Source organism: Pteronotus mesoamericanus, unplaced genomic scaffold (assembly GCF_021234165.1).
Source record: "Pteronotus mesoamericanus isolate MK-2021 breed Mesoamerican mustached bat unplaced genomic scaffold, CSHL_Meso_final contig_20, whole genome shotgun sequence".
Taxonomy (NCBI): Eukaryota; Metazoa; Chordata; class Mammalia; order Chiroptera; family Mormoopidae; genus Pteronotus; species Pteronotus mesoamericanus.
Genome location: NW_026555085.1, coordinates 76,586,563 through 76,658,651, shown reverse-complemented (window position 1 = coordinate 76,658,651; position 72,089 = coordinate 76,586,563). Strand labels below are relative to the sequence as shown.

Here is a 72,089-nt window from a genome sequence, read left to right as displayed (position 1 = left end):
CATTCTGATAACAGATTGTCTGGTGGAAGCAGGGGAAGGCAGGCACATGCACAATAGAAATTGCGATGGTACAGCAGGAAGTGCTTGACCAAAGAGGCCTGACAGTCTAGCATGGGGAAAGAAGGGATTGGTGGGAGGTATACCCATCCCAAGCCCACAGAAGTTTGGGAAGTTGATTCGTTCCTATGAAAAAGCCCCTGGCCTGTCCCATGCCCAAGCTAATCTATAATCCCAGGGGAACAAAGAAGCTTGTGCTCGCGCTGTCTCTCTTTCTGTCTTCCTCTCTATCTCTACATATGGACAAGCCAGGGATGTGCTTGCCCATTTCTTCATGCGCTCTCTCACCCTGGAGCACACGACGATATGGGTGGAGCAGCTCCTAGGCCCGCAGCATAAGGTGTGGGCTCTAAGAGGACTAAGCTCTCTGGCAGCCATGTGGACTCTGCCACCGGAGCAGCTGGGAACATGCTAAGCTAGCCGGATGTTGGACTGGACGGGACTTTACTATGGAGCAGAAACTCTGGACACTGGCTTTTGCCTCGGCCTTGCTGAGGACATGGTTATACTTTTTCCATGGTGGGAAAGAGGGAAATGGGACATTGGAAACCCAGGGGGCAGCTTCTATCTCCACACAAATAAACCATGCCGTATCATGATCTCCCGTGTGTGAGTTGGGTCCTTGAAATGCTTTTCTTGCAGTCTTGTGAGGAACCTACTTCCCACCTACAACAGATGGACATTCAGAACATTATGTTAAGTGAAATAAGTCAGTCACAAAAAGCTAAAAACCATATGATTTCACTCTTACATGGGATATAAAACTGAAACTCAGAGACTCAGAGAGACAAGAGTATGGTGATTTCCAGAGGGATGGGGGTGGGGGTGGTAGAGGTTAAAGGAGAGCAAATACTGGCGATGGAAGATTATTTGACTTTGGGTGGTGGGCACACAATGTAATAGACAGGTCATGTGCCATAGTAGTGTACACTTGAAACCTATAAGACTCTTTTGACCAACATCACACCTATAAATTTAATTTTAAAAAATTATGTTTTCTAACTGGAAAAGGAAAAAGAAATGTTTGGTAGATATAAAAGTGCACTGGTCACTTTAATCTCACTATCAGAGGACTGACTGACCTGAGTTTTCTATACTGTGCTAAGAATCTGTTCCTTCTCATTTCTGATTCGGCTCTCTTATAAAAAGAATATGATCTGCCTTGATATGTGCAATCCTTTGCCAAAGCATATGCTGTTGGGCTTTAATTTGAGTCTTTAGATCTCCATGTAGTGTATTAAATGGAAAGTTGACATAATTATTTTTACAGCTATAAATGGTAGTGGAGCAGCTATCATCTTATCTGGAGCTTATTTGAAATTGAAAAATTATTTCTTGATAGGTTATTTTTCTAGGGATATAAAGTATGTGAGAAATTCCTGGAAATATTAATTTAAACAATATATTTCAACATTTGTAAGTTTTAGCATATAAGCATGGGGTAATTTTGCTTCTATTTTTAAACTAATATACTTATAGACTAACACTCTATTTATGAACTTCCATGGGATGAATTTAGTAGATCATGTCAAAAACAAAATATCTAAGTTTCCTAACCACTGATATAATTCCCTTGGGCCCATATCCATCCAGAGTTAGGCTGGTAAGATACAGAGTTGAAAAGACAGATCAAGTGAAGGACTCTGTTTAAAGGTTATCTTTTTTCAACTAGGAAATTTTCACCAGGTGTCTTCTCAGAGATTCCACTTATTTCTAATTAAAATCTTATTGTCAGATTGATCTCAGTATTGACTATATTTAAAGCTTTTAAGCTCCTCAATAAAGGTCTAATAAAAATTATTTAAAAACAACAAATTAACCTTAATCACACTGTCAGCAAAAACATAAAAACTATTTGGAAGCCAACAAATATTATTAGAAATTTATTATTAGAAATTTATTCTGGCTCCAGTAGCTTAAGTATTGTCTAGTGAATAACTTTGTTCCTTCATATGAATATGAAACATATGAATAACATATTTACTTCTCAGTTGGCAGATGGGGCTTAAACAGGAGAATAAAGAACAAAGATATATTTGGGAGACATAACCACCATGTTATAACTGTATTTTTTTAAGAGGATTGTAGAACACAAATTTCTATCAATGAATATGAATACTGATTTTCTCAGATTTATCTTTACAGTGTATATTTCAAATTTGGTAAAGATCTGGTTATTTTTCCTTTCGGAGTTCATCTAAATAAAAATCTTTTCTAAAAACCCACAAAGATTTTGTGCAGGTTTGCCCAAAATCTGTTGTAATTCATGAACTCCAATGTATCCCAGAGTAATGCCTTTAATTACTCACCTTAAGCCCAAGGGCCATAGCCATCCTATAAATTCCCCCATAGGTATTCTATTAACTCTCGTGGACTCAGATAAACACTTCAGGCTCTACCTGCCATCCACCCTCCCCTAACTTTTTGCCCTCCTTTTCTCTCCAATTTTCTGTAACACTTTGGTTTTGCACTAGGACTTTTCCCCTTTTGATCTGCTTTGAATTTACCAACTCTGTCTAGTCTGTCTGTCTGTCTGTCTGTCTCTCTCCCCGCCTTCCCCTTCTGCCTCCCCCCCGCCCTCCTTGCCTCTCCCTCTCTCTTTTTATTAAACTAATACTAATTACATATCAATAAAGTTGTTACCAAAAACCAGCAAACAATATCAATAGTACTAGTGTACAGATGGTTGTTTTCTTCTCAGGATTCCAATCTCAAGAATTGAGCAGGAGAAAGCTGCAGCTAATGTGCCTGGATGATCTCAAAAGATGTTCCACTTCAAGTCTCCCAATCTGTTTTCACTGTGAAGGCCCATTCCTTTCAAAAAATGGGCATTTAACAACTCAAACGATCATATTCACTCTATTGTGGTTCAGAAATTTCTGGTACATCATTGAATAATCTTTACATTCCAAATGCTTCCAAGTCTCCAAGAGGAACTTTCACCCTAGAGATAGATGTCCTTAATGGGACTGGTTAAAAAAAAAAATGTAAAGAAGAAAGGATGGAGCATATACAGACTTAGCTCAAATTTTTTCAGGATTTGCAGAAGGTGGGAAGGACTAGAAGCACCTGAGAGAAGGCTTTAGCTTTGTTATACACAATACAGACAAAAGAATCACTGCAGGCAGTTAACTGCTTGATTATTACTACTCTTTTTTTTTTTTCCAGGTGATTAAAGCATTTTATTTTTACACATATTTACTTCTCTAGCCTTTTTGGGCTTTTTGTTTGTTTGTTTCTCTTTGTTTTGGAACGTTTTAAAAATTGTTCAGCTACAGTTGTCCCACGGTTTTCCGCATTGCTCGCCCCTGCCTCAGTCCTCCCTCCCCGCCCCCACAGTCAATCCGCATTGTCCGCGCCCAGGACTCCTCTATTCCCGTTCCTGGACTTGCCCCTTCTCCTTCTTTCCCCTGTTATTCTTTTTTAAAATGTCGTGAGATATAATTCACATAGCACAAAATTCACCGACTTAAAATGTATCATTCAATGTTTTTTAGTATATGTAGAATTGTACAGTTATCACCATGATCAATTTTACAGCATTTTAATTTCTCCAAAAATTTCTTTGCCTATGCCTACTAGCATTAACTCCCTATTTTCTCTCAAGCACACATCCCTCTTCCTGGCCCTAGCAACCACCAGTCTCGTTTCTGTCCTTTTACACTTGTCTATTTTAGGTATTTCATAGAAATAAAATCCATAGAATGTGCATTGGCCTTTATGACTGGCTCTTTTCACTGAGAAATATGTTTTCACAGCTCTTTCATGTTGTAGTACTTCAACATGCATGATGCATGTATCAGTACTTCATCTTTTTTCTTACAATTAATATATTTTATATTTCTAGAGGAATTTTAGTTTTAGAGAAAATTTGAGTGGAAAGTACAGAATTCCCATATACTGCCTATCTCACCTCCCACCCCAAACACAATTTTCCCTGTTACTACTAACATTTTGCATTAGTGCGGTACATTTGTTACTACTGATGAGTCAATACTGATACATTTTTATTAACTAAAGCCCATAATTTACATTAGGGTGTTTTTGTTTGTGCATTCTATAAGTTTTGACAAATGTATAATGCCATTACAGATTTATAATATAGAATAGTTTCATTGCCCTCAAAATTATGCGGTTTTTGTTTATCTCTCTTTCTCACTCTCCCAAGCCCCTCATCTTTTTATTGTTTCCATAGTTTTGCCTTTTCCAGAATAATATAAAAATATTGTGCTGAATATATTTCATTGTGTGATGGGTATTTTCCAATGGTGTGATATATTGCATTTTATTAACCAGTCTATCAGTTGATGAATGGACATTTGTGTTTCCACTTTTTGGCTACTCTGAATACTGCTGTGAACAGTCACATACAAGTATTTGACTTGTACATATAGGATATATATATATATATATATATATATATATATATATATATATATGTACATGCTTTTATTTTAGTTATTTCTTAACTTTATTTCTCTTGAGGGAATGGCTGGTCATTTTCAGGACCTGCCAGATAATTTTTTTAAGTAAATGTACCATTTTATATTCCCACTTGCAGTGTATCAAGATCTTACTTTCTCTACACCCTCTCTGACACTTGTTATTTTTCTGTCTTTTTAATTTTATCCATCATAGTGGGTATTAAGTGATATCCCATTATAGTTTTCATTTGCATTTCTCTACTAATGATGTTCATCATCTTTTCATGAGCCTCTAGGCCATTTATATATCTTCTCTGAAGAAATAGCTATTCAGATTCTTTGCCCATTTTTTTAATTTGGGTTATTCACCTTTATATTATTAAGTTGTAAGAGTCCTTTTTAAATTCTGGATAAAAGTCCTTATCAGGTGTATAACTTGCAAATATTTTTCATATTCGGTTTCATTTCACTTTCTTGATGGCATACTTTAAGGTATAAATGTTTTTATTTTAACATTGTCCAATTTATCTATTTTTTTCTTTTGTTGATTGGGTTGGATTTTTTTTTTTTTGGTGCCATATATAAATAACCATTGCATAATCTAAGGTCACACAGATTTACACTGTTTTCTTAGATTTACACTGTCTTCTAAGTGTTTAATAGTTTTAGCTCTTATCTTTTGATCTTTGTTCCATGTTCATTTTTGTGTATGCCTAAATAAGGGGTATAACTTCATTTTTTGCATATCTTCATTTTTCTTGTTCAAGATCATTTTGAATATTCTAGGTTGCTTGAATACATAAGAATTTTAGAATCAATCAGTCAATTTTCCAAATAAGCTAGCTGGGATTTTGGTAGGAATTATAAGAACCTATAGACCAATTTGGGTAGTATCACATTCTTAACAATATTGTCTTTCATTCCATGAACATGGGATGTCTTTCCATTTCTTTAGGCCTCCTTTAATTTATTTCAACAATGCTATGTAGTTTTCAGAGTTTTGTTGTTATTGTTGTTAATTGATTTTAGTATTTTGTTCTTTCAGATGTTACTGTAAGTGTAATTATTTTTTCTTTCTTCAAAATTATAATAATTCTCATTATGCTCACTTTTTTTGTATCCCTTGCATGCCTCATATATCCACTTTCCTGTGTTTAATAGACCCATTATTGTCCTTGACAGTGGTTAAGAGTACTTCTATGAATAGATGAATAATTTGTTATGTCTCTTGGTGTCTGTTACTAGGGAAACCTGAGTTAGAGGACTCCCCCTCCTCAGTTCTTGCCTCACTCACAAGAGAAGAATTCAGTCAAGAGACAATACTTAAAGTGGAAATAAAATAGCAAGTTTATTTATGAAATTCACTTGAGCACAAAGCTGCAAGTGGGCACCCAGCTAGTCTGAGTTCCCTGCCTATTGGAGTTTTAGGTATTGACGCTTGTAGCCAGTCTCCAGGCTCCACCTCCTCCTCCCTTCTCTGGACCTTGTGATTAACATATAGTTTCAAAGGTTTTCTTTCCTGTATACTGGTAATGATACAAACAATTTCTAAGACTGCCCTCTTCCTGCATTATCATGGTTTTGCTTGTGATATTTGGAATTCCTGGCAATCTTATCTGACCAGGCTCAGGACTTAACTGGGCGAAACACATCTCCCTTCCCCTCCCAGCTTAACAGTGTATATTAATCCTGCCTAACAGTGTCTATAATCCCAAACAATAATGCTTTCCAATAAAAAAAGTTCATTCTATTTATAAACTTTTTTTTTCCCTTAAAAATGCAACATCTTTTGCCCTGGTCACATGGCCTAGTTGGTTGGAGTGTCATTCCATGCACCAAAAGTTTGTTGATTTGATCCCTAGTCAGGACACACACCTAGGTTGTAGGTTCTATCCCTAGCTGGGGCACATACAGGAGGCAGCCAATCAATATTTCTCTCTCAAAAATTAATGGAAACATGTCCTCCAGTGAGGATTTTAAAAAATGCAACATTTTTTAAAACTAATTAATCACTTAACCAGCTCATATACCCTTGGATAATTAAGAGTTGGATATAGTACTTTTATGTAATTTTCAAAGTGCACTCTATTTTATCCAGTAAAAAATGGAAATAAATGACTACACATTTCAAAGTATCTGAGACTTATATTTGAAGCTAAATTGAAATCATTTGAGCCAATGCTCAAACTTTCATTAAAAATCTTAGCATTTTCTGGGATGAAGTAACAATATGTGAGATTTACAAACCCAAATACATTGACAATAACCTCATGTTGATTTAAAGATTCATTCCATATTTTTTACAAGAGAGAAGAGGGGACTAAAAACAATGAAGTACAGTATAGAAAGGAGGAGTATGACTCAAGTTAAAGAATTTAAAGTTTAGAGAGTAAAGTACATCCAAGAAGATATTAAGATATTGTGAGTTTTTAGCCTTGAAATGTAAAAATTCAGGTCATTATATAATTGTCTTATATATTTAACAAAGGATAATTATCTCTGTTTCCTCTCAATGGGAGACAAAATGGCAACAAGAAAAATATATTTGAGGAAAAAAGTTATTTTAGATATGAAGAATATATTGATCATAAAACAATTAGAAATTAGAGATAAGTGACATAAAAGTTTTTAAATATTTCCCAGTGAGGACTAGGATACCACAGTAGATAGACATTAACTGTTTAAATCATGTAGAAATGATACAATTCAAGTACAATGGCTCTGATACCTATTTCTATTGCTAAGGTTTCTATTTAATGAGTTTTCAAATAGTAGATATAATTTTGAAGTGCAATAGTATTTCCAAATTCAGTCTCTACAGTTGTTACTGTTAATTAAAAGAGCAATTACACACACAAAAGCCTATAAACGTGGCATTTTATTTTCCACATTCTGCAATCCACTTACTTATAAAAATAATTCTAATTGGAAAATAGGTCAGAATCATTTTTATGATATATGTGTTAGGATCCCCAAAATAATTTTAATATAGCAATTTCTGTTATGTCTAATGTGTTTAGTTACAGTAGCCATGGAAAAGTCTCAAAGAGTGTTAGATTTATACAGATTCAACACATTATAATTTTAGAATCAAAAGAACAGCCAAGAATCTAATTTTAAACCATAGAACTTGGAGGTAAACAGTGTTTACAGTTAAACACCAGAAAAATCACTTCTCTAGAGCATGACTTCATAGCATTACTGTTTTACCCAGAAGAATATGAATAATTGTGTCATCTGATAGTAATCAAATAATTATTTTGCTTGCATAATTATGCAAAGGAAAACCACATAAGTTTACAGCCACCAAGTATTTGTTGGACTATTATCAATTTTAGTCTCCACAAATACGTAAGATGATTGTTATTGGGCAAAGCCATAATCTGGCTTTATTCACATAATGTTCATAAGAATTCAATTTATTAAATTAAAAATTAGAACAAAATATTTTACCTGAGACATTTAGGTAATTGATGTAAAATGACTGTTTTCTCTTTAGATGAATTATCTAAATGTTCCTTTTTTTAAAATTTTTGTTCAAGTACAGTTGTGTCCATTTTCCTGCCTCCACTTTCCCCTGCCCCACCCACCCCCACCTCCCACCTCCCACCCTCAATCCCACCCCTCCCGGTTTTGTCCACGGGTCCTTTATACAAGTTCCTTGAAGTGCCTTCCCCTTCTTTCCCGTTATCCTCCTCCACCCTCCCCTCTGGTTACTGTCAGTTTGTTCTTTATTTCAAAGCCTCTACTTGCATTTTGCTTGCTTGTTTTGTTTTGTTGATTAGGTTACACTTATAGGTGAGATCATATGATATTTGTCTTTCACTGACTGGTTAGTTTCACTTAGTGTAATGCTCTCCAGTTCCATCCATGCTGTTGTGAAGGGTAGGAGCTCCTTCTTTCTTTCTGCTGTGTAGTATTCCACTGTGTAAATGTACCAGTTTTTTTATCCACTCATTTACTGATGGGCCCTTACGTTGCTTCCAGCACTTGGCTATTGTGCTGCTATGAACACTAGAGTGCATAAGTTCTTTTGAATTGGTGTTTCAGGATTCTTAGGGTATAATCCCAGCAAATGTTCTTATATATCTCTTTTCTATGTCCATAACATTAATATCATTTTCACTTCGCTTTTATCATCCTTTCTTAAAAACTAAACAAATGATGGTGGCTTTCAATTAGTTACTACTTTTCCAGTATTATTGTAGCATACTCAGGACCTAGTGGGTTATAAGTAATGAAAGTGAAAACTTGTAGTGTATTGTCTTATATGAAATTTCTAGTGGTCAGTGATACCCTGAAAAGTGGTAAAACAGCCTTCACTAATCCTTTTCCCCAAAAATAAAATATTCCAGTCTATCTTACAAGATTCTTTCTTTTGTAATTATTTAATTAACTCCAATTAACCGTGCTGAAGAAGGTTGCTATAAATTAATTTTAAGAGATATTACCCAGCACTTTATAGGGTAAAAACAATAGGGGGGAGGTAGTTTTTATATCTGTGGGCTATTTATCCCTTATCGTACCCTCTCCTCCTTCCAATTTGGTTTATCAGTATGATCTCTATGTTTATCTATTAGTGCCAAAAGTAGAATAAAAAGTGTTTTTTTTTTTAAAATCACAGTAAAGGAAGAAAAATTCTTCTCATTCTGGAGAGTAAAAACATAAGGCATTAAGCATAGATTGTCTCTTATTTTCAGGTTGACCATATACACTGGTGGTTCAAGTCCGAGGCTGGGAATTAGATAAACCTCTTGTTCAATCCCAAGCACTTCACTTACAAACTCTCTGAATTTGAGCATGTTACTTAACTTCTGTAAGTCTTAATTTTCTCCTCTAAAAATGAAACTAATAGACACTATCACAGTTAGTGATAAATTTATTCTTTTATTACTTTATTGAACCAGTATGTTTGCAGCACCTACTACTGTCAAGCTCTGCAATATTTTTGGGACACTGAGGACAAACAAAGCAGTTGAAATGCCAGCCTTTGTAACTTTTATTTTATTCAGTGTATATAGGCAATAAACAATAAATTAAAAAATTATATGTGCGCATGTGCGTGTATATACACACATGTGAAATAAAGAACCAAAAGGATAATTATGTAAAACAATCGTCCAGGGCCTGGAACATAATCAGTACTCAAAAAATATCAGCAATATCTTTTGTTATTCCTATCAGGAGACATCTAGGTGATATTACTTCTAGAATGGAGGCATGGAGAACTGTGCAGAGCTTTCCCCAGAGAACAACCATAACTGGTTTAAATTATTTTAAAACAATCATTTAAAGTTCCTGGAAATTGTCTTAACAGCACACAGCAAATGCAAAATATTTATTTAAGAAAATCTACTAAATCTCAGTAAGAACAGTGATAATCTGTGGTACATGAGTCACAAATTCCCTTTTTCCCAAACTGTAGCTCATTGTAATGGGAAGCTGCACTCCAGGCAAGCCAGGAAAACAGGGTTTCCTTTCCCTGCTCCCACTCTCCATTAAGTCCCTGGGAAAGGCAGGCCACCTGTAGCCTCCCACCTCCATGTCGCAGGGGCTAAATGCCAAGCAAATGCGGTTGAAAAGACAAGCTCCCCTTTCCCCCACCCCCCCACCCCCAATTTGTAGCATGGAGATTCCACCTCAGGCATGGCAAGCTAATACTTGACCTTTAATAGCTTTTATTCAGATCACACATTGGGTGGAGGTTCCACACCAGCAGGACAAGCACAGAAAATCAGAAGCCACCACTCCTGTCCAGCACCCTACTCTTAAAACTGGGCTAAAACCCTGAGGGTTTCTACCTCCAGCTCTACAGAATAGTAGTGCAGAAATTTTGCCCAGAGAAAGAGGCATTCCTTAAGAACACAGTTCTAAAGATCTGCTCAAGTAAACACTCTTTATTTGAAACACACTGCAGAGAAGTTCAAGCCTAATGGCACTCTCAAAAACAATGGAGATTTTTGTGATAAAGAATAATGAAGAAACAGCTAACTTCCTGAGAACAAGCCATAGTATGGGCCTTATACATTGATACATTATAATCAAGCTACCAAAAAGCAAAAAACAAACAAAAAAATAACTCAACAACTGCCACAGAAAAGGATACATACAAAGGATCCTCAGTAAGATTATAAGCCTATTTCTCAACATAAATTTTGGAGCCCAGCAGGCAGTGGGTTGATACATTCAAAGTGTTGAAAGCAAAATCATCTACTGAGAAGTCTATATCCAACTAATCTGTCCTAAAAAAATGAGCCGGAAATTATAACATTCTCGGATAAACAAAAACTTGAAGGCTGCCCTGAAAAATTTCTGAAGAGAGTGCTTCAGATTGAAATGAAAGGAGTCAATGACTCAAAGCGGTATGAAGAAATAAAGATTCCCAGTGAAGGTAAATCCATGAGCAATTTTTAAAGATAGTATTATTGTAATTTTGTTTGATAATTCCACTTTTAATTTTCTACACAAGTTAAAAGATAAATTTATTAAAAAACACATGAATCTATGTTTTAGGCATACAACATATAAAGATGTAATCTGTACAGCATAGGGAATATAGCCAATAATATTCTAATAATTACATATGGTACCTAGTAGGTACTAGACTTATCAGGGGATCACTTTGTAAACTATATAGATATCTAACAATTATGCAGTACCCCTGAAACTAATATAAAATTATATTGAATATCAACAGTAATTGAAAAATAAATAAAACAGAATTAAAAACAAAAACAGAATCTTGGAGTAGCACAGAGAAAGAGGTGATTGGAATCACAAAAGAACCCTTACAAAGTAAAATGTCCATGGTTGCAAATCAATGTTTTATTGTGTTTTTGTCTTGAATTATAATATATTTATATTATAATTGTGTGAAACATATGTATTTTACTTCTTTACCCTTATTTGCCATTCATTTTATTAAATGACAATGCTAAAAGACCTAAAAGTTTAGATCTAAAAGAACACATTCAGAAACTCATACTCTTGAAATTAAATCTATAATGATCCTGGGAAAGAAGATATAATATGTGGCATTAATAATAGGAAGGAAAAACCTGAATCTATATGGGAGACAAGGTTTTATATGCCATTGAAGTTAAATTAGTATAAATTCAAATTAGATTGTTATAACTTCAGAACGTTAAATATAATCCTCATAATAACCACAAAGAATATATCTGTAGAATATACACAAATGAGAATGAGAAGGGAATCAAAACATTTTAATACAAAAAATTAAGTAAACGCAAAAGAAATCAGTAATGAAGGAAATAATATATGAAAAAAGCTATAAGGCATATAGAAAAAACCAGCAAAATGGCAGAAGTAATTCCCTTCTTATAATAGTAATAGTAAAGTAATTACTAATACTTTAAAGGTAAATTGATTAAACTCTCCAATCAAAAGATAAAGATTGGCAGAATAGATTTAAAAAGACATGATTGAATCATATGCTCTCTAAGAAACTCACTTTAGATCCAAAGACATAAATAGTTTGAATGCAAAAGGATGAAAATGATATGCCATGCAAATAGTAATCAAAAGAGAGTTGGGTAGCTACATTAACATCAGATAAAATAGACTTTAAATTCAAAAAGGTTAGAAAACACAAAGGAAAACATTTTATATTAATAAAAGTTTTAGTAAAACAAGAAGATAGAATATTTACTCACCTAATAAAAGATCTGTAAAATATAGGAGGCCAAAATTGACTGAAAAAAAGAATAAAATAGTTCTACAACAATAGTTTCAGTCTTCAATACTCCACTTTCAGTAGTAGATAGATGAACCAGAAATAAGGAAATGGAGAGCTTGAAAAACACCAAACATATTGTACATATACAGAACACTACCCAACAACCAGAGAATACACGTTTTTCTCAAGTGCACATGACACATTCTCCTGGATAAACTATATGTTAGGAAAAATCAATAGATTTTAAAAGATAGATATTATGCAAAGTATTTTCTCTGCCGACAAACTGGTGAAATTAGATATCAATAATAGAAGGAAAGTTGAAAAATTCACAAAAATGTTGATATTACGGAACACACAATTAGTTTAAAAAAAGAATAATAAGATATTAGAAAATACTTAAAGATGAATAAAAACAAAAGTATAGCATACTAAAATTTATGGGATATAGTGAAAGCAGTACTCAGAATAAAATCTCTAGCTGTAAATGCCCATTTAAAATAAAAAGACGAATCTCAAATCAACAACCTAACTTTACAATTTAAGGAACTAGAAATAAAAGAGCAAACTGATCCCAAAGCTTTTTTCCAAGGAAGGAAACAAACAAAATAGAGTAGAAAAACAATAGAGAAAATCAGAATTCCAGCCAAGATGGAAATGCTTCCTTCCTTGCACAACCAAAAGAAGGATGACAAGCAATTTAAAAACAATAAACAACCAGAAATCAAACTGCATGGAGCTCCAACAACTAAGGAGCTAAAGAAACATTCATCCAGACCAGTAGAAGGGGCAGAGATGGCAGCCGGGCAGAGAGGACCCCCAGCAAGGCGGCGGACCGTGCACGCAAGGCCAGGGGCTGGCTGACCAGGAAACTAAAGACTCAAAGCCCCTGGCTGTAAAATCTTGTGGGGGTTGTGAAGGTGGAAGGAACTCCCAGTCTCACAGGAGAGCCCATTGGAGAGGCCCACAGGATCCTAAAATATACACAAGCCCCACTCACCTGGGAATCAGCACCTGGAAAGGCACAATCCCCTTGTGGGAAAGGAGGGAAATGAGGGAAAGTGGGGCGAGAATAAAAGGAGGGGAAACCACATTATCTTAATTGATGCTTAAAAAGCATCTAATAAAATCCAGCACTTTCATAATAAAAACACTCAACAAACTAAAAATAGAAGAAAACATATCAATATAATAATAGCCATAAATTTAAAAAAGAAAAATTACAGCAAACATTGCATTAGTGGTGAAAGACTCAAATAGTTTCCTTTAAGACTAGAAACAAGGCAAGGTTGCCTGTTTTTCCCACTTCTCTTCAACATAGTACCAGAAATTCCAGCCAGAGAAACTAAGCATGAAAATGAAATAAAGGCACAAAAATTGGAAAAGTAGTAAAATTATCTCTGTTCACAGATGATATGATCATATATGTAGAGAACCCTAAAAATTCCACCAAAATTCTGTTGGAACTAATAAGTGAATTCAGAAAAGTACCAGGATACAAAGTCAACAAGCAAAAATCAGTTGCATTTCTATATACCAACAATGAACAATTTGAAAAAAATTATAAAAACAACTGCATCTGCAATAGCATTATGAAGAATAAAATACTTAGGAATAAACATAACTAAGGAGGTGATAGTCTTGTGCAATAGAAACTACAAAGCATTGTGGGAGGATAAGAAAGCATAAATAAATGAAAACACATCCCATGTTCATGGACTGAAAGATTTAATACTATTAAAATGTCAACACTACAAAGCAATCTACAGACTCAATGAAATCTCTATAAAAAGTGAAGTTTTTGCAAGATTAGAAAAATCTTGCAAAATTCAGAGAGAATCTCAAAGGGTGCCAAATAACAAAACCAATGTTGAAAAAGAAGAGCAAAGCTAGAGGACTCACATTAAGTGATTCAAAAACTTAATACAAAGATATGGTAATCAAATAGTGTGGTACTAACATAAAGACAGACATATGGACCAATGGAATAAAATAGAGAAATAAACTTTCTTATTATGGTCAAATAATTTTTGACAATGGTGCTAAGACAACTCAATGCAGAAAAGATAGTCTTTTTCAACAAACAGCACTAGCAAAATAGAATATGACATGTAAAAGAATAAAGGTGGACCCTTACCTAATACCATGTACAAAAAATTAACTAAGAATGATTCAAAGACTGAAGTGCCTGACTTAAACAATAAAACTCTTAGAAAAAAAATAGGGCAAAACTTCACAGCATTGAACCTGGCAATGAATTTTTGGATATGAGATGAAAGTTATAGTCAACAAGAGAAAAAGTAGACAAATAGGACTTTCTGAGAATTTTAAAAATGTGTATTAAAGACAATATCAAGAGAGTAAAATGACAACACACAGAATGAGAAAATATTTACGTCACAAATCTGATAAGGGATCAATAACCAGAATGTATAAATAACTAAATTCAACAACTCCTTTTTTAAAAAAATGAACAAAAGACTTAAATAAATCTTTCCCTAAAGAAGATAAACATATGGATAACAAGCATACAAAAATGTAGTTATGAAATAGTCACAAGGATGTTAGGTACAGCATAGGGAATATAATCAATAATATTGCAATAACTGTGTATGGTGCCAGGTGGGTACTGGAAATATTAGAGAAAACACTAGCATTTGATTGTCTAACCACTATGTTGTATACCTGAAACAAATACAAAATAACAATGAATGTGAATCATAATTGAAAAATAAAATTTAAAGTTCTTTTTTAAAAAATAAAGTTTGCCAAGTATTTTTAAATATTTAAAGAAGATATTCAACATCACTAATCATTAAAGAAATGCAAATCGAAACTACAATGAAATAGCACCTCACACTCATTCATATAGCTACTATCAAAAAAATCAGAAAATAGCAAGTGTCAATGAGGATGTGCAGAAACTGAAAAATTTGTGTTCTATTGGAGGGACTACTAAATGGTACAACTTGCTGTAGCAAAAAAGTATGGCAGTTCCTCAAAATATAAAAAATAGAATTACTATTCATCAAGCATAGAATTAATATTCATCAAGAAGTTCCACTTGTGGGAATATACCCAAAAGAATTTAAAGCAGGGTCTCAGAGAGATATTTGTACACCCATGTTCATAGTAACTAAACATGGAAGCAATGCAAGTGCCTATTGACAGGTGGATAAGCAAAATGGATACAATGATATATTATTTAACCTTTAAAAAAGGGAATTCTAACATATGCTAAAACATGGAAGAACCTTGAGGACATTATGCTAAGTGAAATAAGCCAGAGAGAGAAAGTTAAATGCTGTATGATTCCATTTATGTGAGGTACCTAGAATAATCAAAATCATAGAGACAGAAATTAGAAAGGTGATTGCCAGGCTGAAGGTCGAGGTCAGGGAAAGGGTCGGGGGCTGGAGACATTGTTCAATGGGTAGAGAGTTTTTTTACAGGATGAAAATAGTTATGGAGATGAATGGTGGTGACCGATGCACAAAATTATGAATGTATTTAATACCACAAAACTATATACTGAAAGATTGTTAAGATGGTAAATTTTGTGCTTTGTGTATTTTACCACAAAAAAAAAAAAATGGAAAAGAATGAAATAAGTGTCAAAAAATCAAAAAGGAAGAATCTGGCAGCATTGTGGCTAATGAATCATAATGCAAGAGTATAACAGATGTAGGAAACCAGTTTTGATTTGCTAGAGCTATGTAATTATGGAATTCAAAGGCTGTAAACTAGTTTAAGTAGGGTGGATGAGGTTGAATTTCAGAGAGGCAAAGAAATGTACCCTTCTCTCTGGGGACATAACTAGAGGACAACAGAATTCCTAGAAATGGTTTAGGGAAACCTGCCTGGTTTTCTAAATAAATACTAAGGAAGTAGAAACCTCATAGAAGAGTCTCCCATTAAAAAAGAAAGAAGAGGGTTTACTGGGTCATATGGCAACTCAATTCTTAATTTTTTTGAGGAAATTCCATACTGTTTCCCATAGTAGCTGCACCAGTTTCCATTCCCACCAGCAGTGAATGAGGCTTCCTTTTTCTCTACAACCTCTCCAAACCTTTTACTTGTCCTATTGATAATAGCCATTCTAACAGGTGTGAGGTGATATTACATTGTAGTTTGATTTGCAAGTGAAGTTGAGCATCTTTTCATATATCTCTAAGTGAAATATCTTCTTGGGAAAAAGTGTTCAGGTCCTCTGCCCATTTTTAAATTGGATTGTTTCTTTGTTGTTGAGTTGTATGTGTTCTTTATATATATTTTAGATATTAACCCCTTATTGTAGGTGGTTTGTAAATATCTTCTCCCAATCCATCAGTTGATTTTTTGTTTTGTTGGCAGTTGTTTTTGCTGTGCAGAAGCTTTTTAGTTTGACATAGTCCCATTCATTTATTTTCACTTTTATTTCCCTTGCTTTTGAGATCAAATGAATAATATCATCGCTAAGACAAACCCCTTTTTTGGGTATGCGCTCAAAAATTTTTAAAACATTTTATGCACCACTATGTTCATTGCAGCATTATTCACAGTGGCCAAGATATAGAGATAAGCAGAGTCCTTCAATATATGATTGGATGAAGATAAATATGTACAATGGAATACTACTCAGCCATAATAAAAGAAATATTGTCATTTATGACAACATGGACAGATCTTGAGAATATCATGCTAAGAGAAATACGTCAGACAGAAAAAATCAAGAACCACATGATTTCACTCTCATATGGGATACAAAACTGATCGCAACAAATAAACAAGACAAACAAATTCACAGGCACGGGCAGTGGTATCGTTGTCATGTGAGGGAAAACAGGGTGAGATAGAGGGAGTAAAAGATAAAGAGGGTCAAATACATGGTGACGAAGAAGATTTACTTTTTGGTGGTTAACACATGATATAAAATATAAATGAGGGATTATAGAATTGTACACTTGAAACCTATATAATTTTATTAACCAATGTCACTCCAATAAATTTAATTAAAAATAATTAAAATAAAATTGTGTTCAAACAAGTTTAAAAAAAGAAAGTATGGCTTCAGTAAAATTTTAAAACGACCAGCTCCATCTGCAAGTGTAGATAGCAATTATGTCCCACATGTTCCCATATCACAATGTCATGGAAACATCAGAGATGCCTGGAAATTTCCTGTGTTAAAAGGGAATTGGAGGAAATCTTGGTATTCATCATTTGGGAAAAGATAAGTAAAATGTAGCAAAAGCACACACAAGTATTAGGCTGCAGTTAGAAAAAACCGATCATATGAACAAAGAACAACAATGCTCTTAAAACAATAGGGCTTAAGGAAAAATTAGAAAACAAAATGAGATTTACAACTTTACCATTCATATGCTAGTCCTTCATTCCCTCCATTATTATCAAATTTATAGAAACTCTTTGAATGCTTGCTTTTCCATCTAGTCATTCAAAATATTTAAGCCCCTATTATGTGTCTGCCTCTAGGCTCTGTGCAGTGTTGAACACAACATATTTTGGACCCTCGAGAAGCTTAGAATTTAGTAAAAGACACAGAAGTGTATATAGGAAATCATAATTAAATGGAGAAATTATTAGTATTTATTTATACACCTTCTTAACCTTTTTATCTTCTGTCCAGGTGATATATCAGCTTAGGAACTGACACAAAGAAAAGACACACTGGGGAGGCACCGTATTAGTGCCTAAGAATGCAAATGACTGTAATGGCCTCTAAGTATGTCAACCAAGTGAGCAATGTCTTATACATTATCTCGTAGACAGCTGAAACTCATTAGTTTTTTTGGGCAGTCCCATGAAATACGTCCTCCACCCAAACATGAACAACAGTAGGTCCTGACCTTAGTCAGAAAACAGACAACCAAATGTCCTGTGTGCTATCCATCTGTGGTATTCACTATGACAACAAAAACCACTTCAAAAAACAATATGTGGCATTTGATAAAATAGAAGGTGCTGGAGGGAAGAGGCCATCAGTTCAGTGAAATTAGATCCAGCTGCGAGCCACTCAGGCCAGGGCTATCTGTAAATCTCTTTTTTTTCTGCCCTGTACATTATAGCAATCTACTACAGATCACAAGAGCACAGCCAAAAGCCATATGTTTGGCATCATGCGGACAGCATCTGGTATTTTTTAAGATACAACTAAAAATGTTGAAAACACAATAAAACAACTGTCATTCACTTAATGCTTATGCTTATATCTTAGCTCATGGATGGTTTTATGACAAATAAACAGTTGTATGAAGTCTCAGTTTAGTCACCTTCATATATTTTTTTCCTTTCGTGAATTACTTTCGTCTCTCCGTTTGGCTTGGTCCAACTGTACTTTTATATACGTGCGCATGTGCTACTGTAGATGGTGAAACATTGCTGTATAAGCAAAATAAAACTGTCTTTTAAGGTGGCTTCAGCCAAGTAGTCTACAAGGTCATAAATATTATTTACACTCAATTCTGTTTACTAAAAGTCAGTAGGGGTCTGCTAATATGTTTCATAATGTCTAGAATTCAAGCTTACATTGAGTAGTCAGGGAGAAACACATGTGGTTGGCACTTGGGAAAGTAGACATGGTTAGTTTTGCTGGCCCTTCTGAGTTATATATGAACTAACAATACAGATCAAGTCTACTCTCCAATTTGCAAGTTTGCGTAAACCATAGAGGAGTTGGGAACCTGTTAGGTATTGGTTTAGGAAGACACTTAACCCCTCCGCCCTGAAACAAATTACTTATTGTCTAATTCATGTCCTCTTTGCATCTGTCCACACAACAGTGCTATTAGCCTTAAAATGTAGGGCACACTTGCTTTCTCACTTTTGAGGCTGATTCAAAAAAGGATTAAGTATACTAATTGCCTTTGAGGGTATTTAATATATCATTTTTATGGTGAAGAAAGCAAAGTTATTATAACAGGTTATTTTAGTTAGAAAACCAAGGTAAAAAAAAAACACTTTCCTCTGTAGAACTTGTATATAATTTCTCAAATCAAGATATACTGGATATAAAACACTAAACTTCTATTTATTTAATTCCTCCAACTTTTTTTTATACTTGAGTTTACTTTTTTAACTGATTTGGGAGAGTAGCCAGGATGGGGCCTGGTCTAGGAATACACACATTTCATGTCTAAAACGGGCTCTGGTAGAGTTCTGTCATTGGGAGCACCCAACCCCACATCAAAAAAACATAGCATTAGTTAGAATAGGTTCTCAGTGGAAAGTAGAAAGGTTTAACATTTATTTGTAAAAAGGAAGAACTAGAAAATCATTTTCTTAGTTTCGTTGTTTCATTCGTAACTGAAATTCAGAATTCATAGGCTGGTTTTATTCTTTCATTAGACACTAGGTTTATTTCTAAATAAATAACTTAGTCACTTAAAATTAACATATAATTTATGTGTAGTAAATTATAAATGATTTTTTAGGGGAAAGCATTAATTTTTTTAACTTTATTTTTATTGTTGACACTAACAGAGACCACCATAGTGATCATGTTTAACGGTATTATCGCAATCTAATCGAATTCTGAGCTGAATTCTAAAGTCTGATTCATTCAAGCAGAGAATGTCATTTCTAATCTTGCTGCTTTCCACCTTTGTGCTCCCACACACTTTATTTATATACCAACCATAGTACTTATCATTATGAACTATAATCACTATTACTAGACCATGAGTTCATCTAGTATTAAGGTCATGTCTTATTCCTCATTGTGCCCCTATTATCTACCTGGAAGAAGCTGACTGGAAAAGTAGAAAAAGAGTGATGAATAAATTTTTTGAAACAAAAAGAAAAAGCTAATCAGTTGACACTGTTTCTCTAGTGTACAATGTCCAACTACTTAACCAGTTGAAGATATAAGTACTAATACCTTTAAAGATATTGCCTACCTGTGAAGCACAGGCCCATGAAAGTAGCATTCGACAGTATACAGGAATACGCACACTGACTGACAGTATACAGTGTGCAGGGATGGATCCAAGGAACAGTGAGAACTGACTAATGGGATGCCACTGTGATCTGAGTGGAGTCTGACACAGTCAAGTAGTACAGGGTCTGCAAGGGGAGGGGGGGACCCAAAAAAACCTAGAATTATCTTCTGAAGGGTGGGCCCCATGTAGTACAGGCTTCCCCCACTAGGGGAGTGTTTTAGAAACCCATCTGTATCAGCATACCAGTTGGTGATGTTGGGAGAGGCAATGTTCAGCTTCAGTGAATTTTTTTGTTGAAGGCTCTTTCAACGTGTTTACCCATTTCATGACAGGTGACTTATGAGCACACCTGCCCACACCACACTGAGTGTTCAGCAGTTTTTGATCAAAAACGGCATGACCCCTACACCCCACCCTCTCTATTCACCTAATCTCACCCAAAGGACTTTTTATTTCCCTGGATGAAAAAAATCCTCAAAGGGAAATATTTTGCCAAAGTGGAAGAGGTGAAATTAAAAAATGGCAGAAACACTAAAAGGCATCAAAATTGACAAGTTCAAAAACTGTTTTGAGCAGTGGAAAAAACATCTCAGTAGGTGTATTACATCAAATGGAGAGAACTTTTTAGGGGAATGACGTTAACATGTAATAAATACACAATTTTTTATATGTATAAAAAAATTCCGGGGTTTTTTGATCCCCCCTTGTATGTACATTAATAAGACACTTTGCTACTTTCACTCAAACAGCCAATGCTTGTTTGAGTAGAGGACAGGTCATGGCAGTACAGTAAAAACATTCGCATTGAGAGGGTCAGGGTGGGCATTTTTCTTCTTCCATTGATGTCCCTTGGGTGTTTGTTTTATAACAGGGTGACAGTTGAAACGTCGGATTGAAGCAGATGTCACATGTAGGAAAGAAGAAAGGCTTTGTTTCCTATCTGACCACATAGACTGGACTTGAGCTATGATTAGTAAAGGGTAGAAGGCTAAATAAAAATGTACTGACCTTAATGAAGGTCATGTGTGTGGTAAAAAACTAAAAGCAAAGTGTACAGAATGATTTAAAATGCTATATTACTACTTTTAAATTGAATCTCATTCCCTAGGTACAATCACTTTTACCTTTAATAAAATCCCATATTTCAAAAAATACATTTATGAATTTTAAGTATTATCAAATGAATTTTGGTTATATGAAAGTTTTGCTTATTTACAAAGCTGTCTCTTCTCATCCTTCTAACTAATGAGAAGTGGGTGGAATGGTCATCGCGAGGCTAGAGAGCCTGAGGTAGGAAGGTGAACCAGTGGAGGGGTGCATAGCAGATGGTACCGCATGCAACATTTTGAGGTGATGTCAAATTAAAACCTGGTCAACTCCCCAAAGGCACCATCAATACAAAGGGCACATTAGAGAAAAAGATCCAGGAGCAAAATCAATAGAATACAGCCTAGGAAGCCCAGTCAAGAGAAGCGATTGTAAGCAGAGTGGCAGGAGGAGGGGCAAGGCAGAGATGGCTGCAGCTTCTGAGCCCGCAGTAGCCGCTGGAGCCTTATGGAGCGCCTCAGGTGAGGAGCCTGCAGAAACAGTGTGCGGAATTCTGGCCGTCAGAACTGGACGATAGGAAGCCACCAGAATAAAACTAAAGTACACCCTTAAAAGGTTTGTGCTTAATTCATTTCCATTTTCAGTGATTTGTGAAAAATAAAATGTTTGGAATATTGTGAAATCTAGCAGCAATTAACCAACCATGCTGTTGAACCCTAACATTTGTGAGCCCCAGGCAAGAATACAAATGGAGGCCAACATACAATATTCTGTATATTTTAATTGATATATCAAGGCAACTTCTCATTAAAATATATTCTATCTTCCTAAATTGACAAATATACTTTCAAAACAGAGAGGTAAGGTGTATAAAGCTATGCTTTTTTTATATAACTGAAAGTGAGCAAATTAACAGAGAGAATTATATAAGTACTTCAGTTATGTAAGTGTTCTGTGGTTAGCCTTAGTTATTTTTTAAAATTTTTAAGTCATATTTATTCTATTACTGTTGTCTCAATTTTTTCCCTTTTATCCCCCTCCACCCAACGCACCCCACCCCCTGCTCCCACGGTTAATTCCCGCTCTGTTGGCCATGTCCATGGGTCATTCATACGTGTCCTTTGTTTAGTCCCTTCCCCTTCTTTCCACCATTGTCCTCTTTCCCCATCCCCTCTGGTCACTTTCAGTCTGCTCCATGTTTCCATGCCTGTGGTTTATTTTGTTCATTAGTTTATTTTGTTGAATAGATTCCACTTGTAGGTGAGATCATATGGTATTTGTCTTTCGCCAACTGGTTTATTTCACTTAGCATAATATTCTCCAGTTCCATCCATGTTGTTTCAAAAGGTTCTTTCTTTCTTTTTTCTCTTTCTTTCTTTCTTTTTCTTTTTTTATTTCTTTAATGCAGATTGATTTTATTTATTTTTTAAATGTCAATTATAAAATATTAAAGAATTTAAAACCATTAGAAAGTATCAGCAATTAAAACAATATGACACCAGCACAGAAATAATCAAGTAGATCAATGAAATAAAATGAGCATTCCAGAAACAAACCCATATACCTAACAATGTAATACATAATTGATATTTCAAATCAATGGATAAAATAAGGCTTATTCAACAAATAAGGTACATGGACCACTATTACTTGAAAAAAACCAACTACAGAGCCCTATTTCACACATTATATAAGAAATATTCAGGTGAGTTAAAAATCAACATGTAGAATCTAATTTTACTTTATAGCTTCTAGGTTTGAATATTTTACTTCAGGGTAAGAAAAATATTAGTTTGTATTTTCTCCTCAAACTCCTTAGATTCTACATATTGATTTTTAAAAATCATTTTTATTACCTTACTTCCAGCAAAATCACTATTATAATGGTACAACCAAGATTTTAGTCTTAAAGGTTATTAAGAATTTTTTTAAAAAATATAATCACAAATCTGTATAAAATATAACATGTTTCTATAAAAATGTAAATTAAGGTAACTTCAAAAGTCAAAATGTTAAAATTATGTGCTCATTTTCAAAATTATTTTCTTCTAAAATATTCAAAATTATTCATTGGAAGTTAAGGACAAGATTATAATTCACAAAAACTGACAGTGACCAGAGGGGAGAGAGGAGAGGGATAACAGGGAAAGAAGGGGAGGGCCTAGTCTAGGAACATGTATAAAGGGCCCGTGGTGATGGGCAACAGGGTGGGGACTGATTGAGGAAGCGTGGGGGGTGAGGGTGGGGGGCAGGGGAGAACAATGGGGGAAAAACTGGGACAACTGTAATTGAGGAACAATTTTTTTTTTAAGCAGAAGAAATTTTTTAAATTTAAAATATAAAATATTTAAATAATGCTGAAATTTTATTTTATTTTTAAATGTATTAAATATTTTAATAAAAAGGAAACTATTAGCAATTCTGACACTTAATGTCAATCTAGCTATAACTGATGTCATGCTTTAAGCACACTACATGTACACCTACATATATAAATTTAAGTGACATATAAATTGTTAAATATTGCAGAATGTTAAGCTGCCTCATGCAAATGTAAATACCCTGCTAATTGCGAGCACCTTCAGAATCAAATTTAAACACAAATGCAGCAAAAATAAAAATAGATGTTAGGCGCTACCGGTAAAGGAAATTTGATTAGTAAGAATTGATTTCAGTCATGCTATCTAAGAAAGATTCAGCAAGTTCATTTATCTAATCACCTAAGTACTTCTTCCACTCAGATACGCGACAGAGAGTTAACGCTGTGGCTAACGCTGTGGAAGTGATCAGAGTGAAACATAAGTGTATCAATTCAATTTGTTGTACGTCTTAACGCAATGTTTTATGTCAACATATTTAGATAAAGCTGGGACAAAATCTTCCTACGCCCTGAAGCTGTATCCATCTCCAACGAGAAGCAGCATAATCCACAAACGCACCCCATTCTGAAAAAGTTGCCTTTTGTTTCAAGAACACAGCAAAAAAAAAAAAAAAAAAAAAAAAAAGTGAAAAAGCATTTCCATGGGGTCTTAAGAGATGTTCAGGATGTTTAAGGTTCCTGGTTGCTCTGTCAAGGCTGAATACGGATCATGAGAAACAGAGGTACCCATATGTGTGTCAATAATTGTGTTTATGTGTGTTTGGGATATCTGGTCATCAACTAGATCTCTAAAGAAGTTTAGGGCCCAGGGCTGAGGCCCCTTTTGCCTTGTTCAAATGGTGGTACTGCTAGCAGCAGAAGTGACTCAGATGTCAGTAAAGGTCCTACAACAACATACAGAGAATTAATATCATTACTAATGGTGGCTCTCAAAAGTTCCTGTGCTATTGTTATGTAAAGAGAAACTTAAATAAACAAATTTTTGTTTTAAAGTTTAAGAAATTAGTAAACTTAACAAACCCCAGTCTGCAAGTTCATGATGCCGATCTAACAATCTGTGAAGGATACCACTACATACCTGTATACTAGATCTTGGTGCATAGGAGGAGCTTAGTACTTAGGAAATAAACTAATGAATGAAATATTTAAATGCCTATTATGCATTATGTGACGAGATAGAGTTAGTTAAGACATTGGGTGATCCCTGCCAATGATCTCAATAGTCTGAGACAAGATTCACATGCCAGAGTGGAACTCACCAACCTTCTTCCCAGTCCTTTCCATGACTTCCATGACAGCCCAACCCAAAGCAGAGAGCCCCTTCTGCCACAGCCAGCAGTAAAAGCAGGAGCAAGGCTGTTGTTCATCACCAACCTCCTAGGTGGGTTTCCAGATTAAATCAGTACCAGATATGAGGTCTCATTACTTTCAATGTAATACAAAATTTGAGAACAGCCCAGTGAATATTGGGGGATGTGTTTCAGTATTCTGACAGCCTCATTCCACCTTCAGCTTGGACTCTGGCTCTTTCTCTGCCTCGGTTCCCAAGCTTCAATCAGCTGCCAGTCTCTGTTCCAAATTGGAGTGGTGCCATAAGCATTTCCCCTGGCAATGAGTCACTTCACTCTTGATTTTAGGGGTAGGTGGCACAACCCACGAACTCAATCTGGAGGGCGGGTCATCTGGAACTGGTAATGAAACTAGGTTCAGGGCATCAACGGCCAAGCTTTGACTGAAATATTTAAATACATCCATCCAAACTTTAGAAAATTTATAGGGGCTTTATAAAAAGAAACAGATAAAAATTGTTACAATAAAATGAAACACATTTTTAGAAAATGCCTACGTTTATAACTGTCAAAGATTATAGTTTTCATGAAATTATACTTTAATTCTGTTGATTTTTCTTTCTCCAGAATAATCATACTTAGACTCCCAGCCCAGGTAATTATATGAGTATGTCAACTCATTTAATGACAGCGTGTTTTTACCAGTTATGAGTAAATAATGTATTTGTACAATTGCTAGTGATTTGCAACAAATTTGACTTATCAAGCAATACTGAATTTAGCACTGATAAATATTAGTAAAATATTGGATGAAACTCAGACCACATTGGTTGGAATAAACCAGTGTAGGTTTCAGAGGAAGCAGAGTAGCATAATACAAATAGAGAGCACTCCGTTCACCTAAAAGACTGACCTGACGGCACTGGTGGCCAGCATCTTTCCTTTATTCCCAGGTATGTGTAGTGTAGGCCTCAGGCTCAAGTAGTAGCAAAATCTCCAAAGTTCTTCCAAGTAACTTACACATTTTCCAGAAAAGAACGCCTTATACGGGGAAAAAGGTAAAGACTCCGCCTCACAATTTAAGATTTAATTTAAAAATTTTTCAACAACAACAAAAAATTGTTTTCTGAAATTATGGGAATCTCAACTGAGTTTCATGCATTTGGGGCTCCTTGGAGACAATGTCTCTTACCTGTGCAATCACCGTTCCTGGTGAATGGCAAGACCTGGTGAAAAGCTGGTGCTCTGCTGTGCTGACTAAACAGCTTAGTTACTGCAGCTGATTCACTTTCATCATTAACATCTTTTATCTTTTAATCTCAATAAGTAAAAGTTGACCATGATTCGAAACCAGCATAAAAAGGCCCAATACTGAAGTGCCAGATAACTATTTATCTACCAAAGAAGAAAAAAAAAAATGTTCTCTGAGACCTAACAGCAATGCAGTAAAATAAAAGGTCTCTTTTCTTCAATAGTTGATATAAGGTCAAGTTCTTTAAGTTTCTATATACAATGTATTTCTATTTACAACACTAGTAGCTAAAGTCTCCTTCTTCTTCTTTACTCATACTTATTTATACATGATTTTTGTGAGATGAATTTCATTTTCTCCAAGAAGTATAGCTATGAGAATCAGAAACATTTTCAAATTGTCACATAAATATGTCTGACATTCTGTAACCTGTTGTGTGCACACAGCTCTGATCCTCTTCTGGACTCTAAGTTCATACTTTCAACATAAGATTAATTATTATTCCCTTTTTTTATGCACCCAATGTGCACCCGGCAATATATCACAACAAGAATGAATCCTGAAGCACTGTGATAAAATATCTCACCGTCATAGATTTACTTTACTCAGGAATAGAGTGGTTAAGGCCAATACATTCTTTTTATTTTACCTCCATCTTTAGTGGTTGAAATTAACTTAATGTTAGAAAGAAACCCAAGGGACATTTTAACTTTAATGACCCTTGTATGTGGGGTTATAGCTAAGTGCACTTCTGAAGTTGGTGTACCGTGGTTTCAAGGCAAGTTCATTTGAGAATTACTATGATAATTACTTGAGAATTGCATCCATGCTGGAAAACTCAAGTGATCAATCATCTTGTGCTCTTCAGCAGAAAAGAACTAAATGAATATATAAATAACTGATAATTGTGCCTATGTGTGGAGTCACTAAGAGCCAGCTGATAAATGCATACATTTCAAAAAGTACAAAAGAATGATAAATAACAACATCTATCATCCACACATACCCACTCCTACCTTCATGACTGCAGGTTAACAATTAGAAGTATTTGGGTGGAGGCCTGGCTGGTGTGCTAGCCTGTGAACCAAAGAGTCACTGGTTCAATTCCCAGTCAGGGCACCTGCCTGGGTTGCACGCCAGGTCCCCAGTAGGGGGCACACAAGAGGTAACCACACATTGATGTTCCTCTCCTTCTCTTCCTTCCCCCTCTCTAAAAATAAATAAATAATTTTTTAAAAGTATTTGGCTAGAAAAGTTAAGTTTCTATTTTCTTTGAACCAAAGATGAGATCATTGGCAGTGCTCAGACCCTGAGGTCCTGAGTACAGCCAAGGCTGTAGTTAATTCTGAGTTTCAAAATGAGAGCATCTCCTGGTTATTCCATACCCCTTCCTCTTTGAAAGAATTCTTAAGCAGACATTGACTTTGTCATCATGTGTAACTTGGGCAATATGTTCTAAGTATTATGGGGTTATGTGCTCTGCCCCACCCTGGATTGTTCACAAAATTTCCTAAAGTTGTGCAAAGCAAGTTACTGTTAAGGTTCTCCAAGGTTCTGGTTGACTTGTATTTGGAATAAGTCTTTTGTTGTTATTTGCTTTCTGACAGAGGGACTGGAAATTGTCTAGACTTTGGAACTGATTTTGTGATGTTTTGATAAGTACTCTTAAAGTGTGTGGTATTTTAGCATGTGGTTTACTTATGAAAAGCAAGTTAAAAGATGGATTGAAGTACATTTCAGAAAAGTGTGAGTGTTTCTGAGAAAACCTCCTCGCTGTCCCAATTTTGTGGTACAGCAGATTCACAAGGGCTAAAAATATTGGCAACTATCATGTTCTGCATCCTGAGTTTAGTGGCAATGAAGAAGTTGTTACCAGCTTTGTTACTCCTTTCCTCTCCATCTCTACTTAAATTAAGTAGACAGTGATACCACTTGCCTACTACATTTACCAAAGTATAAAATAAAGTTTTTGAATAGCAGCAACTCAAACCTCAGATCTGTAGCAAGTAACCCTGGACATTTTTTTTTTTGTAATTGAGGCTGGGGAATAGATAACCTGATGAACATATACAGCAGTGAACAATTAATTGGGGATAAATGTTTCCATAAAAGCACGTATCTTTTTCCTTAGATTGTCAGTTTCTCTCTATCTACATAACTGTAGTTGAAAAATAGCAATTTAAATGTGATACTCTTTGTGAATAGAGGCCTGGATTGAAGGGCTCTCATGCTTTCCCCAATCCACATATCCCCGTTTCTGCTCACCACTAGGGAAAAGACCCTGCATTATTTTATCCTAGCTCTCCCCTCAAATCCTAGTCTAAAAATAAAGTAGGATTAAAGAATGTATTTAATTGATGTATTGCTGATGTTCCTTCACAAAGATAGAACATTACCCTTGCCTAGAGGTCTATGCACATAGGCTGAACTGTGCACATGGGATACATTAATCCCATGGTGGCTTTGTCAGAGTGTGAACCAAAGCGCCAGTCACAGACTCATTCCGAATACACAGGTGCACCAGGATGCCCCATGAAGGCGCCTCTGTGCTGTTCTCTCTTTTCATCAATGACATTTTACTCACCACATAGAACGTTTTCCTACTGCCAATTCCTATGGTTATTACAGGCTCTTCAGTTTGCCTCTAGGGAATAAACTATTTTAATAAAACAGCAAGAGATGTAATTTGTATGACAGAATTAGCTGCAGAAATTCTGACAGTATGAATTCCTAAGGAATGCCCAGTTCGTGGACCTCAGCTGTGGTATATACTCTGGTTCTGCCATCTTAGCCATCCTTAGCCCCTGCCCTGCCAACTTTATTACTGTTAGTGGGGGATCTAGCTGGATCCTGAGTTACTACTTCTAAACATTAGCAACAGAAAAGACAAGAGAGGCCAGGTGTTACTAATGTAGCAATATACAAAATTAGAGATGGTTGGAATCCCAAGTCAGGAATATACTGACCTTGAAAGATGCCCCTTCCATTTCAGGAGGAACCATGGGCTGCCTGGCACAGTTGTCGACCTAGGTCTCCAGCATTTATCTAGAATGTGAAAGCCACTACGGTATAAATTTTTCAAGTATGTGCACAGGGACAGATGACTATCAGCTTGTGTTGACCAGAAAATTCTTCTTCTGCACCAAATTTTTATTTCCATTCATTCATTCACTCAGTCATTCCCAGCACCAAGCAAGACTCTCAAGCACAGCCAAATCAAAACTGGGTTAGAATCACAGCCAGTTCCCGGTTCAGGACATGCATATTATATTTATTGATAGTTTCCTTTAATGAGCCACTACAATCTGAGACCTTTTCAATGACAGTCAAAGCTACAAAGATACCTAGTTCTACAGTCCCCTGTATAAGAAAGAAAGAAAGAAAGATTAGAATATTGTCAATTCCCTAGACCGGATAAATTAGAAAAGATTGGCCCCTTCATATGTCTCCTCAAAGGAGTAAAGGTTTTAATCTATCAGTGAGTGGGAATAATATGATTTTTATAAGGCCTAATATAGCTAAAGTAATGAAAAGTGAAAGAGAAGAGGGAAAAATCAGAAAGGAGTGAAATGGAAAAAACAGGAGAGGAAAATGGGCAAGAAACAATAGAAAAGACAGAAAAGAGGGCTAGAGGCAAAAGAAGTAAAGAGCTGTGAGGTCCAAGATAGGCACTCACCAACTGTTGCACTGAATTGAGAAAAAAGGGGAGATATGTAGAGAAGAAAGATGGAAGAGGTGAAGGAGCAAGGGACAGAGATCCAGCTTCTCACTGATTCCACTTCCACCCAATCCAGGTTGCCCTCATCACCAGGAGCAACACTAAGAGCTTCTTGGCATCTTCCTAACAGTGCTATTCTGTAGTTTTTCCCTATACCCAGAATCAGAAATGATCTCTATAAATGGTAAATTATAGTCACATCTCTTCTCAGCTCAGAACATTCCAATACCTTTCTTCACACTCAGAAAAAATTTCCAAGTCCTTATTATGAATGCAGAGGCAACAACAAATTTGGTCTAACTCCCCTCTTCTTCGGCATGCTACAGCAAGGCCGACTTTCTTTCTCTTCCTTAACTACATTAGGTTTATTTCCTCCTTTAGGCCTTTGTGCTCACTGTTGGAACTCTCTCCCAGCAGATCTTCTCAAGGCTGACTCCTTATATTGTAGGTCACAGTTCAAAAGTCATTTTGACTGTATCTACCTCATATATGAAATTCAATGTCTGCTGAATGAATGAATGAATGAGGATTATGATAGCTTTAGCATAACATAATCATTGAAAAGTCTGGAGAGCAAGGAAAACTTGGTTAGTGGGAATGCTTGTTTCTCCAGATTTGGAGTACCATGCGTAAGTAATTAATTTTTATATTCATCTGAAGAACACAGATAGTGCCAAAGTATAGAAGTACCTGTAACAGGATCACAGGTTGAAGCCTAAAAAAAAATAACTTCCTAAAAATTAGATGTTTATACAACATTGTATTTCCTCAGTATTGAACTATTCATATAGCAAGTAATCAACAAAAGGGTTAAAAAAATGAACAGAAGTATTTATTATATACCTAGAGTTGATTTTGTTAATCAAATTACAAAGTGGGGGCAGTTGTCATGATTTGCTTTAAGAATTCACACTAGGTTCTTATTTCACAGCATATACAACTGACCCAAGGTCGAGACTTGTTTTCAGATTTGTACTGTTTGCTCTCTAAGCTATGAGCTTTCACCTCAGTGCTGATGAATATAAGCTCAGTTGCTATGAAATTGCACTCTACCCAACTTAAACATCCAGAAAGTAAAACACACTCCTGCATTCAAATAACATGCTGCATTAGAATTGCATTGTCCAGCTACCTGAATAAATTCTCAAATCTGATAGAAATCAACACAAAAGTGTTCCAAATCAATTTCATCCATCCTATTTCTAATCCCATAATGGTTCAATTTTAGAGTCACTGGCTTTGCTGTTGTTAAAAGAATATGCTCCCCATGTAGAACTGCACCAGCCTTTTTTAAGCATTTACTTCCTAGGCATTTTCACCAGTTCTTTTTATTTTAAAGATTTTATTTATTTATTTTTAGAGAGGAGGGGAGGGAGGAAGAGGGAGAGAAACAGCAATGTATGGTTGCCTCTTGCGCGCCCCCTATGGGGGACCTGGCCTAAAACGCAGGCCTGTGCCCTGACTGGGAATCGAACTCTTTGGTTCAAAGGGCAGTGCTCAATCCACTGAGCCACACCAGCCAGGGCTAGTTCTTTCTGTAACAATTGAAACAAGCAATGCCTACCTCTGATGTTTATTACTTTGGGTCAATTTTTTTCAAAATTTTTTTAGAACTCTTATTAATCTAATGACTTTTTCCACCTGTGTACTTCTACATGCTATTCCACCTACAGAGGATCCTATAATTCCCACCACATACCCGTTCCCTGCCATCTCCTCCATGTTCAGCATTTTCAATTTTTTGAATCCTCTTTCTTAGAACTCCCACAGCAATTAAGACCTAGAAAACTAGGCAGTGTGTCTCAGGCAGTGTGGTAGCTAATCTCCGAAGATGGCCTCCAAAAATGCTTCCACTACCTCTTTGTTACTCACATCAAAAGATGAAACTTATTCCCCCCTCCATCTCACCAGCACAAGCTGGTCCTGTGACTATCTTGATCAAAAAAATGGGGTAAAAATGGATGGTACTGGTACTTCTGATCCCATGACTTAAGAGTACTAAAAATACCACTACCTGACTCGAAGCCCTAATCCATGATATACGGCCACCCCATTGGAGAAAAAAGGCCACATAAAGATATTCTAGAGAATGCGACATTATAGGGAGAGAGAATCCACTTGGAAGAGACCAGACACCTCAAACATGTGCATGAAGAAGTCATCTTGGACATACTAGCCCAGCTATCATCTGACTGCAACGGTATGAGAAACTTCAAGTAAAACCAGCAGAACTGCCCAGCTGAGCCCCAGCCAATCCACAGAATCCTAAGAAATAAGAAAATTGCTTTTGTCTTAAGCCATTGAGTATGAGGATGATTTGCTATGCTGTATTAACCAAAATAGGCAGTCATGTTAGCACCATAGATTTTTATGGCTGGAATGGCTTTAGATATCAGTAAACTGCCCCACGTCATGAATTATTCTGTTATTTGCTCGAACTATAAACTTCTTAAGGGCAAGGAATGTTTTCATGGGTTTTTTTTTTTATGTTCCTCACTCTCTAGCACAGTGCCCTAAAAATAGGAGGTACAGAAGTAATATTTATCATATTGTCCACAGACTAAGAACTTTAGAGGTCCACCTAATTTATTTTGGCTCTTGAAGGTTTTAGAGTAAAGCTAACTTTTCTTGTAAAATTGTTCCTTACATAGAAAAAGTCTTTGACTATATTATTAAGATTTCAGAACTCAAAACATTACTTTGATATCATTTATATCTTGTACCTTTATTATTTTTCATGTGAAAAAACATTATTATATAGTTATTCAACTAGAATAATATAAAGAGAAAATATAATTATTTTGAGGATTCCCTTAGAAACCCAGAAGAAAAATGACTCAGCTGCATCTAGAAATAAAGTAACATTTAAAATTCCAAATGACTAAGAGTAACATTTTATTTTATTACTCATGGGCACAGAATCTATATTACTGGTTGAATCCCAAAGCACTTTAGAAGACTTATGTGAGTAACAATGAAATGATTGCATTTCCAGAAAGGACACTTAGCAAGTTTATTGCTGGTTCTTTCTGCACTTCTTCAGTGATTCAATCTTTTGGCTAGACGTTTTAACATTTTCTGCATCACTGGAGGCCTGTCCAAAATATATTTCAAATAACCACATACCTTCAGAGCCCCATTCTTAAAACCTTCAGGAATATTTTGCCAATTCAATGATCTCACTGGTTAAATATCTTTAGCTATACAATTTTGCGCCTACATCACATATCATTTCGTCATTTAATTTGAAGGTTTACCATCATCTGAGATCACAAGCAATATAACAAAAATGATACACATTTGAAAATATAAGATGTTGAATGTATGTTAAGACTATAAACACAGAATATAAATTAAAATTTTAATTGTAAAGATGTTTGAAATCACGTTTATGTATTGTTTTTCATATTTACAAATTTGTCCCCAGACTACATGTACTTTCTACATGGTGTAATCTGGGTTTCTCTGACCACACAGTCTGAGAAAGCACTAGGATCACACACACTGACAAATGTCCTGACTCAGTATTCAGGCAACTGAAAGAGCTTTGGTCCAATATGTTAAGATTTTTAACTTTATGGTTTAATACAGTTTTTTTTTTTTGTAGAATGAATGGATTCTATAATACAAATCTTCTGCCAGAGACACCTACGTAATGTACTTGTATGATTCTCCTTCCTTTAATGACAGAACCTTGATTATACTCAGAGAGACAAAGTACTTAGGATTAAATTTAACCAAGGAGGGAAAGGATCTGAACACTGAAAATTGTACGATATTGTTAAGAGATTGAAGAAACAAATAAATGGAAAGATATCCTGTGCTCTTAGATTGAAAGAATTATTATTGTCAAAATGTCCATACCAACCGAAGTGATCTTCAGGTTCAATGCAATCACTCTCAAAATCCCAATGGCATTTTTTACAGAAATAGAAGAAACTATCCTAAAATTTGATTGGAGCCACAAAAACAAAAAACAAAAAAAAACAAAAAACAAAAAAACAAACAAAACCCAAATAGCCAAAGCAATCCTGAGAAAGAATAAAACTGGAGACATTACACTTCCTGATTTCAGGCTATATTGCAAAGCTAAAGTAATCAAAACAGCATGATACTGGCAAAAAAAACAGGCACAGAGACTCCTGTTAGAGAATAGAGAGCCCAGATACTGGGTTGACCAAAAAGTCCATTACATTTTTTTCTGTATGATAGTTCTAATAGCACTGAGTTGTCTTTAATGTCATTTGAAACAATTTTGTTAGACTGTATTGTGACAGCTGTCATATTAGCATGCATTAAAAAAAATCAAAATTGGTGACTTTGTGTGCAGCCATTTTAATATTGAAGATGGGAAAATATGCAGCATTTTCAGCATATTCTACTTCAGTATTTCAAGAAAGGTAAAAATGCAACTGAAACACAAAAGAAAGATTTGTGGTGTATGGAGAAGGTGCTACAACTGACCAAACCTGTCAAAAGTGGTTTGAGAAGTTTCTTGGTACTACTAACATTCTGGCCAACTAATTTTTTGCTGTGGGCCTGTCTTATGCACTGGAATATGTTCAGTATGTTAAAAACATTCCAATGCATAAACATAGCCTCTAAACATGCTTAGAAGCCAGGACCCCTGGCCTCTACCCACTAGAAGCCAATAGCGGTAGATAGACAACATACTCAAAATATCCAAATCAGTATTGGTAAAAATGAAAAATATGTCTTTTATTTTATGGAAAAAACATAACAGACATTTTGGCCAACTGAATATAAACCCACACATATTTAAGCAAATTCTATAGTAAATACTAGTTAGATGGTACACTTTAAAGTAGGGATATTGTCCCTCATTCTACTTGAGTGATCAGCATAGCAAATACTAAATAAGCATACCCAACAGAATTATTAGAGTCTATGGTATACATTTACAAACCAGAAACTACTCATAACACTCAGAAACGTATTATTGGATCTCAAAATACCTATGTAGGTATGGTTATTAATACTTAATTCAACCCAGTTAAACCTAAATTGACCAAAAATGCACATACATCACTAAAAATAAATGAGTTTGTTTTATTAGAATTTAGGCATGTTCTTTCCCTCTGATAATCTTAACAGTCCAATTTCAGTGAAAATCTAAGAACAGTAATTTTCACAACACACAGTCCTCTATGCACAAAATTATAGGGTTAAGAACATTTAATCAATGTATTGAATGGACGGCTGCCTCTTCCCATTCCTAAGCACTCTAAGCTGGAATTTGTAGCTAACTACCTCACATTTTTAAGTATAGTATACCTAAATACTAATTGTCAAATTTTAACTTACTTCAGTGGCTTAACTTACTTCGATTACAAAACACCAATAAGTCTTCCAAAATAATTAAAATTTTGTGCATTTTTGCAAATAGCCACTGTTTCACTAACCAAACTGTTTATACAAGGAAACTAATGAAATATATGTATCCTTTTATATAATGGGCTTTATACTATAAAGAATAAGGTAACTTTAAAAATACTATAAAGTTTTATAAAACAAATTATTTTTAAGGCTCTAACTTGAACTCATAATACAAATCAAAAGTACACCATTCATATATTAGACTGCATTTTCCCCTGCATAGTAAATATAGTATGAATAACTGTACATTCAATCCAAACTTTATATTTTGAACTTGAATTATTTTTAGTACCTATGTTTAACAACTACAAAGTCTTGCAATTTAATGTCAGTAGGAATTGAAATAAATGACTTTTCTCTTCACTTAAATCTTGGCAGCCTTAGCTCTCAAATCTCAGAGACAAAACCTGATTTAAAAGCCCACTAAGAATAAATTGCTTAATCAGAAATCTGGACTTCAATCTGGAGTTTTAATTTTTGACCAAGCCAGTAAAGCTTCTACCTATAAAAGAAAACCTCCCAGAAGAGATGCCAAACTTGCATAGACGCAATCCCCTCCCTCTACTGACTTTACCTCTACCAACTCCCCTCATTTTCATCTATTCCGTTTCACCCCCTCCCCTGACACACACACACACACACACACACGCACACACACACAATATTTTCCTTCAGGTTAGCAATATTGTGGTATCCCAAGATGGCAGTACAAATACCTAAGACTCTCCAAACACCCAGTCAGAATCCTAATTTACCCTTCAATTGTAGAATCTTAATATTAGCACACTTTCTAGAAGTCTCACAATTAAAGGCTGGGATGATGTAGAAAAACTGCATACAAAAGCCAAATACACATAATGTAAGAATATGATCAGATTATTTGACAGCCTCTGAGGAAGAGGTAGTGAGCCTAGCTGCGTTGTAATGATCCTGTCTTTACATAGGAGATAGAAAAGATGAGGAAAATCTCATTTTTAAAATAAGAAAGATATTAACTCTGGATATATTAGTTCAAATTGTCCTAAAACCAAAATACCCTAGTCCAGCTCCTATTTCAAAATAGTCAAATGAGATTTTTATATTACACACACTTATAGAACTCTTCAGCATTAATTATATATTCTACTTACTTTTTGTTTACATTCTCATGAGAAACCCTAATACTTATCATTTATCTTGGTATTAAACATAATTCTACATTTAAAATGTGTATTTATATAGCAAGTAAGACTTGTTAAAATCTTGGCATATTAATGCTTAAAAAAATCTTACTGAACTAAGAATCCATGAAGCTGTCTGTTCAAAATCGACCACACACATTCTTTCCCTCCTTAGTTTCCATTAAATAATGAAGTATAAAAAGTTATTAACCAAAATTGAAGAGGTGAGATGTAGACATTCAGGAGACTTCAAGAAACTTCCAGATGCAAAGAGAATCTAATGAGTGCTGAGGCAGAGCCAAAGAAGCTACAGGTAACAATAGTTGAAAATGCATGGATGTGAGGGCGATCTGGCTGCGACATCTGTCACCCCACTGATCGCCAGGGTTGATTCGGCTGATCTGGCTGCCTAGGCGGGTGTCCCCTTCCTCCCTCACCGATCCATGCGCGTCCCTCCCAAAGCTGCGCGCTTGGTCGAAGAGGACGACCTTCCCAACTAGAGGAGAGGACCGGTCTTCAGTCAAGTGTATACGAGTAGCTGCGCTCCCCTGCTAGAACCTCCAAACAAGCTCTCAAGGTCCATTTGTAGGAGAACGTAGGGTAGTCAAGCTTCCAAGACTCCAGACACATCCGAATGAGGCGCTGCACGTGGCAGTGTGCCTTTCTTGAAAGAAAGAAAAAAGGGAGGGAGGGAGGGAGGGAGGGAGGGAGGAAGGAAGGAAGGAAGGAAGGAAGGAAGGAAGGAAGGAAGGAAGGAAGGAAGGAAGGAAGGAAGGAAGAAAGAAAATGCTGCAGCTGAGGCAGCTGTCCTGCCCAGGGCAGCTCGGGGGCCTCTCCTGAGGCCAGATGGCCATGTACAATGGAGGAGGAGAGATGGGAGCTGAGCAAAATGACTGGGGAACTAAGTGCGGGACAGTCTAGTCTCAAAATAATTTATCCCAGAAACAAAATGAGGAATGGAAGATTCTTCTCTGAACACATTACCCAAAAAGGATTGGTACTAGGATGGATATTGGTAGTTCATGATAGTCTTCCATATTCTGATTTCTGGAGTTCCCTGGCATAACACTTGGTTCTCTGATCATTAACCTATTCATGTCCAAGGAAAGCTTACCAGATAATAGGACCTGTACATATACATGTAAGTCTGTACCTGGTAACTAATAGTGTTACATATCAGGCTCATTTTAACCCAAGATGATGATAAGCCACTGAAGGGTTTTCAATAGGGGAATGACATGATTGCACTTATATTTTATAGAAAGACAACTCCAAAATTGTGAAGATGGACTGGAGACTGTATGAAGGTATGGTAGGGAACTAGATTCAAGGATATCAGATAGGATAATGCAGTAAGTCAGGTAATGGGTACATATTTCCTGTATCAGATATTGGGAGTCTGACACAAAGCAATGGAGGGTAGAGGTAGGAAGAGATGCGATTCAAAGTGAAATCCTGGTGACCTATTTGATCAAATAAGGGAAGGAGGCAGATGGATTTGGAGTCAAGAATAAATCCTGGGTTTTTAGTTTAGATAATTCCAAGAATTCTTTTTCTCATTTCATAATATTTATTAAGAACATTTAACTTAGCTGTTGTCAACATCCTTGAAGTCTTTTTCTTAAGATAACTATCAGGACTCCTGCTTTCAAAAAGATGAAGTAAATGTACTTTTCCCTACTCCTCTTTGTTCAACTATAAACTCTGGACTTCACATACTTAAAAGAAATCTAAGACGACTCTGAAAAGTCAAGAGAAGATAATAAAATAGCTAGAAACTTGGAACTAAAGGAAAAATACAGTGGTGAGCTCCCTGGATATTTTCTTTACTTCTATCTTGTCTGGTGACTATAGAAGCTGCAACTCAGAAATACCTATGGGCACAGATAAAATGGAGAAAAGAAAAAGCACCCCACCCAAAAAAAACACCTGTTTTCTCCAACTGAAGGACAGGGGACAAAACGAAAAAATTTTTAGGTAATAACCACTTTATGCCAGCCAACCACCACAAATAAAAACCGCAGCCTGCACTCTCCAGCTTCATTAGCAATGGTCAAGCAGACAGCCTAGACTTCTACTCTTACTAGGCAGCCATGACGCGCCCCAAACCCCTCACCCGGCGTGGTCTCAGAGACGCTCAATGAGCAGCTGGAAAGTTCGTGCTGAGCCAGAATTTCATCCACCCCTCCAGTAACAGGGAACACGCTCTTCTTGTGGAGAGGAATCGGAGACCTGCCGGAGGCAGGGCTTTCACCAGTCAGCGGTAATGAGGCCATGCCCTCACGGCGTCAGGGAAGACCGCAGAGGTAGAGAGGTATTCTACCCTCGTAAGAAGTATTTCACCAAATTGATGACACATGAGCATATAAAAATATGTGCACCACCGTTAGCCATTAGGGAAATGCAATTAAAAACCTTGAGGAGGCATACTTCTATCAGAAGAACTAAAATAAAAAATAAAAATACCAAATGTTCATGAGAATGTAAAGAAAGTGGATCTTTCATAAAAGGCTGATGGGACTATAAAATGGTACAGCCACTCTGGGAAACTGTGTGGCTGTTTCTTTTTTAAAAACTAAACATATACTCACCATTTGACCTGGCAATCACACTCCTGGGCATTATCCCAGAGAAATGAAAACTTATATCTGTATAAAACTTATAAATGATTGTTCATAGCAGCTTTATTTGTAATAGTCAAGACTGGAAATAATCAAAATGGCTCTCAATGAGTGAACAGTTGTACAAACTGTGGTATATAAATACCACAGAATATGACTCAGTAATAAAACGTATACTGTATTACTTACTCAAAGGCATTAAAGAGTTGAAATTATTTTAAATGTACCTAATTTTGACTGTAAATTGCCTTTTTTTAGAGCACAAATTGATTCCATAGTTAATTATGTCTAAAGCTAAATACTTATAAGCTTAATTTCAAGAAATAATCTCTTCAAGCCACTTCATTTAGTAAGATTTTATTTTTGATAAACATTTGCCATACCAATGAAACAAAAGCAAAGAACAGAGTCCATTTAAAACGAATGACATATAATTCCTCAAAAATAAAGATACATTGTTCTGTTTGAGATATTTCAATACCAGTAAAAAAAAAGATGAAATACAAATGCACATATTCCTCAAACAGCCAATATTTTAATAATATACAGTATTAACGGATATGTAAAAAGTGCTTTCATGATCTGTTACCAACGAAAATAAAAAAATATATAATTTCAAAAGTGTGTTCTTTGACTTCTAACCTCTGCTCTTCTTTAGAATAACCTGTAAGGGAGGAAAAAATGAAGATTCATATTATATCTATGGCAAATAAATCATAATTCCTCAACAGAAGGTTAAATATTCCTATGTGTATAATATGCAAGACTATGAATTTTTAAGTCCCAATATGGAAGGTGATTAGGGAATTCATTTGCCTTATAAATGGTCTGAGATGTCTACTTCTCTCAAAGAACATAAAACATGCCTGGATTCTCAAAATATGGTTTTATAGTCAAAATATGGTTTTCTAGATGTTAACTTCTTCATTTGTAAGCCAAGTGTCCATATTAATGGTTCCTAACATGAGGCTTGTAGACAATTCAGTAATCCTGAGAGTTATATAATGTTCCAAAATCCAAAAATCCTCTTATAAATAAGGCATTTAATAACTATAGAACAGTACAAATCCATTGCAATACCAAATTTCTTATGAATGGTCTGAATTACATCAACTTAGAGACCAAAACAAGTCATCTAATGCTGAAAAGCTTGTTAGGTAGACAATTTCCAAATCATATAGCCCATGAGAGAAATAAAAACAATATATCTTTAGTCATAAAAGACAGGGGGCATTAGACCAGAATGTACCCAAAACTTTTTTAAAGAGAACTTATCTACTTTTAGATAAAGCGTACTTGTAATTTATTAATAAAAAAGAAATCCTAAATTTAAAACACATACATACACCCTTCAAGCTCTTAAACCTTCCTTTACCTACATAAAAACTAACACTAATAGTCTAGAATCTTGTTAAATGTTTATAATTGTAAGAAAATATGAAATCTCTAAGAAAAGTCCAGGTCATGCACATTTCTAGGCTTCCACAGTGGCCACCAACTAGGTCTATACTCTAGTTTAATATTTCTGTTTTATATGTTAATATGCGTACTGCAAAAGAGAGTATTATGTCTTCAAATGATTTTACAAAATGATGAGAATATTATGTATTCAAATTTACAAAATGGTAAGTTGAACAGAGTTCAACTAGTTTCTTTACTGCTATAGTTCCCATAACCTTTTATAACTTTCCATAACTAGAGTTATATTAAGACGTTAGCATTGTGAAGAGCTGGAGAAAAGGTACATGGCACTCTCTATACAACTTATGCACCTTCTCTGAGTTTATAATTATTTGATATTCCAAAATAAAAAGTATATGAAGACAGAGAGTATGAAAAATACGTGTCTCTTTCCCACATCATCCCCCAGTCAACTATGGTTGCCAATTTCTTGCATATTATATATAAACAAGCTCTGTATACATAATAACACTGTGACTATTCAAGGAGGTATAATATGTTATGTAAATGTAACTTGACCCCAGCAGCTATTCATAGTGGGGCATCTATTAACATCAAGTGGAAATGATCTCAGGAACATATTTAGAAAAAACTCTGCCCTACTCATCAAATTCTCACATTATATAGAAATACTGGTAAGAAGTAATCTTCTCTGCTTTTATAAGTAATTTGATTCATAAGTCATGCAAATCTCAAAACACAGAAGAACAAATAATTAGGCAATTAGGGAAAGAAAATGATCAAGAAAGTTTTGATAAATTTCAAGGTGATAGCCTTTTAAACTATATGATAGCCTAGTACAAACCCTAGAGATTACAGTCAAACTTTGATGTTCCCCTAAATGGTGATAAACATCCATGAATCTTTGCATTAGCAATCCATAATACACATATAAAGAAAATCTAACTCTGTAATCAAATCCATTAACATGAAAATCCAAAGTTAACTGAGTCAACAAAGCTGAATAAAGAAATCTAAATCAGGCAGAGGTGATGAACCAGGTGGTATTAATTCTCTCTCTCTTTTTTAAAGACTTTATTTATTTATTTTTAGAGAGGGGAAGGGAGGTAGAAAGAGAAGGAGAGAAATATCAATGTGTGGTTACTTCTCGTGCATCCCATACTGGGGACCTGGCCCGTAACCCAGGGCAGGGCATGTGTCCTGACTGGGAATCGAACCAGCGACCCTTTGGTTTACTTTGGCCTGCCCTCAATCCACTGAGCTGCAACAGCCAGGGCTTAACTCTTGCTCAAGAAAAGCAATTCAGGCTTTACCTTTGCTGCAGGCAGTACATGCTGGTCTTTAATGATTCCACACTTGTTCTTACACGCATTTGCCCTGGACTCTTCTGCTAATCGTCTAATAAACAGTAAACAGTTCAGATGTACCTTTAAATGAGAAAATTTATAAAGGTTTTTAAACTTAAAACACTGATGCTTTGAAATAATGACTTTTAAAATTAAAAGATCCCAAAATTTAATGTTGTACTATTTAGTATTGTCATTAAGTCAATTAATTTTTATTTAAAGTAACAAAATTTAGTTTAATATAAGTCCATCTTAGATTCCATATAAAAGAAACTTGATTATTGCAATACATGAAACAAGGCTATGTGAGACTAACCAAAAGCTACAGACAATAACATTATTGAAAAGCATTATTAGAGTAAAATTTATGCAGAACTTTATTAACAAATACTCCTGCTTCTGAATCCAAATAAGCTTGAATTTATAATATATTTAAGATTTTTCCAAAATTTAAAATCATACCATACTTAAGGCTAATCATCTTTCATTCTACAATCTGAGGTCTAAGGATTTTAACCAGGTACTTGAAATCTCTACTCAAAAACACATTAATAACTGGAATTCTAAAAACTTACTGTGTTGAAAAGTTTATGTACAAAGGTCAATACTTATCACCTAGCTATTGAAATAATCATATCTACTATTATTAGTCTTTAAGGCACCTTATAAGAAATTATTTTAAATGGGTTGCATAACCAGACAGCACAAAATTCAAAATTCCATAAAGGAATGTAGTTACGTAAGTTAGTATTAGTACTGTGGAAAACTGGGTAAAAGGTACATCAATAGTCTCCACAACATTTGCCACTTCTTATGAATTTATAATTATTTCAAAATATAATGCAAGAGTCTAAAAAAGGGCAGACTGTCAAAAATAAACCTCTCTTTCACTCTTTCACACAGTCCCAACATTAATTGTACACTCAGAATGTTCAAGGTATTATGTTAAACATTAGGAATATAAAAAGGCCCAAACTTCCCAGTCCAATGGCAAAATCCAACCTATGAAGAAATTAAAGAAGTGTGTGACAATAGATGATGGAGTAAGATAAGGTTGATCTTTTCTAAGAAGATTAAGAAAGGCTTCACTTAAAGAAGTGGCATTTGAACTGGATTCTGAAAGAACTGGAGTTTGCTGAGTATAGTGAGAACATCTTGAGGCAAAAGAAATACCATGTACAAAACATAAAAAGTAGATTAGTCTTATGTTTTTATATTTAGCATAAAAGTAGATTAGTTTTGCATTAAAGAAAATAGGAGACATGAAAAGAGATAAGTGTTGTTCCTTCCCCTCAAGAAGCTGCATACCAAAGTAGGAGAACACATCGATATATGAAATTCTTAGCAAACAGTGTCAAAGTCCCAATAACTAAACCGTATGATGTACACATCCTCTGCTATCAAAGTTCAGAAAAAAAGAGGTCAAAACAGACTGTCTTAATTGTAGAAAAGTTTATGGATGATGTGAGACATCTGCTGGGTAAGATTATGAAATGTCAATGGCAAGGAGACACCATAAGGAAAGAAACCAGGGTGATGCATGGCATACACAGAGAATGGAGGAGAACAAATGGAAGCCAAAGAAAAGCATAAGACCTAGAATAAACAGTTGCCTATAAAAATCCCTTTTTCTACCACTGCAACTGCTTGGAATTTCACCTTCCTTTCCACCTGCAACACCTGGATTCCACTCTGTTGAGTTGGCCAAAAAAGTCCATATAGTTTTCTCCATAAAAGGAGACACATTTTTCATTTTCACCAATAATTTTATTGCCTTGAATATTTTAAGTATGTTGGCTATCTCCTGCATGGTATAACACTGATTGTTCTCAATTAATGTCTCAATTTGATCACTATCAACTTCAACTGGTTACTGACCAAGAAGCATCGTCCAGAGAGAAATCTCCAGCATGAAACTTCTCAAACCACTTTCAACACATCTGATCGGTCACAGCACCTTCTCCATACACTGAACAAGTCTTTTTTTGGTGTTTCAGTTGTGTTTTTACCTTTCTTGAAATAATAAAGCATAACATGGCGAAAATGTTGCGTATTCTCTTCCATCTTCAGTATTAATATGGCTACACAAAAATTTACCAGTTCGTTTTTTTTTAATGCACACTGATAGGACAGCTGTTACAATACAATCTAACAAAATTGCTTCGAATGATGAACTTAAAGACAACTAAGCACCACTAGAGCCATCTTAGAGAAAAAATCAAACAAACTTTTTGGCCAACCCTATACAATACAGTCCACCTGTTCACGAGTCACTTGGGGTAGACAGGCGTGAATGTGGAAGAAATCTGACTACTTGAGAAATTTCTGCCAATCTATATGGTAGTCTCCTAGATATTCTTGAGCAGGTACATTTGTTCCCCCTCCACTTAGGACCCCAGAACCAATAAAAACTCCAGAATTACCTAAAAAGATCTTATAAATCAATTTCACTTTACTCCAACTCACTTGTGCCACCTTTAACATCACCACATGGGGGCTGGGTGGCAGGGGTTCCAAATAGTATAAATAGCCTTTTCTTATGGGGTCTATGAAAGGAACAAAAAAAGGAGGGCAGAAGATATTGGAAGGGCTACTTTACCAAGGGAAAAAAAGTTTATTTTGGCTTCAGAGACCAAATAAAGGAAAAATGAAGATAATTCTATAGTAGTCTAGTAAAAAGAGAAACCCTGCAAGCAGTCAACAGATGGGGAGTCAGCAGAGTAAAGAGGTGGGAAAATATAGCTTCAAAACAGGTGAAATGAGCTCGGCCAAGATGGAGACATAGGTAGATATACTTTGCCTCCCCACACAACCAAAAGGACAACAAATTTTAAAACAAAAAACAACCAGAACTGCCAGAAAATTAAACTGTATGGAAGATCAACAACCAAGGAGTTAAAGAAGAAACATTCACCTAGACTGGTAGGAGGGGCGGAGTGGGGTAGTCAGAGTGTGGCTGGGATGGGGGAGGACGTGCAGCAAGGCTGCGGCTGGAGGACCAGGTGGTCCCATTTTTGCATGTGTATAAGCTGGGAGGAGCAACTGAGGACGCAGACAGACCACACAACCCAGGGTTCCAGCGCAGGAACAGAAAGCCTTAAAACTTCTCACTGTAAAAACCTGTGGGGGTTGGGCCCATAGGAAAAACACCAAGCCTCATAGGAGAGTTCACTGGAGAGGTCCACAGGGTCCCAGAATGTACACAAATTCACCCATCCAGGAATCAGCATCAGAAGGGCCCAATTTGCTTGTGGGTAGTGAGAAAAGTGGCTTACAGCAGGCCAAGAACCAAGCAAGCACCACAACAAAGAGACTTGGGTTGCCCTGCCCTGGAAAATACCTTACAATGTAACAGGAGTGCTGAGACAAAGAAATATGGCCCCAATGAAAGAACACATCAAAACTCCAGAAAAAATACAACTAAGAGATGAAAAGATAGCCAACCTATCAGATGCAGAGTTAAAAACACTGGTAACCAAGTTGAGTATGGTCACAAAATAGAGGAAAAAGCAAACGGTATGCAAAGTGAATTAAGGAAAAATATCCAGGGAACTGAGAGTGAAGGGAAGGAAACCAGGATTCAAATCAATGATTTGGGGCAGAAGGAAGAAATAAACATTTCAACCACACAGAATGAAGAAAGAAAAATTCAAAGAAATGGGAGGAAACTTAGGAATCTTCAGGACAAATTTAAACATTCCAACATCAGAATCGTAGAAGTGCCGGAAGGAGAAGAAGAAGAGCAAGAAGTTGAAAACTTATTTGAACAAATAATGAAGGAAAACTTCCTCAATCTGGCAAGCGAAATAGACTTCCAGAAGTCCCAGGAGCTCAGAGAGACCCAAAGAAGCTGGACACAAGGACACACACACCAAGGCACATCATAATTACATCACCCAAGATTAAAGATATGGAGAGAATCTTTAAAGCAGCAAGAGAAAAGGAGACAGTTACCTACAAAGGAGTTCCCATAAGATTCTCAGCTGATTTCTCTAAAGAAACCTTACAAGCAAGAAGGAGCTGGAAAGAAGTATTCAAAGTCAAGCAAGACAAGGACCTGCATCCAAGATTGCTTTATCCAGCAAAGCTATCATTTAGAATGGAAGGGCAGATCAAATGCTTCCCAGGTAAGGTAAAGTTAAAGGAGTTTATCATCACCAAGTCCTGATTATATGAAATGTTAAAGGGACTTATCTAAAAAAAAAAAAAAGAATATCAAAGCTATGAACAGTAAAATGATGACAAACTCACAACTATCAATAACTGAACCTGAAAACAAACTAAGCAAACAACTAGAACAGGAACAGAATCACAGAAATGAAGATTACATGGAAGGTTAGCAGCAGGGAGGGGGGAGGGAGGAGAATGGAGGAAAACGTACAGGGAATAAGAAGCATACTTGGTAGGTACAAAATGGGGAGGTTAAGAATAGTATAGGAAATGGAGAAACTAAAGAACTTGTATGCACAACCCATGGACATGAACTAAGGTAGGGGGCAGGGAATGCTAGTGGGAGGGGGGTGCAGGGCCCTAGGGAATAAAGGGGAGAAAAAAAAAAGGGACAACTGTAATAACATAATCAATAAAATATACTTTAAAAACAACAACAACAAAACAGATGGAATGATGCATTCTGAAGATACTCTCAATGCCATATGTGCTTGTTAGCCACAATTCTTTACCTTGATCTCATTAGGTGCCCACTTATAATGGCTCCTTTACTCATAAAGCTCTTGTGACAAACCAGAGGTGTCTCCCATAATTTAAACCTAAGGATACTGTGTTCATTCTGGTAGAGGGGTCTATGTTTAGGGCATTCAACGTAAAAACTCTGAATTTTTGTCAACATAGAAATATTACACAGTGATCTGGTTGCGGTTATTTACTAGGAAAGCATTATGTCGCAGATATTTTGAGTCAGATAAACAAGTTTCAATAGTTTGGCTTGAAAAAAGAATTAACAGATGTTCTGTCTGTCTAGGAAAAAGAATTCACAGCTGAAAGCATACCACTTACAAATAAATTTTTGGTTCAGGGTTCTGTATTAAGTAAGTTAAAGTAGAGGAAATAAGGCAATATATTTGGTTAACAACGTAGAAAAAAGACATGTCAGTAATGCCTTTTAGGATAATTAAGTAAAAACGACCCAACTTGAATTCCGTAATATACTTTTCACAGGCTGTATCTTTCTTCCTCTCGCAAGTACACTAAGCTCTGTACCATATTGTTCTCCTAAACAGTGGTATTTAAAAGCTGCAAGCAGGAACTCAACCTTAGTTTTCTGCTTAAGTTGAGTGGCTAATAGCCTCTAGTAAAAACGGTACAGACATCGACATTTCAGGGGGCTCCAACACAATTAAGCGTCAGGAATACGAAGTGACATGCCAACCAGGGGCAGACCTGCCTAGTCATTGTTGGGAACGCCTTAAACATAGGCTCGAAAGAACTAGATTGTCTGGGGGCAGCGAAGTAGACCGGGGTTTATTTCCCCTACCGGCCCTTGCCCCACTCCAGGCCCAAAAAAGCAGAGAATCTCACCAGTAAGTCACAACTTGACTCCAGACGAAGGTGAGGCTTCTGTCGCTTGAAAATGCGCTTCAAGAAGCTGCGAGGAGCCTTCCGCTTTATCCGTTTACTCTGAGAGACTGTGGTCGAGAGCGCCATTCTGTGCCTCCAGCACCAGCCACCTCAACTTCCGACGTCCTCCCAGCACCACAAAGAAGCTCACGCCCTCTGTGAAAGCGAAAACAAACCGCCACTCCGACGATAATTCAGGCCCCGGAACCAGGCCTGAACATTTGAATCCACCGCCTACAAAGCGCGCCTGGCGCTCGGTAGTGACGTCATCCCCGCGCAAGCCCCGCCCCTAGAGTCGCCAGGCGTCGGTAGAAAACATTTGCGGTGGGCATCTCTAAATCGTCCTCTGCAATAACCTGGTGTAAGGAAGTATTTCTCCCATGTCCCATAGAGATGTAGAGAGATGTTGGTAAACCAGGGTAGCTACCCTTACTCTCCAAACTCTCACTCTATACTGAGCCTAACAGCAGTGGACTAAAAAGTAGATGAATTGAAAGAAGTCTGTGATGTTGTGTCAGGAGTCCTAAAGAAGCAATGCCTGTAGTAAAGCATGTCCTACACGTTATCCTATTCTTTATGGACTTTCACCTTGACGTATTAAAGAGTTACAGAGCTAAACATTGGAAAATTTTGTCACAACCTGCATTTTCAAAATATTCGTTTTAAATTTTTTTCCGGTAAGTTCCTCCAATTCAAAAGCTTAAAAACCACAAGGCAGCTATTGGGACCCTAGTTGACATAGCAAAGAAACTGCCCCCCGCAACCCAAGCTGGAAATGCTTTGAGTGTGGACAGACCTTAATTCCAAATTCAGGGAAAGTGAAAGGGAATCTAAACAGAACAAGATCTGGACAGGAGTAGAATTAACACCAGAAAATGCATCTCTTTCTTTAGCTCAACCATTTCTTCTTCTGATGTAAATTTAGCCCTGATTTACAAAGGTCAAGGTTCCGTTGATATTGCTGTTTATTATGGGAAGACAAAAAAAATAAATTTTTTCAAGGCAATTATTGAAGAATCCCTCCCATGCTATTCTAAGGAGTTGGTGTACATAAAAAACAATTATATTAAGCTATTGAGAATTTTTGCCTTTTCTGTTGATGATATCTCTTGATGTCTGCTAAGATTCTTTTTTTTGGAATAGTGATACACTTGTTTTTCATGATCTATCCTAAATAAATTATCCTAAATATAATATACACGTTATGGACAGAGATTTAAAAATATTTTTCAAAATATCTAATGTGTAAATTTGGGTATGTACATTCAGTTAACTATTATGGTCATTTTAAAAATGACATGAAAAATCGTAATTTATGCCAAGTGCAAGAAAAATACCTATATATCAAAGATAAATATAATATGACCTGAAGAATATTGAAAAATACATATATGCATGCATATGCACACACAATACTGGAAAGAAATAGACCAAAATATGAACATAGTTTTTAGATAATGGAAATATAAAGCTTCTTATTATTTTAAATGCGGTTCAATTTTCTGTAATACATACTTGAAAAAGAAATGAGAAATTTCATATTTCAGTTAATTGATATTGTATGTAGTTTAAAATGTTTACTGAATTAATGTCACTCATGTATTTCTCTAAGAAAATTATTTACACTAGAAAAAAATAAAAAATTAATTGACAATACCTTTACCTTTTGGTGTTTGACACAATCTTAAGAAGTCATTTGATTTTGCTTTTCATAAATTGTACTAATGAACATATATGGTATATGTTACTAGTTAATGTATTCCTCTGAATTAACATTTTTAAATCATTCTAAATGAAATGCATGATTTACAAGACTGTTTCTGACTTGTGTTTTTGTGCTTACTAGCAAACCCAGTGTTAACAATAACTGACAATCCTTAAGTAACCTCATAGTTTGCAAGAAGTTTTTGATATATTGTTTTGTTAGACACTTAACGTTTTATGTTGTCATGGTTAAATTAAAAATATTAATCTGCCAGATGCAGCACAGTTGCCAAAAAATTTTGCAACTTTAAAATACTTCGGTCATGGTTTCATTCACTTGTGAGACACAGAGTTGCACAAAATTTTAGAGCCTGCACTATTTCAGATTTTTATCTGTCCTGTGGGCTGTAAGACATTACTCCAGAAGCTTTGAAAAACTTCACCTGACTTGTGTGGTCTCTTAATTTATATTTCAAAGACTTAGCTCAAAGTACACCTCTTCCTAAACCTCTTCCCTTCACTGATTATTCCATTTTTGGATTGAATATGAAGGGGCTACAGAAACACAAATCTATTTTCCAGTGTTGATAAAAAGGTATTGAGTTTAAAACAGATTTTTTATATGAATGCCCGAAACCTTAGACTTTTGATATGTTTTCTACAATCGAAAAATGGCTTTGAAATAGAACATAGTAATCCAAAAGAAATGGATATTGTGAGGAAATAGTAAGAGAAAATTAAAATTAATGTGCAGTAAAAGCCACATTGCCAACAATAATTTTTCTGTGACATATTATCATCTTGCATACTATGAAGAATAGTTGCTGCTAGAACATTACAGTATTGGGAACATATTAGGGCAAAAGAAGAGAAATACTGCAATTTAATCTTCTTTTACATGGCTGGTAATGGCCCACATCAAATCATCAGGATTTTTGTTTTTTAATTTAGTGACTCCAGGGAGTTTCAAACTGACACTGCTTTCCATGGGTAAATTATTAAAGAGTCTCTAAGAAAATTGAATAGTAACAATTGGCTAATTGTCAAGGAAAGAATAGTAAACTATTCCTTGCCGAGTAAAACTTTTTCTCTTCTACTCCAGAATAACGACAATACTTTTCTGGGGGGAAAAGTTTAAGCTAATGGCGAATATTCCAATATAATTTATTATTTAGTAACTGTTATTCGAAATAAGAGGAAAGGGAGAGCTAGGATGTAGTGAAGGAAACGATTCGCCTCCCTCCTCCCACGGCAGGTGTCCCAGTTTAGACCCGGCCCAAGGCCTGGGAGAGGGAAGCTTTGTATTGGGTAAGAGTGTGAAGTGTGGACTACTTCTCCAGGCTGAATTGTAGTAATGGAATAATTAGGAGATTAAACTAGACTAGACATATCATCAAAACAGGGGCTTTATTACCTAGAAAAGACAGTAAAATCCTGATATTTCCATCTAAGAGAGAAAAAAAGAACAGGTTTAGAGGGAAAACAGGGGAAAGATTAAAGTTAGTTCTCTTTACGCCTCATCGAGTCAGGTTTGTTCAATAAACTCAAACCATTACAAAAAATATCTCCGTGCTTTCTGTTTACCATGTCCTGGAACTACTCCATACACCAAATAGGTGTGCATGCATTTATTCTTCCCTAGAACTTTAGAAATAAGTGCTATTATTATTCTCATTCACAGAGGAGAAAATCGAGACTCAGAGGTAACTTTCTAAAATTCATGCATTTGGTATGTGGTGGAGATGAGATTTATCACAGTAAAAACTGGGAACAACATAAAATGTTTGAATAAATAAATACAGCCTCTCGAATGAGTATTATGTACACATCTAAAATGACTTTAACCACCAGGTAGAAATATGAGCTTACTATAATAAATGAAAATAATCAAGATATTCTATTATTAGTAGCTTTGTTTAGATGTCTTTTATTAAAATTAAGGCTTACAAAAATGGCTAGAAAGAAAATAAAATGTGAATTTTTATTTTCATAAAGGGGGTTGTTAATTTTATCAATGATATTTTTCTCTATAATTTTCTATTTAAAGTGTGGAAACATAACTCCTCTATTAGAGATAGAAATTTATAATAAAATGGGGAGCGGAATCAACTTTTCAAGCTTTTGGTCCAAACTAGTAAGTGGTTCATGTTATAAAAACTGGTTTAAATTAGGCTTTTAGTATTATAAGACTAGCAATGGAATTAACAAAATAATGTTAAACATTATTGAAAACTAATTCTTTAACATGGGCACATCATTAAACTTGATCTTTTATGAGCACACCTATGCTTCAGCAAGAACAAAGGAGGAAGTGGGAATGAAGAACACACCCCCTTTCCTTAAAGTCAGCAACTGCAAGTTGCACATACTACATCATTTTTGCTCCTATGAACAGAACTCTGATACATGGCCACGCCAAGATGCAAACTGGAGTAGAAAATGCTGTTTGTTTTTGGACTATCATGTACCCAGCTAAAAAACAAAGAATGTGTAATAACTGTCAGCTTCTGTCATAAAAGGTTTTACTGTGAGTCAGTATAAATAGAGATTAAAATGGATTGTGAAGTCTAACTGAAATCTGAGTACAGGTCCATCACCTATTAGCTTTGAGAATTTGGGCAAGTGGCTCAATCTCTCTAAACATAAATTGCATTATCTGAAAAGGGGGAAATAACATAATGCCATCACTGTTGTGTATATTCCCCATATTTTGCCTGCCTTCCTATTTTGGCAGGAACTAATTATTGTGTGAATCTCAAAAGCTTTCAACACGCTTCACAACAAAAAGACAATTTTCTATTTATATCAAGTACTTCAATTATGATTTGTCATTGTGTTCTATTTTCTAACCAAAAAAATTATCATTACATTCTATGGTTAATTCAATTTTTATAATTATAAACCAAACATAAAAATGTGTGTGTTTTTAAATCCTCACCTGAAGATCATTTTTCATTGCTTTTTAGAGAGAGAGGAAGGAGAGAAACAGCCATGTGAGAAAGAAGCATCAATTGGTTGCCTCCTGTACGCCCTGGGACTAGGAACTATATACAGCCAGACCAAGGATCAAACCTGCAACCTAGGCATGTGCCCTGATCAGAAATCGAACCTGCAACCTTTCAGTTACAACAGGAGGCTCCAACCAACTGAGCCACAGTAGCCAGGGTAAGATGTGCTTAGAAGAAAAAATATACTGCGTTTGCCTGCACAGCAGATGATTAAAACAGTATCCTTGTAATATCTTTCAAAATCCAAGCTTTTATTTTCTCTATCCATTTATCTCTGTACATAAATTTATAATTAAAAAAATAGAAAACATATAAAGAAACTAACCACCAGCAGCAAGTACAAGAGAAGTAACAGACACCTGAAGTTGATACTCAAAAATAGCAAAGAAATTATTGAACATAGAATATAAAATAAATGTTTTTTAAATTAGGAAGTAACAAATCATTACAAAATGAAGCCAGTTATATTTTTCCAAAATAAAATAAAATATTAATAAATTTTAAGAGTATTACTTGGAATTAAATATTTAATTAATTTTAAAAGACAGAAACAAAAAATAGAAAAGTAGTGACTTGTAAATTGAGTAAATTAAAAGTGGTAGAAAAGATGAAGAGAGATTTTTAAAATATGAAGAAAAAATAAGTTCCAGGAGTAGAGAGTGGACTGAATGGTAAAGAAGAAATATCCAAAAAGTAATTGCTAGAAATTTTCAGAACTGAATTTTCACTTTCTAGGAATATTATGCATCTCAGGCACAATAAGTAAAACAAAACCCACACCTTGAAACATGTTCGAAAAACTGGAATACCATTAACAAAGAAAGTATGGTCAATGCTTCTAGAGATTAACTACACAAGAAGAAAAATAAGGTGAGAGCATAATTAAAACTACCTAATAAGAATCAATGTGGAATTTTATAACCAAACTATCATTCAGAAATAAAGGCAAGATAAAAGATGTCTTCAAAGAAACAAAAAGTTACCATTCCCATTAAAAGTGTTTACTTAAAGAATGTTTAAAGAACGTCCTTCAGAAAGAAAGAAATTAAAAAAAAAGACAACTGGATGTGAACAGAAATACACAAATGGGTAAATCTAAACAAACATTGATTCTAGAAATAATAATATTTAATTTGGGAGAATTTAGAGGAAGTTAAACTTTGGTTAAAAATGACATGTGAGATAAAAAGAACAATTATCAGAATGAAATAGTCTGATGTTCTTCAATTTAAGGGAAGAAAAGTAGAAGTTCTATAATTTCATATTTTATCAAGAACGTATATTAAAATGTTAAAGAAATTTTTAAAACTGAAAAGGAACAGAAGATATAACTTCCACCAAAAAGAAAAATCCAAAAAAAAAAGCAGAATGAGCCAGTCAGAAGGTACAAACAGAAACATTATATCCATATGTATACAAGATAATAAAAAAAAATTTTAAGAATTGAAATATTGCTATTCTGAAAATGATTAAATGCAAAAAAACTGAAAAGGGATTTTTTGAAGCAGAAAATAGATTTAAAGAAATTATCTAAAATGTAGAACATAGATATAAAATTATAGAAACTACTAAGAAGTTGAAAAATGTTGAAGATGGAATGAGAATGGTCAGCATAAACTAAAATGGGTTCGAGAATGAGGGAATAGAATTAGGGAGAAGCAATATTTTTTTAATGGCCTAGAATTTTCCAGAGGTGACAGAAGATACAAAAATCTCATATTCCTAAAGTAAAAGTGGGGGAAAAAAATTAAAGTACAACAAATGCACCATAGGAAAACTGCAGAAAGTCTAAGCAGTAACGGAGATCTTAAGAGAAACTAGATGAAAAGGAAAGTTCCTCAAAACTTTTTTATGAAGACAGTATAATTTTAATACAAAAACTAGATAAGGTCAATAAAAAAAGAAAAATACAAGAGGACTTTATTTGTGCACTAGACAGAAAATCCTAAATAAAACTCTTAGCAAAAAAAATTGAATGTATAATTTTTAATATATAGTAAAAAAATACATTTAATGTAGGAACATAAGGATTGTTAACTTCAGAATAGCTACTAGTATAAATTCACCACAATAACACATTAAAGAAGTAAAAATCATATGAACATTTCAATAGAAGTAAAGGAATTTTAATAAAATTTATTACACATTTATAAACCAAAACTGCTAGCAAACTAAGAATAGAAGGAAAATTTTGTGGAGAGCAGAACCAATAAAATGGCAGTGGTCTGATCAAAGCATAAAGTATATAAAACAAAGTGGAGTCACTCATGTCAACCAAGATGACTGCCAAACAGCCATGACACTTTGGTTCAAGTGTCATGGTAGTTTGGAAACTACCTAAGTCAGACATGTCTGGCAAAGAGACACACCTAAGATATCTGTACACGTGACCAGAACAGCCGTGTCTGCAGAGGGTGACCATCCATAAATAGGCTCCTGAGGAAATTCCCCACTTGCCATGAGGGGTTCCAAGTGTACCAAAGGACCCAGAAGGGTGGTGTACACCACTTTCAAGATGTAACTGAGGCAGGCTCCAGACCACTGCTGAGACAGCCGAGCTCGACATGCCACAGTGCTGCTCCCTGCCACACTGATCTGGAGGCTCTGCCCTGATGAACTAAGGACTTCGTCTGCCCTGCTGCCCACCTGGCTCTGGAGATCCTTTCTTGAAAGATGCTGAAGATGCCTTTGCTCACCGTGCTGTCTCCCGAACCTGCAGACTGAGACTCGGACTCGGGTTCATTATTCCCCGATTTCTGTGTGTGTGTGTGTGTGTGTGTGTGTGTGTGTGTGTGTGTGTGTGTGTGTGTGTGAGATATGTCTCTTAGATTGTCTGAGTATGAGTAGGATATTAATGTATGTTGATGTTCTACTGTGAGTGAACCTGCATTCAACAAAAGTTGAGTGAATAACATAGTTATCTTGTGTGACTCTTGTCTATTCCTTGGTGCTGGGCCGCTCAGCAGGCGGCTAGCTGAGCACTTGCCCAGCTGACTTACAGGAAAAGCTATATCATGAACATACACTGGTGACAACTTTTCACCTTGATGAAGGTTATCTGTCAAAACTCACTGCAAATAATAAACTCAATTTTGAAACATCATAAACAATCCTTTGTAATTCAAAAACAAGATGGAGATATAGATTATTGCTGCTTCTAGTCAACATTATATTGGAAGATCTTTCCTGTGAAATAAGGCAAAAAGAATTACTAAGCCCTGGCTGGTGTGGCTCAGTGGATCAAGTGCAACCCTGCAGACCAAAAACTTGCTGGTTCTATTCCCAGACAGGCCACATGTCTGGGTTGCAAGACAGGTCCTCAGTTGGGGGCATGTGAGAGGCAACTGACTGATGTATCTCTCATGCATTGATGTTTCTCTCCCTCTCTCCCTCCTTCCCCTTCTCTCTAAAAATAAATAAATAAAATATTTTAAAAAGAATTATTAAAAACAGTGAAAAGAAAAAGTTGGAAATATAAAAAGAAATATTTTTTATATACTGTATATAGAAAATATCATGAGTATCTGCAGATAATTTCATTAAATAAAAGAGGTTAGCAAGATTTTTTGATGCAAGCTCAGTATATAAAATCAAGGGTAGACAATATACTGGTACAACAAACAGAAAAATGTACTTTAGAAAAGTATCACCTACTATAGTAACAAAAACCATAAATTTCCTGAGAATAAATCTAATAAATTAGGTGCAACAAGTTTTATTGAGAAGATAGTAAAACATTATTCAAAGGCATATAAAAGTCTTAAAGAAATGCCATAACATGTTTATGAATAACAATCATAAGTAATAAAAATATGACAGTTTTCCCCCAAATTATTCTATAAATAATGCAATTTCAATCCATAGGATTTTTGTGGGACCAAGCAGATCTGAAAATTTATATAGAAAAGTAAAGGAATAGGAATAGAAAACAAGCATATAAAAATATGCTTAAAATCATAGCAATATAAATTTAACTAGCAATGATTTACAATTTCAGAATCATCAGATTGACATAAACTATAAGGTCAGGTAATATTAAATTTTTGTGAGATGCAAAGAAATATAAGTTATTTATACATTCCTGGAGAGACTGTAAAAAATCAAAACAAGATGCACATGGACTACTAAACTGAAATTATTCTAGGTTTCTGCCATGGACAAACTTTCACATATATGCACAAAGAAATATCTACAAGGATGGTCACTGAACACTTTCTGCAACAACAAAACTTTGAAAAAAAAAACAATTGCCCCCTAATAACTGACTTACTCCTGCAGTGGAATAATACTATATAGCTGTTAAAATTATTGAAATAAATCTACAAGTATTAATATAGCTAAATCTCAAAAACATAATGTTGGATAAAAATAGAAGCTGCAGAAACTTACATTTAGTGTGGTAACACAGATATAAAAATGATCAAATTAAAACAGTAGTATAGCGTTATATATAAAATAAGCATATTTGGCACACACATACCAATCTCAGGGTCATTAGTGGTTGCCTCTAGAAATGAAGGAAAGGGTAAGTCATGGGCCTTCAGCTGTTTCCCTTTCTTAAAACCACCAAAAGTGATATTTCAACAAAGGTTGAAACAAAATATGAAGAACTACATTATCTCAGTGGTGAGAACATATTTTTGTATGTTTAAAGATTCATAATTACATTTTTAAAGTATTTATACATGTGCATAGGACTATATGTACATAGATTTTTATCACAGCATTGATTGTAATTGCAAAAAATAGAATCAGTTGAATATACATAAATAGGGAAATGAATAAGTAAATTATAGTACAGCATACCCATGATGTTAGAGAATGGTGTAAACCTATGTGAATGTGCTTTCCATTGATTGCATTGATCACTCCCATTCTTTACTCCTCCTAACAAAGGCAAGAGCATTCTGCCCAAGCCTTTGACGCTGGGCTTGATCACAAGACACACATTATTAGCCAATGGAAAGTTATCAGACATGACACAGGCAAGAAAAGTTCCTGTACATTGGGACTTGCTGTCTTGCTGCCCTTGCTCCTTCACCAGAAGCGTGGGTACACGCCTGGGCTAGCTTGCTGAGCAACCATGAGGAACACCTGGAAGACAGCTGCCATCACTATGCTGACCATCTTACACCAACCAGCCCCCTCAGAGCCTCCAGCTGACAAGAGATAGATGTCTAAGAGAGTCCCACTGAGATCAGTCAAGCCAAACCCAGATCAATAAAAAATATGTCTAGCCGATTACAGACTTGTGAGACAAAAAAAATTAGTAGTTTCAAATCCTTTTACAAAACAATAAATTACAAAGAAAATTTGAATTGGAAAATGACTGTCATAGAATGTTTACAATGTCATGTTCTAGTCAGAATTCTTTTCTGATAATTTATCTTTTGGGTAAAAGAACTGAAACAGCATCCTTAACCATTAATTTCTCTTAAATGTCTCCTTCCTAAATTTATTCTAAAGAAAATTGAATTTGCATTCAGTACTCCAGTTTCAATTAGTATCTAGAAATTTACATTTGCTAAGAGTTTAGAGTTAAAAAACCTCAGCTTAGCTCTGGCAGGTGTGGCTCAGTGGATTGAGTGCCAGCCTGAGAATCAAAGGGTTGCCAGTTCAATTCCCAGTCTAGGGCACATGCCTGGGTTGCAGGCCAGGTCCCCAGTAGGGGGCGTGCAAGTGGCAAACCACACATTAATATTTCCCTCTCTCCCTTCCCCTCTCTAAAAATAAATAAATAAACTCTTTAAAATATAATAAATAAAAAAAACCCTCAGCTTACATCAGAAACAAATTTTTGTAAGACCCAGTTGCTTCCACAATATAACATTTTAACAAGCTGTTAAAGAGAATTATTAACAAGATTTTAAATAAGTCTAAAAGCAGTTTCTTCACAGTAAAAGTGTAAATAAATTTTACAATTGTAAAATCATAAAATTGGAAGGATCCACAAGAGATTGCTTGGTTCTGACACCTGGTACATAAGTTAAAATTTTAACTTGGCATTCATTTTAAGGTATGTTAATATATGCACCTCTATTTATCTCTGCTCTTTATTTTATAAAAATACTATGCTATCCACAGTACAGTTGTGATTTGTTTGTCAAACTATTTTGCAAAGCAGGTACTTTCTTAGCAAACAAATAGCAGACATGTTTTTCTGTTTAGGTAAATGTTAATAATCACAGCTGGTTTGGTAATTCAGTTATTCAGCAAAGACATTGTAAACTACTTGAAAAGAAACCATCTGGTTTGCAGTTGTAAAACTGAAACCAATTAAAATATTTAAATGGTATTTTGTTTTTCATTTTCATCTGTAAAAATATATTTTGCAAGTTCTAATTAGTGGTTGTTTTTTCTCTATTGCTTTTATTATATGAATCTAACACTCAAATAATTTTAAGTTCAACAAAACTGTTCCCATAATTGATATTATATTGGAAGAGCAGATGAATGAAACGATAAAGAGTATATAATATACATGGATTGAAACACATAGGCACAAATAACGTAGTACACAGAATTTCTGTGTATCAAACCCAATAAAATAGGACAAAATGCCTACCACATCACCAAAATTGATTGGTTAGGTATAGCATAAGAACCTGATAATTCAGTTAATGGACTATATATACTTTTAAAAAGGAAGGAGGGAAGGAAGGAAGGAAGGGACTCAAAGATTATAAACAGAAATATACTATTTTTCCCTCAGCCACTCTTTTTAAAATTTATTCAGTGATAATAGCTTTTCACTTTGACTCTGGAATAAAGTACAAGTGTCCCATGACTATTTTTCTCACTTTCAGATAATAAAAAGTACTGTGAGCACTCTGGCTTTCAAAGTTTGGATTTGGCACTTAGAATGACCAGTCTCATGTAATAGTCAAAAGCATGCAAACTTTTTAAAATTAGAGCTCTGCCCAATCCCCTAGATGGAGCGTGGAAGCCTGCTGTAAGCAAGCAGCCAACGAAGAAAGATGGAAGTTATTCATTTTGTATATTTTTCTTCTTACAATTTCCCTTGGGCCTTCACTCTTATACCTCCATCTTGCTAACTGGTTTTTTATGCTTCCCTCCAAAGATAATATCAGAGAAAGGACAAGGGGTGAGCTGGGGCAGAAAAATTCTTAATTAATTACCATTTTTTTAAGTTGTTTTCTATCTCTTAAGGGCTGGCAGACCTCTAAAGTTTAACGCTTTTGCTTCGGGGAACTCTCATATTTATTTTAAGTGCCCTAACCTACCCCCCTTCCCATTCTAGGTGGTCTCTGATCTCAGTCGCCTACTTCTCCGCCATAACAGGTCTGGTGATTCACCTTGAATTTCCTTTGGGGCTGTTGCCCTCTCATGAACCTTCATGTGCAGTCTAATAAAGCATCAATGCCATCTCTCTCAAACACGTAATATGTGCATGAAACACTCAGGCATCCTTGACCCCATAGGTCTAGTACAGCAGGACTTTGCCAACAAAGGGGCTTCATTCCACTCCCGTTGCAGCCAGCCATGCCCTTGCCCTGGGACTGTATTTCCCTGGGACTCCCTAACCATAGGGCCAAAATTTGGCCTCTGAGTAATCGTATTCCAAATCCTCTCGCTTGACTTGAGATGAAGAGGGAATGATAAATTTGTTTATAAAATCCTCTTCATGAATTCCCCCTCCCTCTTGCTCTTTTTATTATTTATATTCCCGATTAAAGTAAGGGGTTTTAAAACCAAGAAATTCATTTACAGACATGTTCTTTGAAAATTTTCATCTTGGTCTGGCATCTCACTTTACAAATTTGTAACTCATTACATTCTAATATTTCAATTAAATTTTTACTTTAACATCTGGCCTTAATCGTGGCTTTTGTTCATAATAATCTCTAGCCAGAACAAATATTTAAATACTGTACAGACAAAATATTTCCACCTTTAAATTAATAGTGCCATTACAACTATTTGACACCTGATATAAATCTTTTTTCTGTAATTTCTATAATAAAGAACAAACTGATAGTGACCAGAGGGGAGAGGTGAGGGAGATAGTGGGGGAAAGAAGGGGAAGCGTCAAGTCAAAGAACATGTATAAAGGATCCATAGACAAAAACAACGGGGGGGAGGATTGAATGTAGGAGATGGGGGGCAGGTACGGCAGGGGAGAATAAGGGGGGTGGGGGAATGTGGACAAATGTAATTAAACAATAAAAAATAAAAATGAAAAAATTTAAAAAGATGGATGAAATAGAATGATTGGTTTCTCTTTGCAATGACTATTGTCATTGTTCACCTGCCATCTCCATCATTCTTCTTTGAAAAACAGTCCCATATCATGACCATATGGATCATCATGCAACACAGGCTGGATTACTCATAATTTGCTTTAGTTTTGGCCATATGAACTGGTCCAGGGATGAATATATGCCTCCAGATGAACCAACCAGAGTTCTTCCATGGGGTTTTTCTGGTAGAGATAAGAATCTCCTTTGTCCCTAATTATGAACCTCAAATTTGAGACCCCAGAGCTGTCAGCAGCCTTGTCCCTAACGCCCAGAAAAAAACACAGATTAGAGGCAGAAACTTTCTGACAGCCCCACAGCAATAGTAGTTCCTGATATGTTCCTAGGTGGTCCATCCCAGAGTCTTTCTTATAAATCTCCTTTTTCACTTAAGCTAGTTTGAGAGCTCTTTCTATCACTTTAAATCAAACATGATAGGCTCTTGATTGTTCATTTCTCAAAGTGCATTTAGTATCTGGAATATTACAATGAGTTTTAAACTCAAAAAAAAAAAAAAAACAGAGTTAAGCTCAATTTTAGAGATGCTAAAAGTAGCTGTAGTCATTCAAAAAGTGTAGACGAAGATTAAAGAAGATAGCCCAGCATTTAACATTAAAGGGAATGAATTGACAGCAGCAATAGAAAATAATAAGCATGTATTTTCAGTTTCATGATTTTGTGACACCTAAGTGACTTATGCTTCTGTTCCTCTTAGATCCTTTGAGGGGACCGAAGGTCAAGGTAGATCATTCAAATAGACTAATTAATGGTTAAAGAAGAGCATTGTTTTTCAATATAAAATATATATAATAGGAATGTAAATTTTCCTTCTCAAGAAAAAAAACATAAGAGAATATATAAAACATTATCTAAAGCCAAACACTTCAAAATACATATATATTTGCTTTTACCTCTTTATTACTCTCCTCATTAAAAAACTACTTGAAGCGGTAAGAGAACACTTCAAATTCCAACAATTTGGATATCCCACCCAAAGAGTCTCCAAAATACTTAAGATACATTATAGTCATGAATCTTCTTATGAATAATTTGTTCATTATTTTTTGCTTCTGATCTTAGATAACTTTCATAGGAAGTATACAGGTGAAATTGATTTAATTCTCTCAGAATTTAGAACCATTTATCACATACATAATATAGTTTTTATATTTAAATAGAAAGCTGAATTAAATTACAGTCCTCATTTTGCTATTGGCTAAATTTTAAATTATGAGCCTAGGAACAAGTTCATGTAGAATGAAGAAAGAGTCATCCATAGAGTGAGTTATTTTTTTTATCTAGGATTTCAAAATAAACTTTCAGCTACTTTTAGTGAATTCATTTGCTCACTTAGGACATTAATTGGGTTTTTTATTTGTCAAGTGTACAATAAGAAGATATTTTCCATGTCTTACAAGAGTCACATAGAGGAGATGACCAGGCAAACTCAGAACATACCTTAAAATATGAACGTGGCTCTAGAAGTGTGCGTGCGTGCGTGCGTGCGTGCGTGTGTGTGTGTGTGTGTGTCTCAGTAAAATGTAATAGAATTAAGGCGCAAGGCCTAGATTTAGCTTGGTTGAGATGGGATTAAGAAAGTGAAGAAAACTTCACAGAGGTAACATTTGATTTGAGAATGGCATTCAATCTTCAGTTTAGGCATGAAACATTTATGTGGGTGGAGGAGTGTTTTTGGTCACCATCCCCTTTTTAGAAGTCTATATGCCTATATTTATGTAGTTAGTGGGGCATAGATGCTAGATTCAGGTTGGAGGGGGATATTTGAACGTAGTAAGTATTAAATTCAAGACTGAGTGGAAGGTGGATGCCAAATGAGACATTTGAAGTCTATCAGAACTTCATACAACATGTGGAGCTTCTTAATGGGGCCTCCTACTTCTTAATGCACTATTGAATTTTAAAAATTATATTTTTCTGTTAATTGTAAATGGGCATTCTTGAAGTGCTAACTTTTCCAAATATACCACTAAAATTAAGAAGAGTTCTTTATTAGACATTCACTTTACAGTAGTTTATTTTTTAAAAGAAGACAATAGTGTCCCAGAATCTTATCATAGTAAAGTAACTTTTGTTGTTAAATGGAAAAAAGGCCATAAATCAAATTTAATTTATATTTTCTCTTTGTAAAGTAGAACATTCAGAACAGAAGAAACTTTGAACTCTGTTGTCAAACATGTATCTATTACCTTTCATATGTTTCTCATAATCCTTTTAACTATCCCAGACAATTGTCAAAGCTATTTATATTTAAACAGGCTTTTGCTTCCTCCTAGCTTGAGTTCTTCATCTATTTGATCCTAAAGTAAAATGTTACATTTGTGACATCAAAATCCAATCTAGGGCAACCATTTGTTATGTGGTCAGTTTTGACTTTTTGGTCTTTCTCTAAGAAAAGAGAAAAACAGAAGCAAAGGAATATTTGCATAAATTGTTCCAACAGTAGTAAAAGTTATCCTGATAGCAATAGAAATAACAGCTAACATGGCTCCTTCTTTATTAGTCCTCAGTTTCTATGTGCACAGATGTATAATTAGCACCACCACTTTTTAAAAAACCATGTCCTTAAATAAATGCAAATATATGCAGCTTGTATGAAAATCACCATGCCCTGTCCCCATTTAATCAGATTAAAGATTAAAAGTTGTGAAGGGTGGTGAATGGCCAGAAAAGAGGTGAGCTAGTCACATCTCCCAGGGCTTTGAAGCACATTTTTGGCATCTAAAACAAAGAAAAACATATTATTCATTGTTGCAGTACTTTACTACAAATGTGTTTTATGCACAAGGGTCATATATTTGTATTTTTCTCTACTGTAATGGATTAAGATTGAGTCCCATAGCACTATAATATTTGTATTTACAAATAGAAACCATATTTATTCTGAATGCATTTGTAACTAAGTGTACAATTCACAGCTTTATCGCTTGTTTTATGAGTCCATTTGGCTTGGCACAGAAAAAAATAATTAATCAAGTCTGTAGATTTCAAGGCCTGGTCTTTATTTATGCAGAAACTGCTTATTTATTAACATTAAGCATCTCCCATTTGGTCTCAAAGAGACGTATAGTTACATGGAAACAGAACAGCTTTCAGTAGATGATTGCACAACTACAGATGCTTTTTTCCGACACCGTCACAGCTGAGGAGGTCCAACCAAATGAAAAACAGTTCTGATGAAGTGAGAAACAGAGCAGCGGTACCATGCAAACATTATTACATAATAAAATGCAGGCCAGCACACATTTTTTTACTCTCTTTATTAAATTTATGTGAATCAAGAGAAAAGGGTGAAAAGTATATTTACTGCTGATAAAAATTATTCTCTGGATAATTTCAGTCTTCTCATTTAAAACTCATTCTTTACAAGTTCCTAGTTTTCTCCATTTCCTTTTAGTTCTCTGTCATCTACTCCAAAGCTAAACTTTTGGGGGAATTAATAAAGAAATAGAATTTGCAGGTGGCATGTTCTGGAACACACGGTCTAATATCAAGTGATGTTACAAAGGGCTTAAATGAAAATGAGAAGGCTGTCCTCACTAATCCTAGTCTTAAAATATTTTCAGATGATTTGTCTTAACCTGTTGCAACAGCCATGTTAGTGTGTGTGTGTGTGTCTATCCTGCCCCACTGGGAAAGATGCCAGCTGGGTAATGCACGACATGGGATGTGTTATAATGCTGTCCCTGAAAGATTTCCAGCCTAAGTTATACTCACAGCATTATACTACAGGGAGCCCAGCACCCCAATGGATTTGTAAAGTACATGCAGATGTGTTTTTCTAAAAATGCAGTACTAGAAATATTGCTTATCCTTCTGGAATGTTCTAATGCAGATACAGATACAAATATTAGAATGAGTAATTGTAAAACATACACAAACACATTAAGCATATTCATTTCTTCTTATGAAAGAGCATTTTTTTCTCCACTATTTTGCATGCGTATATATAGATATATGTATAGGGTGAGTTCAAAAGTAAGTTTACAGTTGTGAGTACAGGAAACACTCTTTATTCTTATATTATTATGTATTAATTATTGTATTATTTTTCATACACTTTAAACCTATTTTTGCCCTACCCTGTATATGTGTGTTTGTATGTGTGCATATACACATACATATATGCACATATGTGTATATATCCATATATATAAAGTTTTGCCATACATTAAATTGTTTTAATTAGAGGAATCATCTCTAAGCATATTTCCACATATTCAGTTAGAGTTATTTATTCTGGAATGGAATATAATTTTTGTTCTTTTCATTTTCACTATCATTTATTAAACATTTATTATTTACCAGGAAACTATGTTGAGTATTTAACATATATTATCTCATTTAATCCCTAAAATGACCTTATAAAGTAAGTATTCTTGTGTCTGTTTCACTAATAAACAAATTGTGACCCTGTGAAACTGGAACTTATGTGAGACAACCAATTAATTAGGTGGGGAAACAAAAATTAAATTGAAAGCTCTAGCTCCAAAGTCATTGCTCTTAACCAGTATTTCTTTCAAGTCAGCTAACCAAAAACTAACTCAATATATTAGCACAAAGGGATATAAGTGATTCCAATTAAGAATGTTTTATTAAAGAGATCATAATAATCTAATAAAACATACTCATCTTAACTAAAAGCAGTAGGAGAGAATTTGTTGCCCTACTGAGTCTCCAGCTCACCATGCCAACATCCATAAACATTTGTGAGGAATATAAAGCTATCATAGAGTTGGAGATATTTGGATATTTTACATTTCTGTAGCATTTCTTTAAATATTGTTGTGTATTTAATTTTCTACAGCACTGCTATTTGCTCAAGTTAAAATCATCCAAGAATGCTTTGCATACTGTTTCTTCAAGAAATGTGTCCCACATTTAATTTCTTTGTACAGAGAGTCCTATTCTCTGGCATACACTTTCTCTTTTGCCTTTTTGAACTCCCTGCAGAGGTCCATCCAAAGATAGAAAAGATAGAAATGGAATGAAAAGGGCCTATTATCATAAGCTTCAGAGATATTAAGATAATGTACTATCAAAGTTTGTTATTTACTGGTTATCTGAAGTGTTATTTATAGCATAACAATTTTTAGTTCTTTTTCTAGAGGAGGCACAAAGAAGATGAAGCTAGCATTTATTTTACTCTAACTAGTAAATCCAGAGTCATCCCTGCATATAGGCAAGTAATATTTAAGACCCTAGTCTCCTGGATTTGTGATTGTTCCCAGCATTCCTTTTCATTAGACAGCAAGAGTAGGTATGGTCTCCACCCAGGTACATAAAATAGTTCAGTAAAACATGTTTTGATGCTGCAGCCAATGAGATTGTTTTTGACAAAAGTAAGATAGAATCAATTTCTTTTTCAAAATGTGGGAAATTAATTACATAATACTGAACTTGTCTTTTTCTTTCTTCCTCTAAGTGAACCTGTTTAACCCTTTCCTCAAGGACAGACAGAAGCACTGGAAAGAGACAGTGAAGTACAAAGAAAGAAGGCTTCCAGGATACTGAATTTAAAGCAGATATTTTTCAGCCTATGCTCTAAAGAAGAATAAAATTCTTATGTTGGAATTTTGCACGTATATTTTCTACAGTAATCTAGGAACAATAGTAGCTTTAGTCACAAAACTACAATATCAAATCAAGGGATTATGAATTCCCTGCAGACACTATAAAGTGATAAGAAAATAATGTAATCATTCTGACATTATCTAACTTGAGACACGTCGTTGAAACTAAAAGACTTGGAGTCAGGACTTTAGATAGAGAACGGGATCTAAACAAGAGTAGGGTAGCGCTTTCCCATAACACATCTGAACAAAAGTCTCATCATGAGATTAAATAATAAGACATTAGAAGTTAATACAAATGTGTACTATCAGAATTAAAATTCACATTAACCCTTTGAATGGAGTTACAAATTATAGGAATTGACATGTATACCTGGCTGTCCACTGTAGCATTCCTGTAACAACAAAAGATTAGAAATAACTAGATTTCTAGCCAAGAGTGCTAGTTTTCTAAATGATGGTACATCCATGCAATAGAGTACTATGTGGCTATAAGAAATAATAAGGAATCTCTACAGTCCTCATCAACTTAGGCTGCTATAACAAAATGCCACAGACTGGGTGGCTAAAACAACAGACATTTATTTCTCACAGTTCTGTAGGGTGAGAAATCCATGATCGAGGTGCTATTAGAGTCAATTCTTAGTGAGGGCTTTTTCCCTGGCTTGCAGAAGGTCACCTTATCCCTATATTTTCACATGAGGAAAAAAAGGGACATGCTCTGGTCTCTTCTTATAAGGACACTACCTCATTATGGGTCTCCACCTCATGACCTCATCTAAACGTAATACTGGACTCCTGAAGGCCCCACCTCCAAATAGTATCATGTTGAGAGTTAGGACCTCAACTCAAACATGAATTTGAATGGGAGACAACGTTTGGTCCATAGCAGCACTGATAAGGAAAGCTTTCCAAGATCCATTAAGCGAAAAGAAAGCAATGTCCAGAACCATTTCATAGAAAGTTATGTTTAAAAGGGGGAGCAAAATTAGGATATATATTGATATTTTCTGTTACTAACATTTTAGAAACTCAGAGATCTTATACTAGAAACTAATAAAAATCTTTATCCATGAAGAAAGAGTGGGAACCCAAAAGATGAAGAATAAGAATACTTAGTATTTCTAACATCTGAATAACATGAATGTATTAAGCAAATGGTTAAATTAAAAATAAAAGGGGAAACGCAATATTAAAATTGGGCATTGCCTATAAGTTACAGTTGAACTTTTGGTGAAATTCATACCCATTAGTGATAAAACTCTCAGTAAACTAGAATTAAATGGCAAATTCATCAGATAAAGAGCATCTAAAATAAGCTTATAGATAATATGTATATAGATAATATGTATAATATGTATAATATGGGTTGGCCAGAAAGTTTGTTTTTTTCTGGAAGATGGCTGTAGTAGGTCTTAGTTGTTTTTAACTTCATTCAGAACAATCTTGTTAGATTGTATTGTGGCAGCTGTCATATCAGAGTGCATTTTAAAAAAACTTATTAAAATTGGCGAATTTGTGTGCAGATATTTTAATATTGTAGATGGAAGAAGATATGCAACATTTTCAGAGCATTATGCTTTATTATTTCAAGAAAGTTAAAAACAAAACTGAGATGCAAAAAAAATGATTTATGCAGTATATGGAGAAGGTGATGTGACTGGTCAAAACTTCAGAGTTTTGTGAAGTTTCATGCTGATTTCTCAGTGGATAGTGCTCCACAGTCGGGTAGACAGTTGAAGCTGATAGCAATCAAATCAAGACATTAATTGAGAACAGTGAACACGATACCATAGGGGAGCTAGCCAACATACACAAAATATCCAAATCAATAAAATTATTGGTGAAAATGAAAAAGGTGTCTTTTATTTCATGGAAGAAACTAAATGAACTTTTTGGCCAACCCAATACCAAATCCTGAAAAAACTAAATGCATTTCCCCCAAGATCAGGAACAAACCCAGTGTGTTCATGCTTACTCCTTCTATTAAACATTGTATTGAAAGTCCTAGTCAGGGAAATAAGGCAAAGAGAGAGGGTAGGAGGGAGAAGGAGAGGAAGAGGGAGAAAGGAGGAGAAGGAGAGGAAAGTTATATAGACATAAAATGGAGAGGTCTTTATTCACATATAAAATAATTGATCGCATAGAAGTTTATAAGTAATCAACAAAGAAAATTTTGAGAACTAATAAGTAAATTTAGTGAGGCTGCAGGATACAAGTCATACAAAATACGTAAAATTCATTGTACATGTATATACTGTGAGAAACAACTAAAAATTCAAAATTATAAAATCTAATTCACAACAGTAGTATAACCTATAAAATATCTAATGATAAATTAGCAAAATATGCAAAAGACATACCTTAAAATTGCCACATACTGCTGAGAACAATAAAAGAAATATGAAATAAATGAATTGGCATAATATACTTATTGATAGAATAATTGTTATTAAGACATCAGTTCTGCCCCAATTGGTCTATAGGTTCAGTATAATGTCAACCAAAATACTAGCAATCTTTTTGTAAAAATTGGCAAACTGATTCTAAAATTATTTGAAAATATGAAGGAACTAGGGTAGATAAACTGAGATAAAGAAAGTTAGAAGATCATACTATCAGATTTCTACACTTAACTATAAAGCCTCAATAATACAGACAGTATGTTATTGATGTAAGATTAGACATATAGGTCAATGAAACAGGATACAGAATCTAGAAACAAACTCAATATTTACATGAGTTTATATAAATAAACAAACCCAAGTAAGTTGGGATTTTTCTATCTCTCTCTCTCTTTCAGAATCAATTGATTTTTAACAAAGATGCCAAGGCAATTCAACACAGAAAGGATAGTCTTTTAAATAAATGGAATTAAGCAGTAGAAGTTTTATTTTTTAAAAAGGGGGGGGGGAGAGAATCTTGACCTTACCTCATGTCATATACAAAAGCAACATGCAATGCCTCATAGACATAAGATAAAAGCTAAAATTATATTTTCAATAGAAAACAGAAGAAAATATGCTATACTGGGATACACATATAATTTCTTAATCTGAACATAGAGGGAAATTAATGACTAAGGAGGTATCCTAAAAGATAGGGCATGACAGCCAGTACACAAATGCAGTCAGTTTCAAGGGCATTATTATATAAGGTCCCATAGAAATGGCCAACCTGTTTACGAAAACTTGTGTTCACTTTTCTCCTTCCTTGTTTTACTTCTCTTATCTCTCACTCATTCCCTGGGATCATTTCACAATACACTTCCTTCATGGCAGCTTTGATTTCACACTCTGCTTCCAGGGGAATGCAGGCTAAGACATGGTAGGAAGGCAAGTAATAATAGAAGTGACAATAGCTGAAAAGTATTATGTGCTTACTATGTGCTAGATCCTACTTTAAAATTTCTACCTATATTAACTTATTTAAAATCTAACAGCAACCCCATTTTATAGATGAGGAAGTATAAGCAGAAAAAACGTAAGTGGTGGGTACGAACCTAGTCAACAATGACAAATGCTACTAAAAAAAAAATCATGAAATCCAATGGATTTTACAAGTAAGCTACCATTGATTAACTTATTGCAAGCAACTTCAGTGGAGTAATGGGTATAGAATCTAAGTTTGAGACTTTTTTTAACCTTAACTGAGTATCAGTCCCCAATTGTGCAGAAGTATTAAAAATATAACACTTAAAGAAATAGTAAGAAATACTATCTTAAGTAAGCTTATCAAAGCCTTCATATCCACTCAGATTCTAAACTCCAAATCTCTTCCATACAGAAAATTTGATATCATGAATTTGAGAATATGCAGTAATTTTTTTCTTGGACTTCCAAATATAGAGATAAAGTAATGAATAAAATAAAATAATAATGAAATGTATTTATGCAAGAGGAAAAGTATTGCATGCAGTACGATTCAACCCCAAAATGATTGAATACAATAGTGGTAAAAAGAAATCCAAAAAATATTAAAGGCCAACTCTGATGACCTTTACATATTCATCATGAGTGAACTTTTGTATCCAGAGTAAATTCACCAGAATAGTGTATTTCATATTTTCTTTTTCCTTGTGGTAATGTTGGATTAGGTACTGTTTCTTTACAGATGCAAAATTTTTTAAAAAATAAGAGAAATACAAATATAAAATCCAACAAGGACTATTGATATGAGAAAAATCAAAAAGTCTATTTAACACTTGTCATATTTGTACTAGTCACAGATCATATTTTTGGTTATAAGTGAACTTCAAGACTTGGAATTTTCAGTAAATGAGCATGTGTCTTGTTTATAATAAACTTTCAAGATCATGATTATTAATCATCATTTTCTGCTATATAATTTAATACGGTGATAAGCCGCACTGATCAAAATGAACAAGTTCTAAACACCTGGCCTCCAAATCCCAACCCCTTGTTTTGACTCTAATCAATGCAAAGTTTAATTTGAAAGTTAACCACTGTGTTCAAATATAAATCCCAATAAATAAGAGAGCAGTTGGTATTTTTAGTAGTCTTATGGCAACTGGTGTCTGCCCACCGTCTCTGTTGGCACATCACTCCAAATAATATTCTCATCATTGTAACAAGTGCTGTCATTTATCAGGTGTTCATCACATAAAATGAAACTAAACTTGAAAAAATTTAAAGCAAAACTTCATAAGATGTCTGTGCACTCTAGAAATAAGAAGAGGCTTGGCAGGCATAAATATGTGCTGGCAACACATCTCTTCTCATATTTCAAGGACAAAATTGAAACCATATTTCTATGGGGTGCAAACATTGATTGCTATATGTTCTTATAAACAGAGAACTACAAACAGTACTGTGCATTCTCTTGATCCTCCTTTACTTTTATGTGAAGTCCAAAAATGTATCAGTTAAAGGAGGCTTCTGAATTCAGTTCAGAAAACAGAGATTCATATGTCAAGAATAGAGGCAGAGCATACTCTAGGTGAGAGTGAAAACAAACAAAACCACAGTTGTGTTCAATTTGAAAGATTCTGAACCATTGTTCACTAATGGCTATAAAATAAGTAAGCACAAATCATAAATTATCTCGAAGATTCACTTAAGTTGTGAGTTTTGGCCTTTCATTTCTCTCTCTCCCTTTACTAAAAGTCAGGTTTGGTCATTCAGTTCCATGCACTAAAAGTACTTCTTAATCCTTCATCATTTAATTTCCTTCATATTTATCATCACCCACGAGGCACTGCATTGTTCAGCTCCTACCATACTGGGAGCCTCATCTCTCATCATCCTCCTTTCTCTAAGGAGCCCCAGCCACAGCAGAATTTCCTTTTAGCTTCTCAAGTGTTCCTTGTGCATTTCTGCTTAGGACTTTAACATATGCCACTCCCTTTCCAGAAAAACCATTCCTCATCAGAGTTTACCTGGTTAACTTTTATGCATTCTTTAGAGTTCAAGCACTTACAGCAGGAAGATGACACCCCACCCATTAAGATTGTTTTGAGTCCTATAATTTTTTATCACATTCTTTGCTTCTTTATAGCACTTATTAGAGCCAAATCATCAATTTTAAAATTATTTACTTAGTGTTTGAGTGCAGGTTTCTTAAAGACTGATATTTTGCCCATCTTGTTCGTCATGGGGTCTGAGTACCAGTTAATGATCTAAACACTTAAGTGCATGAACAGTGATTTTGGAGGCAAGGAAGGTAGGTAGGGAAGGAGGGAGATAGAGTGAAAAACGGAGAAGAAAGGAAGCAAGAAAGGAAGAAGGGATAAAAGATATGGAAGAAAGGGAAAAGGAGGGAAGAAAGAAAGAAAGAAGGAAGGAGAAAATGGAGGAAAAACTGAGTGCCTATTAGCTAAGTTCTGTTGTGTAAAACTATAGGGCAATGATCAAATGTTATATATAAGGATACAATTGCCAAGTAGGAAAATTACTTTCAAAACCCATCACAAGCAAGTGTCAAAAGTCGAAGGAAGAAAATTAGAGAAGTTGAGCTCATATAGCAGCAGTAGGCAGGAGTATACAGTGTGATGGTTAATTTTATGTGTCAATTTACTGGCCACAGGGTACACTCTGATTAAATATTAATCCTGGGTATGTATGTAAAGATGTTTCCAAATGAGGTTAGCATTTGAATCAGTGAACTCAGGAGATTGCCCTCCCTTATGTAACTGAGTATAAGCTTCCTGCCTGCCTGCTTGAGTTGGAAAATCTCATCT

At 35.1% G+C, this 72,089-nt stretch overlaps 1 protein-coding gene across 2 annotated transcripts; it reads right to left on the bottom strand.

The window, feature by feature from the left end:
* Nucleotides 1-39,517: 39,517 nt before the first annotated feature.
* On the bottom strand, nt 39,518-47,561 carry CENPW (centromere protein W). 2 transcript variants are annotated; one of them, XM_054568923.1, is made up of 3 exons: nt 47,291-47,561; nt 41,720-41,833; nt 39,518-39,648 (listed from the first exon to the last, which is right to left on the bottom strand). In XM_054568923.1, the coding sequence occupies exons 1-3, from the start codon at nt 47,414-47,416 to the stop codon at nt 39,622-39,624; spliced, it is 267 nt and encodes an 88-aa protein (XP_054424898.1). In that variant the 5' UTR covers nt 47,417-47,561; the 3' UTR covers nt 39,518-39,621. The 2 variants fall into 2 exon arrangements, with proteins under 2 accessions (XP_054424898.1, XP_054424899.1); XM_054568924.1 differs by lacking the exon at nt 39,518-39,648 and having other exon boundaries at nt 41,716-41,793.
* Nucleotides 47,562-72,089: the final 24,528 nt, after the last annotated feature.

What these genes read in the sequence shown, in the direction of transcription:
- CENPW (XM_054568923.1), bottom strand. Translation starts at nt 47,416, where the DNA reads ATGGCGCTCTCGACCACAGTCTCTCAGAGTAAACGGATAAAGCGGAAG. An exon ending in AGTCAAGTTGTGACTTACTG is followed by an intron (nt 41,834 to 47,290) that starts GTGAGATTCTCT and finishes TCTCATTTAAAG; the next exon opens with GTACATCTGAACTGTTTACT. An exon ending in ATGTACTGCCTGCAGCAAAG is followed by an intron (nt 39,649 to 41,719) that starts GTAAAGCCTGAA and finishes CCTCCCTTACAG; the next exon opens with GTTATTCTAAAGAAGAGCAG.